Source organism: Helianthus annuus, chromosome 6 (genome assembly GCF_002127325.2).
Source record: "Helianthus annuus cultivar XRQ/B chromosome 6, HanXRQr2.0-SUNRISE, whole genome shotgun sequence".
In the NCBI taxonomy this organism is placed as follows: Eukaryota; Viridiplantae; Streptophyta; class Magnoliopsida; order Asterales; family Asteraceae; genus Helianthus; species Helianthus annuus.
Window position 1 is genome coordinate 58266702 of NC_035438.2, and position 72089 is coordinate 58338790.

Below are 72089 nucleotides of genomic sequence, written 5' to 3' on the forward strand. Positions count from 1 at the left end.
CCATCCATCTTTCGATTCTTGTTCACCCATTCCAAGCACATACAAGTGATAAGGGTCACGTATTAGGAGCCTTGGAGCAAACGGAAGTGGAAGGACCTCGTTACCTCGCTTTTATCCACCTCATTTTCACCTAGATTCTTCCCTAGCCCCGAGCTAGAGGTATAATGCTTAAATCTCATTCTCGAACATATCTAAGGTGGTTAATAAGAATTATAACGGTTAAAAGTCGGAAACATGCATTTTGAATCTTTAAAGTTTACTAAAACTTGAATCTTGTTGGATAAAAGATCATAACTTGTGTAAAAGTTGTAGTGTTTGAATATGGTGAACATTGAGGCCCGATCTATGTTGTGGTGGCTTGGATCATCGTTTAACCCGACTTTGTTAAGATCATAGATCTTGACATAAGCTTGTTTCTATCGGTACGAGGGTTAAAAGGTGAAACTCTACCACACGAGAAACATGAACTTGTGTAAAAGTATTTTTACTAGTAAAATGGTGTTTAAAACTAGCGGATCTACGTATGTGCAAGTGGTATTTTCGTAGAACCAAGTGTCGAGAAAATCATGTTTTATAAAAATTCGGATGACAAACTAATGAATATGATTTTACAAACCACAAGTGTATAAACACTTGTGAAATAAGAAGTTTCAACAAAATAACAATCTTTGAGAAAGATGACGGGAAGTTGTAAAGAATGATTTATTCTAAAAAGGGGGTTTTCACAAGATTAAACTATTTTATGCAAAGATCCACCAAATATAAGGAGATCTACACTATAGTTTTCGGAAAAACTACAAGTTCATGTAATAATGCGATTTACATACTAGTCGACTAGTTTGATGTGGTGGAAATTGTTTGATTGAATCAAGAAATTGTTGAAGTGATTTTGTAAAAGAAAATGATACGCTTGAAAGCGTGGCCACCTCCAGTTACAGGGGAAACTCTGGCGAAATTTTTCTAAAATCTAACACTTAGAATTATTTACAAGTGTTAAACTATTTTTGAGATGTTTTCAAAATATATTTCGCCATGACTTTATTTATTAAATAGTCGGAGGTGGGATTTTCACAAAAACTAAACGTGATAAATATTTATTCGATAAATATATTTTTCACCACACTGTTTATGATTATTTTGTGAAAATATATAAATATTATTTTTAGAGTAAAAATAATATTTACAAACGTTGACGAACCCAAAATAATAAAAACGCTTACACGACAAACGTATAAGTTACAACGGTAATTACTATTACCACTTAATCGTTAAAACGTAACTTACGCTTTATACGGAAATATTCATAAAAGCGTATTTTGTCAACGTATTATTTTGGAAAGTATTAAGTGAAGAGAAAACATAATATTTTTGAGAAAAATATTTATATTTTGGAATGAGAAGTAAAAATATATTAAGTGGGACTTAATGAGATGATACAAATACACATGTATTAAATCCCCCATCCTTGGGAAGGAAAATTAATTACCAAGTATATACAAGGAACGGTTGTCTAACTGTTTCCCAAAACTTAAACTATAAAGCTAAGGCACGGCCATCCGTCTAATAGAATTAGCACATGTAGGTCGTTGCACAGCTGCCTGACATTCGGAGTACTTGGTATAGCGACGCACTGACTGTGAGTTCATGTCCCCCTTTTCTCTTAACTGTTTTCAGTTTTCTAAACTGCGGGGGTGAAATACATGTTACATTGATTATGAATACTTTATACATGGTATGGTTAGCGTAAGGAGGTTTGTTACTTTTAGATCATGTGAATGGGTAGGCGGAAACTTGAGGTCATTAATCCTCAGGGTAGGACCGAGGGGCAGGAGCGGTAGATCTATTTGGGTGTAGCGAGCCCAGTCCCAGGCCCAGCATAACGGACCTTGGGATGACTTTGTACCCGACGCATAAATCTGCTAGGTTTGAGCCTTCCTACTTGCATTTCACACATATCAATGGCCTTGCAAACCATTGGTGATCTCTTTTTCCTTATTTGCTACATACCAGGATTTTTGGATAAATACAAAGGTTTATTTACTCACTTACACATGAACTCGCTCAACATTATTGTTGATTTTTCAACTTACATGTATTTCAGGGAATTAAAAGATCTGGCACGGTATGGCACGTTTTCCCGCTGCACTAGTTTCCGAGGTCATCCGGGGTTTAAGGAATGTGACTCTTTCCTGGACAAGTCACAGTCCTTAAACTGTGTTTATGTTTTGTTTGTTTGTTGAACAAGATTATGGTCGTTAGGGTGTATTCCCGTTAAAACAATGGTAATGTATTTGGTTTTCAAAACTTAATGGATGATCTTGCATGTTTTTAATTCATATAGCTCTGTTATGATTAAGCTATGGTATTAAGAAGTCACACCAAGTTAACCACGCTTCCGCAAAGCCAGGGTGTGACAGCTTGGTATCAAAGCTCTGATCATAGCGAACTAGGATTCCTTCTCGAGTCTAGACTATGATCACTAGGGCTCTCACGAAAACATTTTTACTGCATACCACTTAAGTCCAGATCCAAAACGTTTTTACAAACAAATGTTGAGCACATTTCATTTATTCATTATTAGGCTCAGAGTCCTGAAGACTGAGGCTTGGTCTTGGAGGCCGAGGCTCGATCTTAGAGATCGAGGTAGATGTTTATTATTATTAGGCTCAGTCCTGAAGACTGAGGCTCGGTCTTGGAGGCCGAGGCTCGATCTTAGAGATCGAGGTAGATGTTATTATTTTTAGGCTCAGTCTTGGAGGCTGAGGCTCGGTCTTGGAGGCCGAGGCTCGATCTAGGAGATCGAGGTAGATGGCTAGTTAGACTAGGAAGAGTAGGCTCAGTCTTGGAGGCTGAGGCTCGGTCTTGGAGGCCGAGGCTCGATCTAAGAGATCGAGGTAGATAGCTAGTGAGACTAGGGAGAATAGGCTCGGTCTTGGAGGCCGAGGCTCGATCTAGGAGGTCGAGGTGGATGATAGAGCAGTCTTAGAGACTGGGAGGCTTGTGGGACTAGGAGAATTATTTGATTGTTTATTGTTGACTTACATGTTCATATGAATATATGATTGATTATTATACGTATATGTGTTTGTGTTACAAACGTCATGCTTTCATCATGTACTAGAAAGATGGACACTACGAATCCCATGGCCATAGTATCAGACGATATAGTTCCATCGGAGCACGAGGTGTACATTTCCGATACTACCGGCACAGACGATGACGACTTTCAGCCCCTTTTGCGCTGCCTGATGTCGTAGCAGAGCCTACTGATGGCCATCTTGTTGGGAGTTTGCCATTCGCGGTGATCCATGTTCCTGTGCCCCCTTGCCGCTTATCCCATTTTTGATATGCCCCCGACGTGGCCTCTGACGACGATAACGATCTACTAGAAGAGGACCCATTCGAGGGCGAGGCCCTATTGCTGCTGGTATTAGCCTACTGCTTGCGGACGCTCCTGCAAGGGAAACTCATGCCCATTCCCCTGTCCCAGACTCATTTGAGTTGCTAACATCCGCATTTTCGCATATACAGGGAGTGCAGCACCATTCACACAACGCCGACCCTGATACGGCATCATCGGCTGCACCGGTTCCCGCACATAGCTTTGAGTTTGATCACAGTATTGAGGGTGATCATGTTCTTCCATCTGGTTTTGATCCAGACCATGACCTTGAGTTCATACGCTTAGGCCAGCCCTTGGAGGATCCTGTAACCCTCTGTGATGGTTGATCCAGCTGATTTTGAGATGGAGTTTGTTGATCCGGAGCCAGCCATGGCCCCTAAGCCAGGCGTTGCTCCTAACACCGCATTGGAGCATGACCCTGTTCATGCCGATACACCTGCTGTTGCTCCTTGATTGATCATCTGCTTGGACGAGAGGAATTTGGGGTAACTGGGCAAGACAATTTATTATTACGGGGGCCCACGTAATAACGACTTGTAGTGCACAGAAATCCTGGTGGACTCTGCGGGTCAAGCTAATGAAAACCAATGTAGCAGGAAATAACTCGAACACGAATGACCAAGGCGATGAAGCCTCGAGTTCATTCTATTTCAAGCAACAAGCCAAATTGGCAAGCCTATGTGGAGGCTCAGAAAATTTATTTCCCCACCCATACAATGAGTATATTTATGTGTAAAATTGGGTGAGTACATGATGGCTTATGGTGCTATGTATCTCATAGACAATTGGAAATTTGTCTAACCCACTTCATGCCATTTCGGCAGAAGAGAATGCCACCCAGGCGTGACACAAACACCAGTATGTTGCCAAGGATAGAAGCCGAGCTGCAAAAACGCAACTCACAGGCAATTGCACGACATGAAGCTCTCCGCTTTTAGCACAGCAACGGCACTACTGGAAATAACCCCCCCCCCAGCTGACCGCACCTATAAGCAGTTCCTGAACTGCAAGCCTTTGAACTTCGACGAAACAAGAAGCGCCTTTGCAATTGTTCGTTGGTCCGAAGAGATTGACTCCATTCTAAGAAAGACTAACTGTTCGCCCCAACAGAGTGATACCTTTACCTCGGGGTCATTTCTAGACGGCACACTCTCATGGTGGGACCAACAGGTTCAGGCCCTTGACACAGATGTTGCTTATGCACTGAGCTGGGATGAGCTAACGGAAATGATGGAGGAGAAATGTGGTTCTAAGACTGGAATTCAGACGCTTGAGATAGAGTCCTGGAATTTGAAAATGGACGAACCAGAGATTCCTGAACATGTCCAGCAATTGCACGACTTGCCTAGGGTCGTCCCCTAATAAGTCATTAATGTTGTACGATACAGTTGGGTACCTGTAAACCTTACATTCTAGTCTCGATTTATGGCAATGCGATCGCAGTATTCTCATCACTTGTGATGTTTGATCTATGGTTTATGTTCTATGACATGAGATGTTATGTGACTGATTTATTGATAGCATGAGATGTTATGTGCTGATAATGTTGAATACATACGTACATTTTACCTGCCACGACCTAACCTACGTGAAACATCTTTTAGAAGATGCCACCAAGACGCGAAATGCGCATGCCCACCTCAGAGGCGGAACTTCAAGAGATAATTGCTGCAGCTATATCACAGCACGAGGCCCTACGCTCCGAACCTAGCAGAGGCACCTCAGAAAATAACGGTTGTTCCTACTGGCACTTCCTCAATTACAAGCCTCCGAAGTTCGATGGCACTGGGGGTGCCATAGCTTTTGTGAAATGGATTGAAAGTCTGGAATCCATCTTTCGAATGAGTGGTTGTACGCCAGAACAACAAGTCCCATACGTTTCTGAGTTGTTTCAAGATGGAGCTCGATTATGGTGGAATCTTCAAGTTCGAATAATGGGCCTAACTACAGCATACGCGTTAACTTGGGATGAGTTGAAAGGAATAATGCGTAAGAAGTATTGCACCCAAACAGAAACACAGTGGTTGGAAGGTGAATTCCAGAGCCTGATAATGGAAGGTCCGAAAATGTTGGAATACATGCAAAGACTTCATGATTTGGCACGAGTAGTTCCGTACTTGGTGGAACCAGAATTGAGGAGACTAGGACATTTCATTTGGGAATTGGCACCTAAAGTCCTGAGCTTAATGACAGCATCTACGCCACCAACAACTATGGCTGCAAGTAAGATGGGCTTGGCACTCGTTACGGAAGCCATTAGACTAGAAAAACTTGCAAACCCTGACAGGGAGACTCAGGTAGAGTCGTCTGGAAAGAACAAAAGGAAGCTTACCGAAGATACCCGAACGAATAATGATGAACAAATATCTATTCGAGGTTGTTTTGACTGCGGAGACAAAGGGCATTTCAAGAAAGATTGCCCTAACAACAGACAGGCCAATGATAAGGTTTACTTAGAAACTAAATCAAGACGTGCTGGGTGCAAGTATCACCATGAATGTGGATGTCGGAAGCCTAGGTGCGGGAGAAAAGGGCACAACAAGGATGATTGTGGGATGAAGAGTCCCAGACAAGGAGAAAACCGTAACAACGCTCAAGGTGGAAGCAGGAAAGGAAATGGCCGAGTGCTAGGATGCTTCCATTGTGGGGACATTGGACATCTTAAGAGGGAATGCCCGAAGTTGAAACAAGACCGTGAAAGAACACCCAGCATCAGAGTTTGTGAAGCATGCCAGGATCCAGGCGTGATTACTGGTACGTTCTTTAACAACCAAAACTTTGGCATCTATTTTGTTTGATACTGGTGCCGATCATAGCTTCGTGTCACTAGAATTTAAGAATATTCTTGGTTTGACGCCTAGTAAGTTAGACGTCCCATATTCGAGCGAATTATCAAATGGAAAACTAGTGGAGACCAGTGAAGTTGTCCAAGGATGTGTGATGGAATTCGGAGGACACGGGTTTACGCTAGGCTTACTACCAGTCCAGTTGGGAAGCTTCGACGTGGTAGTAGGAATGGATTGGTTGTCAGGAAACAAGGCCGAGATAGTTTGTCACGGAAAGGTCGTTCGTATCCCGACCAAAGATGGCGAAACAATTGTGGTTCCCGGAGAAAAGCGTGATACGCCGTTAAGAATTATCAGCTGCTTGAAGGCGCGAAAGTGTTTGCAGAAGGGATGTGCAGCCTTCCTGGCACACATTGTGGATAAGAAAGCTGAAGAACCGAAGATCGAAGACATCCCTGTCGTAAGGGAATATCCAGAAGTCTTCCCAGGAGACTTGCCTGGATTGCCGCCTCAGAGGCAAGTGGAGTTTCGCATCGACAAAGTTCCAGGCGCCGCGCCTGTGGCTAAGGCACCCTACAGACTTGCTCCGTCTGAGATGCAAGAACTGTCGACACAACTTCAAGAGTTGTTAGACAAGGGATTCATCAGACCAAGCTTCTCGCCTTGGGGAGCTCCGGTCCTGTTTGTCAAGAAGAAGGACGGTAGTTTCCGTATGTGTACCGACTACCGGGAGTTGAACAAGCTGACGGTCAAGGATAGGTATCCTCTGCCAAGGATTAATGATCTGTTTGACCAACTGCAAGGTTCAAGCTTTTATTCAAAGATCGATCTTCGATCTGGGTACCATCAGTTAAGGATACAAGAGGAAAGTATCCCGAAAACAGCCTTCAGAACTCGATATGGACACTACGAGTTCCTAGTTATGCCGTTTGGGTTGGCAAACGCACCTGCAGTGTTCATGGATTTGATGAATCGAGTTTGTAAGCCGTACTTGGATAAGTTCGTGATTGTATTCATCGATGATATTTTGATTTATTCAAGAACAAAGGCTGAGCACGAGCAGCATTTAAGAGCCATTCTGGAGCTGCTGAAGAAAGAACAGTTGTATGCCAAGTTCTCTAAGTGCGAGTTTTGGCTACGAGAAGTGCAATTCCTTGGGCACGTGGTAAATGGAAAAGGAATACATGTTGATCCCACAAAGATCGAGGCGATCAAGGATTGGGAAACGCCAACGACGCCAACCGAGATTCGGCAATTCTTGGGTTTGGCTGGCTATTACCGAAGATTCATTGAGGATTTTCCAAAGATCGCTCAACCATTAACGCTCCTCACGCAGAAGGATAAGAAGTTTGATTGGGGAATCAAACAGGAAGAAGCGTTCCAGATATTGAAAAATAAGCTTTGCAACGCGCCAATCTTAGCCCTACCAGAGGGTATAGATGATTTTGTGGTATACTGCGACGCATCGCGTCAAGGATTGGGTTGTGTGTTGATGCAACGCCAAAAGGTTATTGCCTACGCGTCACGCCAGCTGAAAGTACATGAAAAGAACTATACCACACATGATTTGGAACTAGGCGCAGTGGTTTTTGCTTTAAAGATCTGGAGACACTACCTTTATGGTACGAAGTGCACAATCTTCACAGATCACAAGAGCCTCCAGCACATATTCAAACAGAAGGAGTTGAATATGAGGCAAGGACAATGGGTAGAGCTGTTGAACGAGTACGACTGCGAGATTAAGTATCATCCAGGGAAGGCGAATGTGGTCGCCGATGCCCTAAGTCGAAAAGAGAGAATCAAGCCCATAAGGGTTAGGGCTTTGGAGATAGTTATTCGAACCGATTTTCCTCTGCGCATTCGTGCCGCGCAGAGAGAAGCTCTCAAGGAGGGAAACCTTGAAGAAGGGTATCTCCGTGGGATGGAGAAGCTATTGGTACCAAACAAGGAAGGAACGTTGTGTTTTGAGAAAAGGATTTGGGTTCCTTTGTTTGGAGGTTTAAGGAAGGATATTTTCGATGAAGCTCACAAGTCGCGGTACTCTATCCACCCGGGAGCGGATAAGATGTACCAGGATCTTAAGGATTACTATTGGTGGCCTAGGATGAAAGGCGATGTGGCTGTTTATGTGAGCAAATGCTTAGCATGCGCCAAGGTTAAGGCGGAATACCAGAAGCCTTCGGGACTTCTGCAACAACCAGAGATTCCCAAGTGGAAGTGGGAACAAATCTCTATGGATTTTATTACGAAATTGCCAAGAACGCCAAGAGGCCATGACACTATTTGGGTAATAGTGGACCGCTTAACGAAGTCAGCACACTTCCTACCTATCCGAGAGAAGGATAATACGAGCAACTGGCTGAAATTTACATGAGAGAGATTGTTACATGCCATGGAGTGCCTCTCTCGATTATCTCTGATAGAGACGGAAGGTCCGTGTCAAGGATATGGCAATACTTCCAGGAAGCTTTTGGCTCAAAGTTGAATCTGAGCACTGCTTTTCACCCGCAGACCGACGGCCAAAGCGAGCGGACGATTCAGACATTGGAGGACATGCTGAGAGCATGTGTGAGGGATTTGGGCGGTAGCTGGGATAAGCATTTACCCCTGGTCGAGTTTTCATACAACAACAGCTACCACACCAGTATTGGTGCCGCGCCATTCGAAGCTTTATATGGGCGCAAGTGCAGATCACCGCTTTGTTGGGCTGACGCAGGTGATAGACAATTGGTTGGTCCTGAAGTAGTCCAGGAAACCACCGACAAAATCGCACAAATCCGAGATCGCATCAGTGCGGCTCGTGAAAGGCAGAAAGCCTACGCGGATCGAAGCAGAAAACCTCTGGAGTTTGAGGTTGGTGATATGGTTTTGTTGAAGGTATCACCCTGGAAGGGTGTGGCACGCTTTGGGAAACGTGGGAAGTTGAACCCGAGGTATATTGGACCGTTCAAGATTTTGGAAAGAATCAGGTTAGTAGCATACAAGTTGGACCTACCTGCCGAACTGAATGGTGTTCACGATACATTTCATGTATCCAATCTGAAGAGAAGTCCAACACAAGATACCGTTGCCATTCCCACCGACGAAATTCATGTTGACGACACGCTCCATTTCGTTGAAGAACCTGTTGAGGTCACGGATTGGAAAGTAAACAAGACCCGCCGGAGCAGTGTCAAGCTCGTCAAAGTTCGTTGGAATGCTAGACACGGTCCTGAATTCACCTGGGAGCGTGAGGACCGAATGAAAGAGAAATACCCCCACTTATTTCCTAAGAACCCTGCTTCTACAAGCAGAGCTTAAAATTTCGGGACGAAATTTTTCTAACGGGGGGAGAATGTGACAACCCTCACTAAACCAGGTATCCGTACGACTTAATTAACTATTAATTGCTGCTTAATTACTGTGCTTAACTGAGATTACTGATGAACTGCTACTTGACTGTTGATACTTGTACATATCTGCATCATACTTTGATTTCCGTCACTACATTATTTACTTACTGAACTCTAGTGACAAACATGATGCACAAAAGCACAGTAGCATTTGAACGGATAACCCATTGGACATGCTGATAAAGCCAGCATCAGGCAGACACTGCCTCTAAAGGCCTGTATGAGCCAGAAATATATTACTACACCCAGAGTGTGTGTAGGGATACAAGGGTTGTAGAACTGCGTCTCTAGGAATAAGATATAATGATTGGATGTGCCTAAAACGTACTCTAAGCACAAAACACAGCACTTTATTTAACATACCAGCTTCTAGCTAACTAATAAAGTGCCAAAACATGAGGAAATATTCCTGACACTTTGCAGAATAAGATGTGTCACTAAAAATATTATTTACAACGCTTAAAAGATTACTTAAGCACTTTAACGGATTACTATCCAACCGAACAACCGGACTATACCCGAAACATAAAAATATTGCCAAAAATATTGTTAGTCTTTTTCTGAGCCAGTTAGGGTCCCTGATTACCCTAACACCCGCATTATAACGCATCACACCACTAACCGAGTTAACCCCTAATCTAACTTGGTTTGATGTAACTAAACTCTAACTGAACGATTGAAAACGAACTAGATACCCCCCCCTTGGCCGATTCGGTCACCTTGTGACCCCCCCCCCCATGTACCATTTTCATTATTTAATTCTCCTATGTCTAGTATCAAGAGGACATTGGAACCATTGGACACTAATCTCATGTTTGTCTATAAATAACATCACTTAACACAAGAGATTATACTCACCTCAAATCACCAAGCACAACTCTCTCCCTTGCCCTCCCCACTCTCGGCCGAACACCCACACATCCATCCATCCATCTTTCGATTCTTGTTCACCCATTCCAAGCACATACAAGTGATAAGGGTCACGTATTAGGAGCCTTGGAGCAAACGGAAGTGGAAGGACCTCGTTACCTCGCTTTTATCCACCTCATTTTCGCCTAGATTCTTCCCTAGCCCCGAGCTAGAGGTATAATGCTTAAATCTCATTCTCGAACATATCTAAGGTGGTTAATAAGAATTATAACGGTTAAAAGTCGGAAACATGCATTTTGAATCTTTAAAGTTTACTAAAACTTGAATCTTGTTGGATAAAAGATCATAACTTGTGTAAAAGTTGTAGTGTTTGAATATGGTGAACATTGAGGCCCGATCTATGTTGTGGTGGCTTGGATCATCGTTTAACCCGACTTTGTTAAGATCATAGGTCTTGACATAAGCTTGTTTCTATCGGTACGAGGGTTAAAAGGTGAAACTCTACCACACAAGAAACATGAACTTGTGTAAAAGTATTTTTACTAGTAAAATGGTGTTTAAAACTAGCGGATCTACGTATGTGCAAGTGGTATTTTCGTAGAACCAAGTGTCGAGAAAATCATGTTTTATAAAAATTCGGATGACAAACTAATGAATATGATTTTACAAACCACAAGTGTATAAACACTTGTGAAATAAGAAGTTTCGACAAAATAACAATCTTTGAGAAAGATGACGGGAAGTTGTAAAGAATGATTTATTCTAAAAAGGGGGTTTTCACAAGATTAAACTATTTTATGCAAAGATCCACCAAATATAAGGAGATCTACACTATAGTTTTCGGAAAAACTACAAGTTCATGTAATAATGCGATTTACATACTAGTCGACTAGTTTGATGTGTTGGAAATTGTTTGATTGAATCAAGAAATTGTTGAAGTGATTTTGTAAAAGAAAATGATACGCTTGAAAGCGTGGCCACCTCCAGTTACAGGGGAAACTCTGGCGAAATTTTTCTAAAATCTAACACTTAGAATTATTTACAAGTGTTAAACTATTTTTGAGATGTTTTCAAAATATATTTCGCCATGACTTTATTTATTAAATAGTCGGAGGTGGGATTTTCACAAAAACTAAACGTGATAAATATTTATTCGATAAATATATTTTTCACCACACTGTTTATGATTATTTTGTGAAAATATATAAATATTATTTTTAGAGTAAAAATAATATTTACAAACGTTGACGAACCCAAAATAATAAAAACGCTTACACGACAAACGTATAAGTTACAACGGTAATTACTATTACCATTTAATCGTTAAAACGTAACTTACGCTTTATACGGAAATATTCATAAACGCGTATTTTGTCAACGTATTATTTTGGAAAGTATTAAGTGAAGAGAAAATATAATATTTTTGAGAAAAATATTTATATTTTGGAATGAGAAGTAAAAATATATTAAGTGGGACTTAATGAGATGATACAAATACACATGTATTAAATCCCCCATCCTTGGGAAGGAAAATTAATTACCAAGTATATACAAGGAACGGTTGTCTAACTGTTTCCCAAAACTTAAACTATAAAGCTAAGGCACGGCCATCCGTCTAATAGAATTAGCACATGTAGGTCGTTGCACAGCTGCCTGACATTCGGAGTACTTGGTATAGCGACGCACTGACTGTGAGTTCATGTCCCCCTTTTCTCTTAACTGTTTTCAGTTTTCTAAACTGCGGGGGTGAAATACATGTTACATTGATTATGAATACTTTATACATGGTATGGTTAGCGTAAGGAGGTTTGTTACTTTTAGATCATGTGAATGGGTAGGCGGAAACTTGAGGTCATTAATCCTCAGGGTAGGACCGAGGGGCAGGAGCGGTAGATCTATTTGGGTGTAGCGAGCCCAGTCCCAGGCCCAGCATAACGGACCTTGGGATGACTTTGTACCCGACGCATAAATCTGCTAGGTTTTAGCCTTCCTACTTGCATTTCACACATATCAATGGCCTTGCAAACCATTGGTGATCTCTTTTTCCTTATTTGCTACATACCAGGATTTTTGGATAAATACAAAGGTTTATTTACTCACTTACACATGAACTCGCTCAACATTATTGTTGATTTTTCAACTTACATGTATTTCAGGGAATTAAAAGATCTGGCACGGTATGGCACGTTTTCCCGCTGCACTAGTTTCCGAGGTCATCCGGGGTTTAGGGAATGTGACTCTTTCCTGGACAAGTCACAGTCCTTAAACTGTGTTTATGTTTTGTTTGTTTGTTGAACAAGATTATGGTCGTTAGGGTGTATTCCCGTTAAAACAATGGTAATGTATTTGGTTTTCAAAACTTAATGGATGATCTTGCATGTTTTTAATTCATATAGCTCTGTTATGATTAAGCTATGGTATTAAGAAGTCACACCAAGTTAACCACGCTTCCGCAAAGCCAGGGTGTGACAGTTATACGTTGATAAGATTGTAGCCTTGCATGGCATACCTGTGTCTATTATCTCTGACCGGGATATTAGATACACATCGCATTTCTGGAAAAGTTTCCAGCAATCTTTGGGCACACGTTTGAATTTTAGTACGGCTTACCATCCTCAGACAGACTGTCAGAGTGAGCGTACTATTCAGACGTTGGAAGACATGCTACGTGCATGTGCTATTGATTTGGGTGGTAGTTGGGATAAGAACCTACCATTAATCGAATTCTCCTACAACAATAGCTACCATACCAGCATTAAGGTTGCGCCCTTCGAGGCATTATACGGTAGAAAGTGTAGATCGCCTGTTTGTTGGGCGGAAGTTGGAGATGTCCAATTATCAGGACCAGAGATAGTCTTCGAGACGACGGAAAAGATTGTCCAGATTCGAGACCGTCTCAAAGCTGCCCGAGATAGGCAGAAGAGTTACGCAGATCCAAAGCGTAAAGATTTTCACTTCGAAGTAGGTGAAGAAGTGTTACTTAAAGTATCACCCTGGAAAGGGGTGATGCGTTTCGGTAAGAAAGGCAAACTAAGCCCGCGATACATAGGACCTTTCGAGGTTATCGGACGTGTCGGGTCAGTTGCCTATAAGTTAAATTTGCCAGAAGAGCTCAATGGAATTCACAATGTGTTCCACATCTGCAATCTAAAGAAGTGCTTCGCTGATGAATCACTGATAATACCACATGCAGATGTGCATATAGATGAGAGCTTGAAATTTGTGGAAAAACCTTTGTCGATTGAAGATCGACAGGTAAAGAAGCTTCGAAGGAAGCATGTACCTATTGTTAAGGTCAAGTGGGATGCCCGTAGAGGTCCCGAATTCACGTGGGAGGTTGAATCCACGATGAAAGAAAAATACCCTTATTTGTTCCAGTAAATCTCTGGTCGAGATTTATTTTAAGGGGGTGAGGATGTAACACCTCGGAATTTTGTGTCCAATAAATAAATGACACGTGTCGCTTACGACAAAAATAATATAAACCCGGATTTAATTAAGATATGCGGTAGGATTTTCGAATATGTCGACATGTTAATTTTCTACCTCTGAGCGACTTCGTCATTATAAATCCCGAGACCCTAAGCAAAATTTATAAGCATCTAATATATCTTAATCCGGTAATTACTAATAATCAAAAGGATCCAAGTTACTAATCTAAATTCTAAGAAATTAATGCAATGCAAATAATTATTTTTAAGCCCATCCTTGTGCAAACCCATGATGCATTATGATACTGACCAAGCATGGGTTAAGAAGAGCCTCATACTGACTTATTCCAAGCACAAAAATTATTTATTGCAAGTTGACCATTCAATGCTTGAAAGGTTAATTTTTTTTGCCTCTGTTAAGCGCTTACGGACCGTAGGGGTCCTGCCTTACGGACCGTAAGGGGGTGAAGGGGTAAAAATGTTTCCGCCATAGGCTTACGGACCGCAAGGGCCATGCCATACGGTCCGTAAGCGACGCCCAGCGACAGAAAGTTGGCTGTTGGCTGTTTTAAGCGGTAAAACATTAATGTAAAGATTTTCCAAAGATATGGGTGACCCCTAATCATCTCCTAGCACTAAGGGACAGTTGTTGATCATCAAGGAGCCCTTGTAGACCTTGTTGTGATGATCTTAATGATCTTCATTGCCTATAAAAGGCCACATTGTGCAAAAAGTTTCCTCACACCTTCATCTGCATTTGAGGACCACTTCTGGAGCTCAACTTCCTCTCAAGTGTTCCCTAATCAAGCTTAGGACTTCAGTAAGTGTTCTAATCCTTTCTAAGTTGAGTTTAGCTTAGTTATTTAGCTAAAAATCAAACCGTCGTAATTACGGTTTGACTTAGAGATTAGTCATCAATGGCTCAGTCATATCTCGAACTAAAAGTAGTTATAAGTTGGTATTTATGTGGGTAATAAACCTTTAAAAGGGTTTCCCCTGATCACCACTCTAACTAGGTCAAAAGTCGAGTCAAACGTGTACTTAAAAAGTCAACAGAAAGTTTAAAATGCGATTTATGCAAGATTAACAATGTAGAACACTTATAACCTATTTTATCATTAATATAACTTGGTAATTAGTGTAAGGACGTGTCTAAACATGTTCAGCTCGACAATTTACTATAAGGACCCGGTTCGGAACCGAAAGTCACATGGTTTGACTTTCACTTGGACTTCCAGTTCTGACCCGTTATGGTATGTTTCAAAAATACCGTAGAGCCTTATTTGGACCAGATTACATGCTAGTATAACCCTCTGTGATTATACACCTCGGATCATGAGTTATCCAATTAATATGCATGATTCCGTTAATTACCCATATGTTGACCATTATGCCCTTATTGCCTTAAAACGTGATTTTTGGAAATGTAAAAGAGTAGAAACTTTAATTACTGATATATAAACGTGTATGCAAAGTTTGACATCAATTTGAATTGTAGATTAGGAGTTATGCTCATTATCGCAAAATAAATGCTTTATGTTAATAAAATGGCGTAATTAGCGTATAACCTAGTTAAGCCTACTTTTCGTATCAAACTTAATACCCACTGATGTAATATATTATTTTGGGATTTTTAAATATTTTTAATTAATTTTAGACTGAGCATAACTAGTAGTCGTAGGCTTAATCCGGTAATTGTCGGTTTGCCCTTACGGACCATAAAATGAGTTTTACATATCTAAACAACTTCAAACCTTTTGCTACTAATCACATATGATAAATAGATTATTTTAAGCCTTCTGGAAATATAAAAATATCAGATTTAAGTATCGAACCCGGAAATGGCCTTTAATCGCCTTATTAAGCGTTTTTAACGCAAAGTATGTAACAAAATTATATTGGACATACCCGGGTTGATACCTACTGATATAAGAGGCAAATTTCAATATTTAAATAGTAAGCAAAGGTTGATAAACTCAGACTCCAGTTTTGAGCTTTTCGGCTTATGTGAAATTACCAAAATACCCCTACGGGGCCTAGTTTGTGTTTAAACACGTTTCGGGCATAATGAAAGGCATCTTACTGATGTCACAACATATTTGAGGCATAATTAACTTAGGAGACTTGTCTATAGCTCTCATGAATACCCGTCACGCTTATTACGCGTACGGTTCGGGTTATGTAACAAGTTTACATAAATTAGCCGAGACGGGTCAAACCTTAACGGTTTTATCTCAAAATCCAGAATGTGAATAATAAACCCATATTGAACAAGTCTTCAAACTTGTCGGGTCCAAATTACATTCTATCCGATCTTCGCTTAATCGTGCGTACGAACCGTATCGTTGAAACTAGCCGGTCTAAGCTTAAGCTTAATTAAATACCCGTTAGGATTCTAATAGGTTATTATAAAACCTTCGTTCCAGATTAGGAGGACCAGTAAAAGCTATCTGCAATTTATTCAATTAAGGAATTATACTTGCAAAGGTAAACACTTTTAACTTATTTTCCGTTATACGGGCTTGGGTTACGGTATATAGCATACCGCTTGATCGGGCATCAAATTCTCCACAGTTAAGTGGGTAATTGAATAAATTTGATCGGCCCGTTTAAACAGTCTTGTTACTTAAAAGCCTTTGGGGTGGTTAATGACTGTGTCCCGGATATCCCTGGCATCATTTTACGAAATGGCCACGACCTAAGCGCGGAGTGTAGGCGTACACTCGTTAGTGCATAAATAGATCGCTGTGGTGTGTCTATTGATCTTTAACCCGGACTTGATCCGGGCTACTGAATGCATAAGGACATGAAATTCGTTCACAAGATTATAATATTAAATAATTCTCCCAAGTTATAAAAGAATTTGTGCCTTGTGCATTCAAACCAATTTTAATAAACATTTTTCAAAAGTGTCGGTTGAATGTATTTACCAGTGTAAACTGACGTATTTTCCCAAAAAGATTAAATGCAGGTACTAAACGTAATTGGCTGGCTATGTCTCCTTAGCATCTTAAAGAGTCTCGCAAGCTTAAGGATGCCTTCGTCTGTTGAACAATACTTTTATTATTATTACTGATCCCCTGTAGATTTTATTTCAACAATGGTGATACTTTGATATTACAAATAAAGTTGAAATATATTTATCTTTATGCTTCCGCTGTGCATTCATATATTGTGTGGTTTGACTATATTGTTGCCAACTACGTCACGATAATCCCCCACCGGGCCCACCGGTGAGACACGTGGAAATCGGGGTGTGACATCAGGAGCACACTTGCTCATCCTTAAAATAGAATCCGTCTTTTCTGCCCATCTGACAAATGCAACAGCACCTCCAGTGCCGTCGAAATTTAAGGGCTTACAATCCAGGAATTGCTTGTAGGTACAGCTTGTACAGGCAATATCATTGACAGAAAACATTAGCGGATGTGCAAGGAATATCCGAATGTAATGTAGTGTGTCTCAATCGACTTGAATATTACCATTGGGTGGGTGGGCTGTTGTTGTTGTTGTTGTTGTTGTTGTTGTTGTTGTTGTTGTTTGAGGTATTCCTGCTTGTTTCTGCGTGGGAGGCCGCATACTGTGCTATAGTTGCGGTAATTCGCTCCTGGAGTTCCGCCTCAGTAGTGGGCAGGCATGTGTCTCGTCGTGGAGGCATCTTCTAAAAGATGATCATATTGGTCAGGTCATAGCAAGTATAGTAAATATGCATATATAATAACATCCATCAACCTCATAACACATAACATCCCATGTTATAATATAAAACAAATAATTCAATAAAGCATGTAGTGAGAACGTTGCCATTGAGCTTTCATTAATCATGACCACAATATAGTTTTACATGTTTTATAGTATATCATACATCAAAATAAGATCATAGGGTTACATCACCCCCAAAATACAAGTCAGTCTACATAAATCATATACAAAAGTGTGGTCTTCCAAAAGTCTTCGTATGCTGGCCCAATTGCGACTCTCTCACCAAAACGATCTACCTGCACCAAACCAAAATATAGCTACGCTGATGGCGGAGGAGGAGGAGGGAAGAAAATCAAATGGCTCAAGCGCACCCAATCCTCCTCAAGTGCATGGATAACGCGCAGCAAGTAAGCAATCTGCTGCTTAGGTGTGAGGAAGCGAACATCAGAATCAAGGGGTAGTGGAAGAGGAGCTGGTGGTGTAGCAAAAGGAGTCTGACAATGACATGGGGGAGGACGTGGAGTCCTCTCCAGCTCCAGAACTCGACGACTCAAAGCATCCTGCTGTAACTGCAGGGATATAAGTATGTCATCTCTGGTATGTCCGACATGAAACGGGTGATACGGGTCTGACAAAGGCATAACATTGAGCGATGACCACAAAAAGGGCTCACCTATATGTGCAAAAGGTGGTGTAGTGCGAGGAAACTGAGACATGAATGGTTCAGCTGACGACACAGGCGAGACAAAAGCAGGCTGCTGTCTCAACGAACCCTCCCCAGGACGAGGTGGAGGAATGTCCTGGAGAAAAGTGATAGGAAGGTCGGTGCGATGGATATCTAAAACATGGGAAAATGAGGGGCAACATCGATCGGTGCAGAGATGGGTGCATGCGTGGGAGTGACTGATCTAACATATGGGGGATAATCGTCATCATCGACCCACCCATTGTGGGTGTCAGCATATCGAGGATCGATGGAGGTGGCAAACGGTGCATGGTCATCAAACATAAGAACTGGGTCAGGTAATATCGGTGCAATATCAGGTATCTCAGCAAAGATGGGGTCATGATCCGGCAATGGGACAGGGTCAGCTGGGGCTAGATCTAGATCAACGGGTACAACAGGGGGCTGATCGATAGGAGCAACAGGAGCAACAAGAGCAACAGGAGCGACAGGAGCCACGAATGGCTGCTCATCAGGAGCATGGTCCATCTCATGCTCGACGTCATCAGCAAGGTCAAACTCATCTTCAAACTCAGGATCTAACTCAAACTCGTGAGGTGAACCGGGTGCAGCTGACATGGCCGTATCAGAGTCAGAGTCAATAGGATATCGACGCAGTCCGACGGCGTGCAAAGTAGAAGATGATACTGACTCAAAAAATCAGCACCAGACTGATCAGATAAAATCTCCTCAACGGGAGCCTCAACCAAAGGAATGGCGACATCATTAGCAATCGGGGCCCCACCCTCATGGTCGTCCTCAGGGGGACCCTCGACGAAAAGATCGATGTCGTCATCAGACACAACATCGAGTGGCAAATCCGCCATGGGAACTGCAGCGAGTGGGACGGGTGCAGGGATCTGCACGAGGGGTAGATCCCCATCAAGAATACCATCAGCGAGCTGAACATCGTCCCCGAAATCGGGCAAAGCGAAAGGCTGGAAATCGTCATCATCACTGTTGTCAGTATCAGATGTATAAATCTCAGGATCTGTGGGCATCGGGTCATCTGGATCTACTGCTATGGGGTCTAGTGTGCCAGAAACTCCACTCGAAGAAGACATGATGTCTGTAACAAAACAATCACGACAATTGCACATATATCAACGTATAATCAAATAAACATGTAAGTCACAATAATGCAAGTAATCGTCCTAGTCTTTAAGACCAACTCCCTTGTCTCTAAGACCAACTTTCCCAGTCTCTAAGACTAATTCCCTGGTCTCTAAGAACAACCTCCCAGTCTCTAAGACTACATTCTCCCCAAATCTCTAAGATTGAACCCCTCAGTATCTAAGACTGAACCTCCCCAGCCTCTAAGGCTGAACTCCCTCAGTCTTAAAGACTGAATTATAAACATGAATTTTGAAATGTGTAATTGTGCCCTTTTGTTTGTAAAAAGTTTGTTCCCTGGATCTGGACGTTTAGTGTATGCAATGTAAAAATGTTTGAAAACATTTTCGTGAGAGCCCTAATGATCATAGTCTAGACTGTAGGACCGGTTTTGACGCCGTTCGATTGCGTAACGGACGTTTCACGTGCGGAATCCGTGAACGAACGTGACCGAACACACGATAACGTACTACTAATGTGATTCCATTGCTGAATTTGACAAGAACAATACAAGAATCACAAATCTACAACTTTCTCTCTCTACTTTCTCTCTCTAGAAAGTCTTCTCCAAGTCTTCTACTAAAATCTCCAAGAACTAACTAAAACTATGACATAACACCCTATTTATATGGTCAAGGCTTTTAATGAAAGTTCACATTAATTACAAGTTTGCCACCTTGCCATTTCTAACTAAATATGATGTTATGCACTTGATTCCTTCTGGCTTTTCACTACGACTCGGATTGACGAAGGCGATAGACAAAATATGCATCAACAATCTCCCCCTTGGATATTGCCGTAGTCAATCTCGTAGTAAAACTCGTAACGACTTGTCTTTCTCTCTCTCTCTAAGACTCGAACTAAGATGTAGTCAACAGACAACTGCACCAACAGATGACATAACACCCTATTTATATGGTCAAGGCTTTTAATGAAAGTTCACATTAATTACAAGTTTGCCACCTTTCCATTTCTAACTAAATATGACGTTATGCACTTGATTCCTTCTGGCTTTTCACTACGACTCGGATTGACGAAGGCGATAGACAAAATATGAATCAACATAGACTCGTGAAAGAATCCTAGTTTGCTATGATCGAGGCTCTGATACCAAGTTGTCACACCCTGGCTTTTGCGGAAGCATGGATTATTTTGGTGTGACTTCTTAATACCATAGCAGCAATCATAACAAGGCTATATGAATAAAAACACAAGATGTTCATCCATTCATTAAGTTTAAATATACTTCAACATCATTGTTCTAAAACGTTGATACCAAATAGAGTTACAGACTATAACATACTTGTTTGAAAAGAGTTCATAAGACTCAGCAAAAGACATTTAAATAAAACGAGGTTTGGAGACATGTGACCCGTCCAGGAAAGGGTTACACCTCCCAAACCCTACGACCCTGGATGACATCTTTATTAGTACGCAGCTTGACACATATGCAGACACCTGCCAGATCCGATCAGTTCCCTGAAATACATGTAGTTTAAAAAATCAACAAAAGTTGAGCGAGTTCATGTGTATGTGAGGATGTATAAACCTTTGAAATATGTCCGTATGAAAATCCCTGGTATGTAGCAATAAGGAAAAAAAAAGAGATCACCAATGGGTTGCAAGGCCACTGCTATGTGTGACGTGATGCAGGAAAACTCAAACCTAGCGGAGTTGCACCGGGCTTCCGCCTGTAAGACACAATCACCTCTATGGGCCGCCCCGGCCCCACGGGTGTGGGCTCGCAACACCCAAATAGATCTATCACTAATGTCCCTCGGTCCTACGACGAGGATTAATGGCCTTAAGTGTCGCGCCTATCACTCACATGATCTAAGTAGTATACCCTCCTTAAGCTAACCATACCATGTATAAAATGTCTGTATAATTGTAACATGTATTTCACCCCCGAAGTTATAAAACTGAAAACAGTTAAGAGAAAAGGGGGACATGAACTTACAGTAGTGCGTCTCCTAAATCGTATCGTCAACTCTAACTTGGTCCGCTACACGACAACGTAAAACGTACTATTGTCTATTAGACGAACAGACCGTGCCTTGCTTTCGTATTACGGGTTTGAGTTACGTTACTTTGATATCATTCCAAGTTATAACTTCTTGTTAAAATAATAATAATTATTTTAACTTTTATTTTTAGGGTTTTGGAATAATAGTTAGGCAACAATTTCGTATTCATACTTCTCAAGTATTTTATATGCGTATTTCCTTCCCAAGGATGGGGGTATTTATACATGTATTTTGGTGGTTCCGAAAATAATATATTTTTAAGTTCCACTTAGAAAATATATTTAACATATTTGTCGAAAATAACGTCTTCCCAAAATATATATTTTCCCAAAAATAATATATTTTTACTCTTTGTATCCAAAATAATATTTACCCAAAATATATTCGTAAAAGTATTTTCCGGAATTATAAATGTGATGGTATTTGCTAAGTTACATTATTTTGCCCTAAATAACATAACTAGTTCACCAAATAAACAAATAATCACACAAGCGTTTTAGTATAATATATATTCTAAAAATATATTTATCCATTTTTATTTAAGAAAATCAACGTCCAACACTTGTATTTTGTTACAAAAATTATGGCGAAGTTTATATTCGGAACACAAGTTATAAAATATACTTGTAACACTTGTTTGGAAAAATATTTTCTAAGTGTTGGAATTTTTAGAAAATATCGCCAGAGTTTCCTTTGTAAACGGAGGTGTCCATGCTTATTATTATATTATTTTCTTTTCAAAAATTCATTCAATCAATCACAGCAAAGTATCAAACAACATTACACTAACCAAGTGCAAAAACAATGCACTTTACATAATAACATGAACTTGGTTTTTAGTAAAAACGCGTAGTAACTTAGTGGGGTGTTTAGTGGGTTTAGTTACCTTCCAAAGTGTAATTATTTCTTTAAAAACCATTTTCTTAGAAAAGTTTAGTGTTTACAACTTGTAAACAATTTTTACAAAAATAAAACTTTTGAACACTTCTTGTAAATAAAAGGTTTTTACACTTATTTCATTTCCAGAAATGTGTAAGTGTATGTAAAAGTCATAGTCTTTTAAAAATCGATTTTTAAACTTGGTTTATTTTAGAAAAGTCTTTTGTAGAACTTGGATCTACATGATCATCACTTACTTTGTTCACTAATATTTCAAGAAAAATTATTTTCTTCCAAGTTCATGCTTAGACTTAGAAGATGATTATTTCAAGTTTCACATAATCACCTCCTTAGTTTTGTTAAATCATGTTTCTATACATCATTTAACAATCTCCATATGGTGATTAACATCACACAACCAAGAATCATCATACAATCAACAACACATTCACTACAACATCCTACTAACAACCTTTCATCTTCATGTAAACTTTTATGTTCATGTTTCTTGTTTAACCCTTTTAGTGTTCTTGTTCTCTAGTGTTTTAAACATACCTATCATACTACAACTTTTAATCATAAAAACAAGATGAACAAGAGTTTAACAAGGACTTACTACTAGCACGAAGGCTAGGGATGATCTCTAGTGAAAAAGATGAAGAAGATGATGGGGAAAAGCAAGAAATAAGGCTCCTTGAAGTTCCACAAGTTGCAAGCTCCCTTGAATCACCTTCTAGTCTTGAATGAAGCTTAAAATTGGAAGAATGTGGTGGTGATATGGTGGGTGGTGGCGGTTATGTGTGGCCGAGAGGGAGAGAGAAGAGAGTGAAGGAGTGGGGTGAATCTAGTGAAGGATATGAAATGATGTTGAGAAGGTATGGTGCCATCCTTATAAGATCATTCTCTAATATCTTGTTCACCTTAATAAGAAACAATCTAATAATATAAGAGATAAAATCTCATGGGCATGGGGGTGGGTCCCTTGGGACCGAAATCAGACATGGGGGGGGGGGGGCTTGATGTAAATTTTCTGACCAAGTTGGTAAATGTTAGTTAAATCTCAAGTATCTAATTCCATATGTTAGTTAGTAGGGGATTTAGTGGGTGTTATGGTGTACGGGGATCATGACTAGCCAAGAAATAATAAGACAATGTTTTTGACAAAAAATTAGTGTCCCGGGTAATGTCCGGTTATCCGGTTAGATACCGTTCCGTTAAAGTGTTTAATTAGTCCGTAAAGTGTCTTTTATATATATTTTTGTAACACTTTTAATTCCCGGCACTTAGGAAAGCATACAAGACCATTCTGCCATATTTTTGCATATTACTAGCATGTTACAATGCTGAATTTTGTTAATGAATGCAGAATTCTGCATTATTGGTGGGTTTTAGGCACTTCCCGGCACTTTAACTATCACCTAGTGACGCAGTTTATGGTCCTTACTTCCCTACACTCCACACTAGTGTAACATCCTATCTCTGGCTCATACTGGCCTCAAAAACATGGTCTGTCTATGTGCTGGCATTGTCAGCATGTTTCTGAATTATCCGTTCAGTGTGCTAACTGTGCTTTGTGCATCAAGTATGTCACTAAAGTTTGTGTGTAATAAATGGAGTGACAGTATGAGATATGATGCATATGTATGTATGATACAAAAATCATAAAGCAGTTTAAATTGTCAGTTGTAATCAAGCACAGTCATTAAGCACATAATTAAGATTAATTAATTGTACGGTACCTGTAATTGTGAGGGTTGTCACACAAACATGGGTTGCTAAGAAAATAGATGTGAAATCTGGCGATGAATCTGACTCGTCATAGTCAGAGGAGCCACAAGTTGAAGAAAAAAATAAAAATTCAGTACCGCCAATGGATGATGTCGACTTTCCACCATTGCGGGCTGAAAATTTAAAATCAAAAGTTGGAAAAGTTGAGATTTCGAATCAATTCTATTCTGAAAAGAAAGAATTTGATGTCGAAAAGGTTTTTAATGGGAAAGTGAAGAATATTTTTGAAAGGATGGTTGATGGGAAAGAAAAAGGGGTAAAACAATTTTATGAAGCAAAAAGGAATGTTCAAACCCCAAGTGAAACCGAAAAGGTCACACCCAAAGCTGGTTAGGCTTGGGTGTCTGTATTCTTTGCTTGAAAATCCTGATATGCCGGAGCTCCCAAGTTGGTAATCGTGGAGCAGGAATCGGCATCATTTTTGAATATGTTTGTTTGAAAAAGTTACAAGTGGTAAAACTCAAAATTGTCATATTTCAATTTATAAGTGGTAGTGTTGACAAGTGAACCTACAAGTGGTTAATCAAGGTCATTAAGTTGAACTTGATTTAACTTTCATACAAGTGGTTGAGAAAACAATGTGATGAAACCCCTAACCTACAAGTGGTTTGTGAATATCAACAAAACTTATTTTCCGAAAAAACCATTTTGATTAAAACAAACTTAAGTGTTTTGAAATCATAATGGGAAAATAGTTTGTTGTCAGGGGGAGTTCTGATTGTTTAAGCCAAGTGAATGGAGAATTGAAGCAATTCTCATCGGTTTGTAAATTTTTCTTTAAATGGTTTTGAATTTTAGGGGGAGTAAGAAATCTTAGAAAATCCAAAAACATTAGAAAATTTGAAAAATCCAAAAACTTAAAAACTTCAAAAAATGAGTTTTGTTGTGAAAAAGAGGAAATGATAGTACCTCAGTGGACTATCACAGCACGCTAAAGAATTGGAAAGTTTAAAATGTGATAAACGGTCTCACTGATGATATGCCAGTAGGTTTTTACACATTTAGTAGATTATTTTTCGAGATATAAACATAAATTTCAAATACTTACTTATTTCGTGAGGAACATCTCTCGGATATATAGGTAACCCCTGAAATCTTGTTTGAAAGGCTTTCTATTTCTGACATACTAGGTCTTTGTGCGTGATGATATCTGGGGTATTATACCAGGACCTCTGATTTTGCGGAAGCAATAGCCTAGTCCTCGTATAATGCTCTGCACTGCTTTAATCTTAAAGCTCACCTTCAGCATAAAAAATGATAAAACATTGAAAAATGCTAATCATGTGCTGTTGAAGAAAAGATCCCCAAACGGGACACACCTAAAGTCGAGCCATCATCTCTTTGTCTAAACGGAAGTTCTAACCTGAACTCTCATGGTCTCGCATTACCCGTTTACAGATATCATTAGTGTACACTCACCTATAAGACTTAATATAGGAGTCTGGATATGGGAGTATATTCTGAGGTGGGACACACGAATAAGTTTAAGTTCTTAAAACACTAATCTTGTATCTCGAAACAATTGAACTTTGTGTGAAAATTTAAGTGGATCAGTATACTGACAATCTAAGTGAATTGTTTAGAACTTAAAATGTTTAAAGCTTAACGGTGTTAGTGATTTGTCTCACAAACTGATATGATCCTCTTACACAATCTCACAAAAATATTGTCTGTAAATATTTCTTTATTGCTTTTCATTTAAAAGAAAATCCAAAAAGATTTTCGGAGTGTTTTAACATAAAGTTTTGAAAAACCAAAAAGATTTTATTTTATCTTATTTTCGACAACTGCTGTTGGAAAGCTGATTTTCAAGGTTTCGAGTGCTGAACATGATGAACAACAGTGGGTTGGGAGAGTGTGTGTGTAGAAATAAAAAAAAAATGGTATTCATACAAGAGATGGTTTGAGAATTGATTTTACAAGTGGTGAGTTAAAGATTAGAAATGTTAAATCATTTTTAAAAAAAAAATTATCTACAAGTGGTTTCTAAATTTGTCAAATTTTTAAAATTTGTAAAATTTATTGTGAGATAGAGTTTGTGTAGGTAGAAGCAGCCAGGATGAATTTTAAAAGCTATGCAAAAGCCAGGTTCCAGATCCTGTTGCTACGGAGAGCCAGGAAACGTTCCTGAACCTATGAAAGCTGCAAAACGTGATAAGCAGAGTTTGAGCCAGAACGAGAGCTATTCCAGACTACGATCCCAGCTTATCGAAAGGGGGAGTCTGAAGATGCATAGAGCCAGCCTCTGATCTTGGAACTGAGTTCTCGCAAGCTGCTGATACTGAAGAACTTAAGGAATCAAGAGATCTGATCAATAGAAGATAGAGTCAGATTAAGATTCTGGAAGAAAGAGAAAAGAAGAGATAGAGATTGAAGGATACTTACATTGTCAGATACTTTGAAAGAGCTTGAAGACTGATATAGACTGAAGACGTTGAAGACTCGACATAGAAGACTTCGTCAACATCCAAGGGGGAGTCTGTTGGTACATATGTCTGTTGACTTCGTCTTGTATCGAGTCTTGTGATAGGTTAGATAAATCAGGGCATGTTGTACGGGAAATTAGAGTTTTAGAGGAGGATGTCCATTTCGCACGAAATGGAAACATGTCCATTTCGTACGAAATGGCACTGGTCAATTCGTGTGAACCTGTTTCGTACGAAATGGGCAGCCTATAAATATGTTCCTTGAGTCTTTCATTTGTAACGATTTGGATTCCGGTACCGAGGTGCTGCAGAAGTGTCTCCAGCATTGTAAACGTTGTTATATAATATAAGAGACAGTTTAAGTGAATCTAAGTGTAAATCAGCTGAAACTACTCTGATACGTCTGCTTCCGCCTTTCGCATTGGACGAGATCTCTTCTGAACGACTCGTTTGGTCGTGCAAACGTTCCTATATTAACTTCAATTACAATTTGAGGTTTAACTATCTTTTGTCCTTAAAACATGTTTTAGGTCAAAATTTAACCAATATTTGCAAGAATTTCTAAATGCATATAAAAATCTTGCTTGGGATTTATTTCTAATTTTAATCTTTTATAAATTAATCAAAAGCTACCAGAAGCAAAAAAACTTGAATCGAAGTCCACAAATCGATTATTAGATGAAACACGTTTTTTAGTAAAAAAACGCATTAAAAATAATATACAAACATCAAGATTACCCAGACCATTTTTATTAATCAAACCCTAACACATACTGAATTGTTGAGAATTCAAACAATCTTCACAAAGATGATGTGAAAATATACAAACTCAGATCAGCGACTCTTCTGCTCAACAAGAACATAATATACAAAACATAACCTAAAATCCCACAATGAATTTAAGAGAAGATGAACATAGCCCAAAGGTCGGACTCCAACACTAGATGTTGATAACTCGCTGATATTTCCATCCAAATTACACATAAGACCTTCATATCAAAATCTAGAAGCCTTAAACCTTCTAGACAATGCACAAACAATCCCTCAATTTATTATTTCTAGACTTACTACATGTTTAAAGAATACACAAACATCAGTAACCAGACTTTATAAATCAAAATAATACAAATCAAAAATTGTTGAGGGACTTTTATGAGAAAAATAGAAAGTATGTTGGTTTTTAATGATATTTCCCTTACTAATAAATAACTGAATTGAAGACTTAGCTTTTTGTCTTTTAACACTATCAAAAATAGAAGAGATGTCATCTTCATTCCAAAGCTTTTAGGTATGGTAGATGCTTCCCAAAAATATTCTTCAACACACTTTGCAACCAATTAAAGTAAAAAATCAATTTCAACAAATTTTTCTTGTTGTTGTTACACTTTTATCAAAGTATGCTTAATAATTATTTTTTTTTGTGCAAGTTGCATTTTAATTCATAACTAGTGTATTTGACCACGCCATGCGGCGGTAGGGTACTGCAATTACTGGATCGGTATCGCTTTGGTTTGCTATAGTACCAGTATGATACATGCACTAAGTATAGAAATCAAAATGTGTTTTACGTCGATCGAAAACGAGAGAAGCGAACACCGGTACCGGAATCAATGGTGTTCGAACGGTATCGACCGGTTCAGATCGCCACGGTACCGATATTTATATACCATCGCGGATAGCATTGTATGAAAAATTATCGAAACCAAAAACAATAAAAGTGAGTACAGGTCTTGGTACCAATGTTGTTCGGTACGATACGACGTAAGTTTATTGAAAGCAAAAACAATAAAATATATACTGGTACCAAAACAGATATTGTTCCTTCGGTTTTAGCAGGGTTTACTACGGTAGCGGCACAATATCCGTTATTAAACATGAAGCCATAAAATTGATACAAGTACCGTTACCGATCTTGTTCTGTTCGTTACGGTATGATAGCGATACAATGTCAGTTCATCGAAAGCAAAAAACAATAAAACTACACACCTGCATCGATACAAATGTTTTTTGGTCGATTCAGCTCACTCTTGTATGATAGCGACACAATATCCGTTTCAATAAAAGTTGTATCAAAATGTTGAAAAAATTAAACATAGAACAGATAAAAATTATCATTCATCGTTTATTTTGGTTCGGTTTAATATGACAATGACACGATATTCATTTTCAATAAAACTTATATAGCAATGTTGAAAAATATATAAACATAGTTACAAAGTAAGATTTTTTAAAAAGTTAACGAATACAACTTATTAAGAAAAAATTAAACTAAATAATGAATACAAATTCATTAAAAAAATAAATACTCAAAACATAGAATAAAATAAATAAAAAAATAAATGCTAAAAAAGTAGAAACAAATAATTTAAAAATATATATCACTATTCATGAAGAGTTTATATTAATATGTAACTAGTTTTTTTATATCGCACGATGCGGCGAAACCGAGTAAATGATATTGTAAAACAAACGTGATTTGAAAAAAAAAAGCATGTTGTTTAGAAAGTCAAACCATTAGAACAATTTAGTTTACAATCATACCGTTTTATAATACCAAAAAAAAATACTATAGTTTAATTATAACCTCGTTCTAATAAAACTTATAACGGAAAGTCACGGAAACAAATCAAGCACAGCTACTTAAGTTTTTAGAAAAAGTTATAGATGTAACTTATTAAAGAAGTATCGAATTATTCGATAAATTAATATATTTATAAAAAACAATTATTAAAAAAAGGTAAAGGAAATATATCTTTAAAAAAAAAGAAAAATATGTTATTAAAAGTAAATATAATAATAAACCATTATAATATATTAAATAATAAAATAATAAAAACTATATATTATTATTATAAAAATAAAGTTACTATTCATCATCCCTCGAAATCAATATACATATATATGTTGGAGAGTTCAAATGAGAAGAACTTTTTATAAGAATAAAAAACAAAAGAGTTTCATCCAATACGGATGCTTCATTTTAATTCATTTAATTTTTGTATTTAATATCAGTGTAAGGGTATATTGGTAAACTTAAATGGATCATTAATTAGTAGTCTTCCTTTTTAATAGCTAACTATATTAAATTTGTAACTTATTTTCAAAAAACCATATTTTTCAGAAAAAAAAAGAAAAAATATATAATTTAAAGTGTAGCATAAATTACAAGGTGTGTATGATGAATTGTGAGCTGTGTAGGAAAAATGTCAATATGTGTAGGATAAATTTCAAAACGTGTAGGATAAATTTTGATGTGTGTAAGCAAAAATTTAAGTGTGGAGGATGATAGTGTTTATGACTAATTAATTAGTCAAAGATAATAATAAATGAGTTGAGAGAAAAATTATTTAATGTTTTATATTTGTACCCTTTGTTCTTTTTCTTCTTAATTTAATTTTCTTCTCAAATGAACCTTCTCCTATATATATATATATATATATATATATATATATATAGGAGCAGGATTTAGGGAAAACGTCTAAAAGTGTGAAAACGTTGAAAACGCCCCTCATCCGTTTGATCAAAACAATCTATGGAGTAGAATGGCGCGGTGGCGTTTTCGTAAATAACATCAACTTTATAACATGGACATGCTTCATTAAGGGTAAAAGGGTCTTTTTACTGCTCTAATTCAAAACGCCAAACTAATGAGCAAAACGCCATTCAAAAATTCTCGCCTTAACCTACGTTCCATACACATCAATCACTTCCAAATTAAACGACTATAATGCTATTGATACAGAACGCCAAACCTTAATGATAAAACGTGTTGTAGATTTAACAGATAGATGGAACAAACATTAACTAAAAGTTAATTATTAACATTTATTACAAAAAAAATCCCTCCTAAACTACGCGCCAAAGACATCATTATATAAACGATGTTACCATCGCTTCCATCATCACTTCCATTGATCATACTAAAAACGCCATCTTTAACCAAAACGCCAAATTCCAAAAAAAAAGAATCTGAATGGAAGAAAAATGGCAACCATTGTTTCATGGAGATACACCCTCAAAATCAGAAGATTTGTGATCCGTTTTGACAACAGAAGAAGAGTGTTTGTTAAAACAATCAAAGCCATTTTGAACATTATTAAACAATTATTATTAAAAAACTCCAAAAATTAACTGAATTGTATAAAACAATGTGCAAGAGAATAGAACAATGTGCCATCTTTATCTAAATGTCATTAAATACAAAACGCCAAAAACCTAAATATGGGACGTGTTACAGTGTTAACAGACAAAAAGCTAAAAAAACAGTAACTACAAACAGTAGCTGAAACGACGGAAACTTTATTACTAACATTTATTATATTAAAAACCACGTCATGGCAATTGAATTTTTTATATTTTTAAGACGTCATAATTACCTGTCACATTATAGGTTTGCATCCTACATGGCACGACAAAAGATACAAAAAATACACATCAAAAATATAATTACTAATGTTTTTAGCGCCAAAAACATATATCTAGCTCGCGTAAAAAAAGGTCATTATATAAGTAGAACAGGTAAACAAACTTAACACTCCACACATTCTCTAAACACGCCACACATTGTTTAAAATGCCATACAACTTTAAAAAATGGCTCAAGTTATTGCATGGAGTTTTGAGATGTCAGAGAGATGTTTCGTCCTAAAGTTCTCTGACAGGAGAAGGGTGAAGGTCAAAACAATCAAGGCCATACTTAGTATAGATGAAGCCGTTCAGAGGGATATTCTGGCCCTTGGGGTTCCAAGGGAAACTATTGTGAAAGGACTCAAATGGTAATAAGAAGATTGAAGAGAAAATTTCCAACAGATGATGATGATGATGATGACGATACTGATCTACCAACAGTTACCAGTTGGAGTTTAGATGAACAATCAAGAACGGTGAAAGTGACTTATTAACACGAGGTGGGTTATTCATTGACGATGGACGAGGTGTTGAACACAGATAGATTACGCATTCTTGAACAACTCTGTGATTTAGTGTAACGCCCTACTTTTTCATACTTTCCTTAATTAGAAAGCATTGTTTGTATTTCTATTTTTGGAAATCTTGTATTCTCGTAATCGTCTTTTCCGTTGTATCGTTGTAAAATTTGAGACTTGGATCATAAATAAAATTTGTGTTTCTTTAAATTCATGATCTACATGTTCATACTTATTCATACGTTCGAATTCATTATACATATCATAACCTATTCGTAATTCATGCAAAGTGTGTTAAACGTACAAACACTTGTCATACACGCTCAATTCATGCGTATACGATACTTATTCTCGACAAACATACTTATTCACACTTATTTTATATTTATTTGAGTAAATTACAAGTTTTGTCCTTTATGTTTGTCCCAAATTTCAGGCGCTGTCCTTTACCTTTAAAATTGATGAGTTTTGTCCTTAATGTTTGCAAATCTTGCACGTTATGTCCTTTAGGGCAAACTCAGTTAGATTTTTTGGTTAAAACTGATCATGTGCATGGCACATGAGGGCATTCTTGTCATTTGAGCTTTCCAGGGGCTAGTTTGTAAATAACTTTTATTAAAAGGTCAATTTGTACAACTTAAAAACAAAACAATATATATATAAACAAAACATTATTTAAATAACTTTCATGTCTTCTCTCTCTCTCAAACACAGATGCAGATGCAGGTGGTTGAGATGGTGAAGGCACGGCGGTGGTGAAGGCATGGCGTTGGTGGTGGGTTAGGTGCGGTGGTGAAGGCACGGCGGTGGTGGTGGGTTAGGTACAGGGTAAATCGCTCCGTCTTCTCCGGCGACATCACATACTGAAGGTCCTCCGTTTTCTACTGCGGTGGTGATGGTGCTGTGGTGTTCTGACGATGGTCTGACTGGAATCGGTGGTGGGTGTTAGATGAATCTAGATAGGATTTCAATCGGTTTTTTTCAATCGGATTTATTTGTCTTCTTTATTGGATTTGTGGATGATGGTAAGGATTAATTTGGTTATTATTATTCTAGTTTATGTTCAAACTAATAATCGGAAAAATAACAACAGTTTAGTTATGAGTTGATTGCTAGTAGTTGTTTGGACTTTGGAGAGCATATTAGGGTTTGATTGAATTGCATTTGGGCTTATTTGGGGATGCTATGTAACAGGCTAAATCTGAGCTGAAAAGATCTGCAGTTGCAGATAATGTTTCTGGTGAGAGTAAGCTTAGTAAGGTCAGAACAAGTTCCGGGATGTTTATCGCGAAGAATAAGGTAATTCTGCTATTGTTTTATATTTTTAGTCCCAAAATACATTGAAGCTTTTAAAGATTCATTGAACCGTTTGGTGGCGGCAGTGGTGGAAGAAGGTGGTGGCGATGGTGGAAGGAGGTTGTGGTGGCGGTGGTGGCGGCAGTGGTGGAAAGAGGTGGAGGTGATGGTGTAATTAGGTTGTGGAGGTTTTAGGAAAGAGATGCAGAGCAGAGAAAGAATATTGTTAATATATATTATTTTATATTTTCTTTTAAGATATTTATTTAAATAATAGGGTAAAATGTCAAAAATACCCTCATGTGCCTTGCACATGACCAAATTTAACCAAAAACTCTAACTGGGTTTGGCCTAAAGGACATAATGTGCAAGATTTGTAAACATTAAGGACAAAACTCATCAATTTTAAAGGTAAAGGACGGCGCCTGAAATTTGGGACAAAGATAAAGGACAAAACTTGTAATTTACTCTATTTATTTTATGTGTAAGTTTCATAATACACCCTTACACCTTGCCTTTTATACTTAAAACATCTTAAACACCCAAATATGAAACTATAGGGACTGAAAGTGTAAAAATAACAAACAAATTCCACCAGCCATGTGGCTCGCGGGCCACGACCCCCAGCCCTATTTCTCTCACGCCCCGCCAGATAGTGTGATCCGCAGAATTGTTAATCAGCCCCCTCTATTCGTCCATTTTGTGACTAGTTAGGTGTGTTTCTTGCATTTAAGACCCTGGTGTGTGCGAAGCGTGATATGTTTTTATTCATATTTTGAGCCCATTTTACGCATTAGTCAAGTTTTAAATTTATAAAACACGATATTCTACTAACACAAAACACACACTTGGGCAAGTGCACCCATTGTGAGCGTAGTATAGCGTTGGTAAGATACCGAGGTCGTCCAAGGACACAAGAGCTTTTATTACCGGTTTATCCTCAACGTCTAATCAATCTAATTTTTTTTAGAAGAGTTTTGAAACATAAAAATAAAAACTAAAAATGCAAAGATAATTAAAATGAAAATAGATAGACAAGATAGAATCACTTGGATCCGACTCGCCTTTAATGTATCCTTTGATGATTTTCGCACTTTCGAACTTTTTAAGAGATTATCTTAGTTATAGTAGTAGGCCCCTCTTTTGAAGGTGACGTTACCCTCAACCCAGTGGTTTGAGTTAGCAGGGATACAATCCCAAAAGGTCGGAATATTGAAAGACAATTAAGTAAGTTATTAATGCAAAACGTGGTAGGCCCCTCTTTTGAAGGAGATGTTACCCTCGGCTAAGTAGTTTGAGTCAGCAAGGATACAATCCCAAGAAGCCGGTTTAAAGTATTAATAGTAGTTTACATATGAGGGTTCAAGCTATTCGCACCCCCGCCATCCAATACCAGTGGGTATTGAAGGAGGTCCTAGTAAGCTTGAACTAGGTCCTTGTAGGATCTATACACTGAACAAGGCAAGAACCTTACCAAACCATTCCCCTAACCCCCGACCAGGTAATCAACATGCCTTTATATACACCGTAAAGACATGAATGATGCAATCTTTTACTTTTTATAGTAAGTATAGTAACCTCAAGACACCACGGAAAAATGATAAGAAAAATTCACCTTCAACATAAGAAACTAGTTATTAAAGTCATTAATACAATCCCAAATAAAAAGTGCCGAAAAATAAAAATCAAAAGTAATACAATAAAGACTTATCTTCACCAAGTGATGTAAGAGGCTTAACCAAACATGGCCTTTGATTGGCAAGACCCCTTACAATCAATCTTGGATCCCGAGACTACTACACACTCTAAAGATGGATGATGGATGATGGTGGTGGGTGTTGGTGTTGTAGTGGTGGTGGAGTGGTGGCAAAGTGGGAGAGTAGTGGTTTGCCAAGGGATGCCTTTCAAATGAACCGTGTCCGGCGGGCACGCCCCCGTGGCCAGTCTTTTCTCTTCCTTCATTAATTGCAAGTGTCAGCAAAGGGCCCCACATGGCCCCGTGTCTCTGGGGCATGGCCCCGTGTCTCTGGGGCATGGCCCTGTGGTCAACTCGTATCTGTACTATCAAGATTTTTCGTATCTTTAAGTTGACCACGCCCCGTGCTGAGCTGGGCACGCCCCCGTGGTGGGCGTGGAAGCTTCTAAAGGTTTGTCTTTTGTGCAGGCCCCTGACCATGCCCCATGCCCAGCTGGGCACGACCCCGTGGTCAGGCTTCTGTTGCCTTGTTTTTGCTTTACGAATGCTGCCGAGGGGTCGGGCATGTCACGTTTATTCCTTCTTTTTGTATTTATGCTGGTTTTGGCTGCTTATTTGCTCCTTTTGTTTGTTTAAGCTCATTTGGTCCTGTAAATTCAAAAGGAAGAAAGAAACACGCTTTTTCCAACATTAGTACTAAAAAAGGGTTAGTTTTATGCCTCATTTGATGTAATTTATATGTTTCATTTTGCACACATCAAATACCCCCACACTTGAATCTTTGCTTGTCCTCAAGCAAAACTCATTAATATGTGGCTTACACACCCAAATGGAAGAGGTAGAGGAGAAGTTGTGGGCTCATCTTGAGTGTCGGGAATCCAAGATCTTTATTTAAGTTTTATTTTTATTTTATTTACATTCCTATTCGTCATGATTTATTTAGAACTTTTATAAGAAAAATTACTTATTTGGGCATAACATGCCTCTTTAAAATTCCATTTATATACAAGTTCACATACCTCATGGGAGATCACTCAACACTCGGCCGAAGATGTATTTTTGTGAAACACTCGAGACCAACATGGAACTTACTTCTACCATATGCTTGCCAAGCGATCAATCCTCCTCCTTTTTAACTATAAACCTTCGTAAATATCAAGTGTACTTGGGGAAGGGTTAGGCTTGGGCTAAGGGTAGGTGGTTTCGGTTAGTGGTTAGTAAAAATGGCGAAAAGCGTAAAAAGCGTCGGTCGTCGTAAAACTTTTTGTTTTTGTGACTTTTATTCAAACTAAGCACATTCAAACAAGATTTCTTTGAGGAACTTGTTTGTTTATTGCAAGACTTTCATTTTTTTTCGTGTCACAAGATAACCGAGCTTTTTACTAAAACAAAGGGATTTGAAAAGAAAAAGGTTTTGGTGGGTAAATGGTGTTTGTTTTGTGGGTTTTGAAATGAAAAGGTTTAGGCTCGAAGGGGTTAACTAGGGGGATTTTGGGTAGGTGGTAAAAAAAATGGAAAATAATGGTGTTGAAAGGAAAAATGGGTTAGTACTAATGCCTCCATCATTTACTTACTTGGGTTCAAGTTGATAAGGACCGGGAATGTATCATCGTGGCAAGTTCTAGATTCGTAAGAACCAAGCGGTTATTCACACAAGAAACAAAAAATGAGCATTTAGTTTAGATATATATATATATATATATATATATTTAGTGTGAGGTTCATTGGGGAACACTAAAAAAGTGGGCAACAGTGGGGAACCGACTCAAACGAACTCCGATTAGACTCATTCCAGCGGCGTTGGAACCGTCTCGTCGAACCCTAACTAGGATCTCTTAACCCTAAACGCTAAATCATAACCCCTAAACCCTAAATATATTAGGGTTTGACTTTTAGGGTTTAGCTTTAGGGTTTAGCCTTAGGGTTTAGCTTTAGGGTTTAGAGTTTAGCTTTAGGATTTAGGGTTTAGCTTTAGGGTTTAGCTTTAGGGTTTAGCTATAGGATTTAGCTTTAGGTTTAGCCTTTAGGGTTTAGCTTTTAGGGTTTATAGTTTAGATTTTACGGTTTAGCTTAGGTTTTAGCCTTATTTTTTAGCTTTAGGGTTTAGAGTTTAGGAGTTAGGATTTAGGGTTTAGGGTTAAGATATCTTAGTTAGGGTTCGACGAGCCGGTTCCAACGCCGCTGGAATGAGTTCAATCGGAGTTCGTTTGAGCCGGTTCCCCGCTGTTCCCCACTTTTTTAGTGTTCCCCAATGAACCTTCCCCTATATATATATATATATATATATATATATATATATATATATATATATATATATATATATATATATATATATATATATGTATGTATGTATGTATGTATGTATGTATGTATGTATGTATGTATGTATGTATGTATGTATGTATGTATGCTCAATAAAAGCTCAAAACTCACTTGTTGTGGAATGGGTTTATAATGTTATCAAGTATATATAATCAAATTTTAATTAGATTTGTCATGCCTTTTCATAATTTTCTTATTTGGTTCTTTTTATCATGACGCTATCGGTTGTAAATTTGTAAAAATATAACATTTTTAGAACTTGTTATTCCCGAATTAAACCAAGACAAGTAAAAAAAATTGAAAATTTTGGAAAAAATTTGGGGTGATTAGCGGTTCCAATAGAGTTTTGTGTAAGGCTTGTTATTAGGACTTGCAAGATTCGAGGTTTAGCATCCCCCCCCCCCACACTTAAATTACAAATTGTCCTCAATGTGTCCCAAAAATAAGTTTTTAGGTTGATTCGAATGTGTAAATGGTGATTAAAAACAAGTTTTTATGTTACTGGCAGTCTAGCCACGGCCCCGTGGTCAGATCGCCAGTATCATATTTTAACAGAAGGCTGGCCACGGGGCGTGTTCAGTGAGCACGGCCCGTGGCAATTTACCTGAACTGGACAATTTTTCTGCAGAGCCTGGGCACGGGGCGTGTTGGGCTGAGCACGGACCTGTACTAAACTTGCTATAATGCTGGAAAAGTTGACGAAAGGCTCTGTTTTCGTGCATGGGGTGTGGTTTTAACGTTCCCTTGGTAACCTCCATCTTTTCGAGTGTGGTTTATTCCTGAAAAGTAAAACTAAACTAGAAAACACAAAAGTTAAACTTAAACTAAAAACTACGGATAGTTCCGCGGAATGCCTCCGTGGTGCGCCACGTTTATAAGGGTCCTTGGCTAGACCCAAAGTCAGTCATATGTTACCCGAGCGGGATGTCTCGCATCTCGTGTTGCACCGTCAGAGAGCGTCATCCAAGCTTGAGTCTATGACATCCATGTAGTTGACCGGGTCGTCCTCTTCTCTTTTCCCAACCCTGAATTTCATCTCCTTGTCTCCAACCCTCAATGTTAACTTCCCATCACTCATATCCACCATTGCACGAGCGGTTGAAAGGAATGGTCTTCCTAGAATGAGTGGTATTTCGGTGTCTTCCTCCATGTCGAGTATAACAAAGTCGGTCGGGAAGACAAAGTCTCCGACTTTTACCAATAAATTCTTGATGACACCTTGTGGGTGTTTGATAGACCTATCGGCGAGTTGTATGCACATCTTTGTGGGGCTCGTCTTACCTAGTCCGAGTCGGTCAAACATTGATGCGAGCATGAAATTGATGCTAGCCCCAAAGTCAGCTAATGCATTTCGTACAGGTGATCCCCTAATGGAACAAGGGATGGTGAAGCTTCCGGGGTCGATTTTCTTTTGTGGGAGTTTGTTGAGTAGTACGACAGAACATTCTTCACTTAGATTGACCAATTGTAATGTTTCAATCTTCCTTTTGTGAGTGAGGAAGTCTCTCATGAATTTTGAGTACTTTGGCATTTGAGTGAGGACTTCCACAAATGGAAGATTGATATGCAATTGCTTTAGTAAGTTTATGAATTTTGTGAATTGCCCGTTGGTCTTTTGGCGAAGTAACCGACCGGGGTAGGGTAGCGAGGGGTTTTTGGTAGGTTCGGAATTTGGCGGATGAGTTGTTTCCTTGTGGGTTGGTGGCGAAGTCGTGGTTTGGATGGGTGGATTATTATTGGTTGAGGGTAGTGGGGCTTCCTCGGGGCCTACGGTCCAGATTCTTATTGTTATGAGGTGCCTTTTGCGCCTTTGAGCTGGTTTCGGTATTGCTAGGTAATGCGCCTTGTGGTCTCTCTGAGAAATTTTGGGCTAGTTGATTTAGTTGTTTTTCAATGTTTTGAATACTAGCTTGTTGATTTCTAAAGTTGGATTCCGCTTGTAGGAATCGATTCGAGTACCTTTTTTGGATTTCGGAGATGTGGGGTGTGACAAGGTCTTCAAGCCTCTCCCATCCCCCTTGTTGTTGTTGAGTGAAATTTTGTGACTCATTTCTTGGTTATTGTTGAAAGTTTGTTCGTTGATTTTGATTTTGTTGGTTACTACTATTTCCGGGCTCCCTCCAACCAAGGTTAGGGTGGTTACGCCATCCTTGGTTGAAGGTACCCGTTGGGGGACCCGACGGCCTAGGTCTATTATCAATGTAGTTTACCATTTCTGTTTGATTATCCATTTCTTTCATACAACTCCAATTTGCATGTGGCCCACCACACCCTTCACAAGCCATAACCGAGGTCGTTTTTGCCATTTCTAACTTTTTTATTTTTGAAGATAGGGCTTTGATTTGGGATTGTAAAGAGGTGCTCTCATCTACTTTATGGGTGCCCGGGGCAACAGATTTTGTGCCTCGGGGGGTGTGCCATTGAAAATTGTTTTGAGCAATTTCCTCAATTTGATTATAAATTTCATTTGGGCGACTAGGGGTGTTCAGGATTCCTTTCGAATTCGAAAAATTCGAAATTCGTTTAAATTCGATTCGATTATCAAGAATTCGTTTCGATTATAAGAATTCTAATTCGAATTCGATTCAATTCGAGTCAAGTAAATCGAATACGAATTTATAATTTCAAATTCGATTCGATTCGAAATTCGAATAAAAATTATATATTTTTATTTATTATTTTTATATATAAAAATATATAACTTTTATTAAGCTATACTATAAATTCTTTTTTAATTTTTTCCAAGTATTAAAATTACCCATTACCAAACCCATTACATGACCCATAAGTAAAACCTAATTAACAAATCTATCAATAGATTTCTAAACATAAAAAATATTAACTTATAATGTGGAGTGATTATTCTCGGCTTCTCGTTTTGAATTTTAGACTTGTGGTACTTTATTTGAAACTTTTTAATGTGATATCGTGTTTTATGGCTGCTTTAAAATTTATGTTTCATTTTATAGCTTTTTACATGTTTTAAAGAATCTGAATTAAATCGAATTTATTCGAATTCGATTCGAATTCGAAATTTTAATCGAATACGAATCGAATACGAATTGGGTTTTTTATTCGAATAAGAATTCGATTCGAATTCGATAGGTTTTAATCGAATACGAATTCAAGAAAAAATAAAAATTATTCGAACAATTCGATTCGAATAATTCAAAAATTCGATATTCGATTCGATGAACACCCCTATGGGCGACGATTACCTAGGAGTCCCCCGGAGCTTGAGTCGAGTGTTTGTCTCGTGTGTGGCAACAGCCCATTATAGAAAGTTGACACTTGTTGCCACACTGCGAGACCATGATGAGGACATTTCCTTAATAGCTCCTTGAATCTTTCCCAAGTTTCATATAAGGATTCCCCGTCCTCTTGTGAATATGTATTGATTTCAGTCATTAATTTAGCGGTTTTAGAGGGCGGGAAATACTTATATAGAAATTTTTGGGCAAGTTCATCCCAAGTGTTTACCGAACCACTTGGGAGGGTGTTTAGCCAAGCCTTAGCTCGGTCTTTTAGTGAAAATGGGAACATTCGGAGGTGGATGGCGTCGTTCGAAGCTCCGTTGATCCGGAAAGTGTCATATATTTCCAAAAAGTTGGTAATATGTAAATGGGGATCGTCATCAGCTAGGCCATGGAAGGTTGCGGAATTTTAGAGAATTTGAATCAAATGCGACCGAAGTTCGAAGTTGTTGGCATCAACATTCGATGCATTGATGGCGGCTCCGATATTACCGACTGTGGGCCTTAGGTAATCCATTAGAGTACGCTGATCCGCCATTGGGAGTTGGTCCCCCGAAGCCTTCTCTTGATTTTTGGGTTTTAATCTTTTTCTTAGAAAGCGTTCGGGTTCGTCTATAGGTTCTTGTATGTCTTTATTGGAACTGGAGCTCATGCACCGCGTAGAGATTTCAGGCCCTGCGATTGAGTCCCAAATCCTGCGATAAAAACAAAAAAGAGTGTTGGTCAGATCTCTCACCATGGCCCCATGGTCACTGACCACGGCCCGTGGTCGTGGTTACAGTATCTGTTTTCTGGATCCCAGTTACTGGGGAGTTCAGCACGGCCCCGTGGTGCACCGCCACGGCCCCGTGTTCGACCGAGCACGGCCCATGCTGAAGTCTGCAGAAGCTGAAAATTAAGAAAAAACCTAAAAAATAGAAAAATAAGTAAAAATAATTAGGCCGTTGATTTTAAACTTTCTTAAAATCCTTGTGTCCCCGGCAACGGCGCCAAAAACTTGGTGTGTGCGAAGCGTGATATGTTTTTATTCACCTTCAACATAAGAAACTAGTTATTAAAGTCATTAATACTAACCCAAATAAAAAGTGCCGAAAGATTATAAATCAAAAGTAATACAATAAAGACTTGTCTTCACCAAGTGATGTAAGAGGCTTAACCAAACATGGTCTTTGATTGGCAAGAACCCTTACAATCAATCTTGGATCCCGAGACTACTATACACTCTAAAGATGGATGATGGTGGTGGGTGTTGGTGTTGTAGTGGTGGTGGAGTGGTGGCAAAGTGGGAGAGTAGTGGTTTGCCAAGGGATGCCTTACAAGTGAACCAAGCACCCCTATTTATAGCCTGCACAGAGCTCTGGCCATGGCCCCGTGTCCGGCGGGCACGCCCCCGTGGCCAGTCTTTTCTCTTCCTTCATTAATTGCAAGTGTCAGTAGAGGGCCCCATACGGCCGTGTGGTCAACTCGTATCTGTACTATCAAGATTTATCAAGATTCTGCGTATCTTTGCGTTGACCACGCCCCATGCTGAGCTGGGCACGCCCCCGTGGTGGGCGTGGAAGCTTCTACAGGTTTGTCTTTTGTGCAATCCCCTGACCACGCCCCATGCCCAGCTGGGCACGACCCCGTGGTCAGGCTTCTATTGCCTTGTTTTTGCTTTGGGAATGTTGCCGAGGGGTCGGGCATGTCACGTTTATTCCTTCTTTTTATATTTATGCTGGTTTTGGCTGCTTATTTGCTCATTTTGTTCGTTTAAGCTCATTTGATCCTGTAAATTCAAAAGGAAGAAAGAAACACGCTTTTTCCAACATTAGTATTAAAAAATGGTTAGCTTTATGCCTCTTTTGCTGTAATTTATATGTTGCATCTTGCACATATCAACCCCAAACCCTAAACTCAACTATAAAACCAAGCCTCCCAACACTCATTTTCATTTTTCCAACTCAATTACACTCTCACAACACTCTAATTTCAGCTGGAAGGGCAAGTTCTTGGCAGTTTATTCTAAGTGCTAAATGATCACTTTTCTTCACTTTCTTTCATCCTTTTTCACTTCTTCTTCCTCTAAAAAGTATGGAACACCTCTAGTATTGTTCTCACAAAGTTTTCCATGGAAATCCAAGGTGAAACATCACATTTTTGAGGTCCAATTTTCTGTTTTGGAAGAAAACTTTGTTAAACATCCTTTAAGCTTATGTTTTCTTCATACATTCCTATATCCTTATGCCACTAATCAAGACTATGATTATGTATGATTAAAAACAAGGTTGTAACATACAAATCCAGATGTTTTAATCCTCTAAACTTTCTGTTTTTAAAAGGGTTTTACCCCATAAGTGATGAACAAGTCTTGAACTTGTGTATGTGTGATTATTTGGGTAGCTTGGGCTATCCTACTTACAATCCACACATCACTTGATGATTTCTCTTAGTTAGTATGTATATTTCATTTCTTTATTGTCCATTCATGACCATCCTTGTTGTCTTATGACAACTTGTGCATTAGTGAATACAAAAGAGGTTTTAAAATGGAAGATTTATCCTCCTACCTCTATGCATGGCTTCTATGATAATACTTGTAACATTGTTGGACTAAACTTATAAATACTATATAAAATATATAATATCCATGAAAACCGAACCCTTGAAGATAATCTAATGGTTATTTATCAAGTTATTAAGTTACATCACCTAAGTGCTTAGTTCCTCGTTACGATTCTAATGGGATTAAACTCATGAAATCATTCGAAACCCCATGGGTTTTCATAGTGTCAAGAACGAGTGCTAAGTCTAAGTGATTACTTTCTTGTATATTTACTTTTGCGATACTTTTAAATCCCGAATTTAGACTCTAATCATTCCTTAAACTTCAACCCGAACCCATTCGACCTCCTAATCTTATTAAACTCGTCAATACTTGGATAATTGGAAGACCTAGCAAAATTGTGAGTACACTTGACCCGTTTTACTTTTAAAACACTTTGCGTTGTAACATGTTAATATACAAACTTCACTATCACCAGGGGTGGACTTAAGACATAGTGAAGGTGGGCGGGCGCACCCCCGGGTAAAAAAAAATTAGTGCTAAGTTCCGTCGACAATCCTGTTCGCACCCCTTGGAATTTTTCGTCCGCACCCCTTGGAATTTCTGTCCGCACCTCTCGGAATTTTTCCTCTGCACCCCTTAGGTAAAAAGTGTTATCAATTTATATTTTAAATTTTTTTTAGTAAACTCAAATTTAATAAAAAATACTACGTAAATTATATAATTTTTAATACCTATATAACTAAACTCAAATACCCAAACCTTTAACTAGCCCACTACTAAGTCTTAGCCCAATAAACAAACCCAACAAATTAACAATATTTCAAACTAAAATAAAATAAATAAGCCCAAAACCCTTACTACATATTCTCTCCCGCTCTCTCTATCCTCCCTGCACGCCAACGATCAGAACATCAGCGACAACAGTGAACAGTCAGCAGCCGCATACCATCGTAATCAGCCACCATACCACCGCCGATCGAACACGGGTAAATTTCTTTGTTATTTTTGATGAATTTTGGTTGATTTTTTGGTTGATATTAGCCGCATACTAACCATGACAGTAGACATGTGCTTCATTTTGTTTTTCATTATGTTATATGGTGGGATATATTTTGTTAGTGATGATATTTTGCCTTTTATTATAGTCGCATACACCACACAGTAGATCTGGTTGGTTATATTTGTTAGTGAAGAATGTTTGGCTTTTTCTTTTTATGGTGTATATGTTGTTTAGATGATTTTTAGGGTTATTTACATTATGATTTCTAGGGCTTGAATAGTTGATATATTATGTTTTGGATAGATTTCAAAAAATGAAAACCCGTAGGGTGACGTTTTAATTATGTTTGTAACAAGGTTTGACATGTTTTTTATGATTATATAAATTTAGTTTGATGTTCTTTTGTTTTACATGACCCGACCCGACCCGATACGAACCGATTTTTTACTTATATACCTTGGGGCCTAAAATTTTTAAAAATGTTCCGCACCCCCATAGAAAAATTCTTGGGTCCGCCACTGACTATCACACACTTAAACATGCTTTAATTCCTCAATCCTATATACATTCTACTTGTTTACTTAGGTTCATGCTAGATTATACATGCTTTATGTCATTAACTTTGCTAAGCCCCAACTTAACATATATAGCACTATAGGAGTAGCACGCCGCTGTCGGGGTCTTGTTAAGTCTTTATTCATTCTAAACGGTCTCGTCACTTTTGTGGTGAGGGATGCTAAATACTAGTGGACACTTGGGTTTGACATATTGCGATGCATGCTAGTTACCTGGTTTACAAATTGTCATGTGGATTCGAGAAAATGCTTGTATACTTACGCTATATTTATACAAACCTTGTGTACTCGCCAATGCTTTCGCATTGACACTTTATTTTAAACATGTTACAGGTTTAACGATGATGTTGATGATGCATGGAACATAGTAGGATGCCTAGATACTCATTTTAAATTTTGTATACTTATGTAATTCTTTTATTTCAAGTTGTTGTAATTGTATTTTCCTTTCCATATTGTAATCGAATCCTTATAGTAATAAAATAAAATTTGTTATCTAAATACTTGTCGCGAATTCTAGTGTTATGTGTAATGAGCAATCTATCTACGTCTCACTCCGATGTTTCCGCCATCGGTTGGGGTGTGACATTTAGCACCTTCGAACGATGCAAGATCCAGGGTTGTGATGATATTAAATATAGGATGCAACAAAGACGAAACGAGATTATGGTGTTATATGCCAATGCACATGATGATGATGAGTCTGAAGAAAGTGATAAACAAAGTGATGGGTACTTCTCTAAAGTAATACCATCCACAGAAGACTATTAGTTTTAGTTTGATTTGGTCTTAGTTGTAATCTTTTGTATTATTAATGAATTATAATGAATTTAAGAACGCCATGAATGCCAAGATATTTACCTTTATAAGATATAAGGGATTAATTCAACTGGTCAGATCAACAAAAATGCCAAAAAAAATGTAAAAGTTTGAATAATTAAAGGTATATAATGAATTTGGAATGCAATGGAGGCCAAGATGTTCGAATTATTAATTGATTTTAATGAATTTGGGAACGCTATAAATGCCAAATATTTACTATGTAACAGAAAAACGATTAATTCATCAAGGCATATCTAAAAAAACAATAAAACGCCAGATAGTTATTGTTTCTAACTACACGCCAAAAAAATCCTAAACGCCAAAAATGAAGCGGTGTTGTGAGAAACGCATTGGAAAAGAAGATAAAAGGACAAAAAAAGCCTTTCCGCCTTAAATATATCGCGCGCCACGTGTTCGGCCAGGATCCATTCTCACCATTTTCTCACTTTTAGGCGTTTTCTCCTGTTCCCGTTTTTCTCTCTCTTCACTCTCTCTCGCTCTATATATATATATATATATATACACACACATATATAGATAAGGATCGTTACAGAACACTAATTATGGCGAGAACAAAAAGAACAACCCTAAATCACTAAAATTTGGGATTTAAGTTATATTTCTTAAATTTTATGTTTCTTACATTCATATGTGTATTATATATACATAAAAAATCATATATTTTTCCCTACACATAGTCTACATGCATGTAGGTAATTTAGCCTACACATAACCTACATTGTGTAGGTTATTTAAAAACTGAAGATTTTTCATATTTTGTTTTAAATTCTAGTGTGAGAAACAATAAATCTTACATTTATCACATTTTCATTTACTTTTTAGGTTTTTAGGATTGAAAAAATGAGTGATTCATTTTGTTCTGCGTGTTCTCGCAATATTTAGTGTTCTGCATAGAACTTTCCCTATATATATATAGGGGGCTGCTAGAATGAGAACCACCCCGAGTTGTAAGAACCGCGAGAACTACACCCCACGGAGCGCCGTTCGCCGCGATTTTTTTTTACAAGTAGATGTGTGCATTATAAACACGGCCGTAGATGAGAACCATCCTCGTTTATTCAAGAAACGAGGCGGAGCACGCTGACCATTTACGGGAAGTATTGGAAGTATTAAGGCGGGAAAGATTGTATGCTAAATTCTCAAAATGCGCCTTCTGGTTACGAGAGGTGCAATTCCTAGGGCACGTCATAAGTGCCAAAGGAATATTGGTGGATCCGTCGAAGGTGGAAGCGGTGTCAAAATGGAACCCTCCAAAGAATCCATCCGAGATTAGGAGTTTCTTGGGGTTGGCAGGTTACTATCGGAGATTCATTCAGGATTTCTCCAAGATCGCAACGCCGTTGACCAAATTGACCCGCAAGAATGAGAAGTTCGTCTGGGGAAGCGACCAAGAAAAGGCATTTCAGACATTAAAGAAAAAATTAACCTGTGCACCGGTGTTGACTTTACCGGATGGTACGGAGGATATGGTAGTTTACTCGGATGCATCGCACCTAGGCCTTGGGTGCGTACTAATGCAAAGGGGAAGGGTGATCGCCTACGCCTCTAGGCAACTTAAGCCGCATGAAACAAAGTACCCAACTCATGATCTCGAGTTGGCAGCCGTGGTCTTTGCCTTAAAAATCTGGAGGCATTACTTGTATGGTGTGAAAAGTACTATTTTCACTGACCATAAAAGTTTGAAGTACTTTTTCGATCAAAAAGAGTTAAATATGAGGCAGAGACGCTGGTTAGAAGTGGTGAAGGACTACGACTGCGAGATCCACTACCACCCCGGAAAGGCTAATGTGGTGGCGGATGCCCTTAGCCGAAAGGACGAATGCGTTCCAATACGAATACGATCTATGCAGTTAGTAGTAACTTCAGGCCTGCTCGACCGAATTCGAGAAGCCCAAACCGAAGCGTTAAGGGAAGAAAATTGGAAGAAAGAACGCATAAAAGGGATGGTAAAAGACCTTACGGAAGGAAGTAATGGGATGAAATGCCGAAATGATCGGATTTGGGTCCCAAACACATGTGGTGTTAAGAGTCTTTTGCTTGACGAGGCACATAAGTCTCGCTATTCGATCCATCCCGGGGCAACTAAGATGTATAGGGACTTGAAGCAAAACTATTGGTGGCCGGGGATGAAAAGGGATGTGGCTAAATACGTGGAGAAATGTTTGACTTGCTTACAAGTCAAAGCGGAGCATCAAAAACCTTACGGCAAGTTGCAACCATTAGATATTCCGGTTTGGAAGTGGGAAGAAATTACAATGGACCTGCTAACCAAGCTGCCCAGAACTAGCCGTGGTTTCGATGCCATTTGGGTAGTTGTGGATAGACTAACCAAAAGTGCCCATTTCATCCCTATCCGAGAAACTTATACGTCAGAGAAGATGTCAGAAGTGTACACTAATGAGATAATAGCACGCCACGGAGTGCCGATATCCATCGTGTCCGATAGGGATACCCGGTTCACTTCAAATTTTTGGCGCGATTTCCAAAAACAAATGGGAACCAAATTGTTTCTTAGCACCGCGTACCATCCTCAAACGGATGGTCAAAGTGAAAGAACAATACAAACGTTGGGAGATATGTTACGGGCGTGCATAATTGACTTCGGGGGTAGTTGGGATATTCACCTACCGTTGGTTGAATTCTCATATAATAACAGTTACCACGCAAGCATCGGCATGGCTCCGTATGAATTGCTATACGGAAGGAAGTGTCGAACTCCGGTATGTTGGGGTGAGGTTGGTCCGCGTGAACTTGAACATAAAGATGTAATCGGACTCACGAACCAAAAGATCGATGTAGTCCGAGCGCACCTAAGGGCGGCCCAAAATCGACAAAAGGCATATGCGGACAAACGAAAAAGACCGATTGAGTTCCAAGTTGGTGATAAGGTTATGTTGAAGGTATCACCATGGAAAGGAATAATCCGGTTTAGAAAATGGGGGAAGTTAAGCCCAAGGTTTATCGGGCCCTTCAAAATCATCGAGCGAGTCGGTAGGGTGGCTTACCGTCTTGAATTGCCCCCAGAATTGAGTGGGATACATAGTACGTTCCATGTATCACATCTCCGGAAATGTCTAGCTGACGAAACCGCGTATATTCGTTATGACGACATCGAGATAGATAATAGTCTCAACTATGCGGTGAAACCTATTGCGATTCTAGACCGTAAGGTGAAAAGCTTAAGGAACAAGATGGTCTATCAAGTAAAAGTCAAATGGGAACACCGAAGAGGATCGGACACCACTTGGGAGTCTGAAGAGGAAATGAAACGACTACACCCTACACTTTTCGGTACGTATAAGAACTTCTGTCATATACATAAACAGGTTTCGGGGACGAAACCCTCTTTAAGGGGGGTGGACTTGTAACACCCCGAAAAATATTAATGCTATACTTTAATAAAAAAAAATAATACTAGTAGTAAGTTAAGGTAAAAGACTAGGAAAGATAACCTAGTTAGTAGAGGTCTTAACAGAACATGACCAAAAACCCTTGTTTTATAACCCAAGTTAAATTGAGGGACCAAATGTGTCAATTCTGGAACTTAATTTATTACTAGTAAAATAACACACCAAACACACACCTAAGTGTGTGTTTGATCGACCAGAACCAGGAAACAAGAGGGGATTTCCCTCAAACCCTAAAATTCACCAAAATTCATCAATTGAAGGTGCAAATCGAGTCCAAATTGAAATCTGAATATAGATTTGTGATCACCTTGACTAAGGGATCGTAAGGTATGTAAAATTTCATGACTTGGTTCTACCTTAGATTTTGGATAAAATCATAGGATTCAAATCTGGTCATGCATGATGTTTGTTTTAATTGAAATAGTGTATAAGGATGAACTCTAGTAGATTCCTTGCTGAAATTTGGTTTAATTATTGCAAAATTCATGATCACCATTAGAGGTGATATGTGGGTTTTGTAGAAAGGTATGAAACATTAGGATTTGGATGTGTCCTAGAGTAATTCAAGCTTTATGAACAAAATTCAGAGATATTTGGTGTAATGATTTAGCAAAATTGCCTATGTTGATGTTTATCATGGTTAAATGATGAATGTTAAGCTTAGTTACAAATTGTAAGGAAACATGCACACAAGATGTTTGATAAAATGCCTAGAAGACACTAATCGACACTAATGTGGTGTTGGTAAAGTAACAAGCTTAGTTATGAGCCGAATGGTTCTAATGATAATTGGCTTGTATGTTTTTTAGGCAATACGAGTGAGGCGTCGGGGAGTCAAGCCGGTACGGACGCTCGCTTAAAGGGAAAGCTTTAAGGTACGTAGTTGACGCTACTATAATGATGATGATATAGATTTCTTATTATTGGTTGCTAGTTTAAACAATTTAGAATCGTGTTGGTTTGGTTGTCTAAAATGATGGATTTCATAATGGCAACCCCAAACGAGTAAATAATTGATGGGTACAAACCGGGTAACGGAAGTACCTCATCCGTAGTCCATAAACCCGGGTATGGGGTAATGGGAAGAATAGTAGAATCACGCAAACCGGTAATGGGAGCGTGTGTGTTGAAGCAAGGGATCCGAAATGGGTCGTACTTGTTGCGAAGGAATACTCCGTGCTGCACTTAGATGGCCGAAAAGTGCAGGAATCGGTACAAACGGGTCAAAACAGCAAGTAGGAGGAAAATGCAGAAGCCACCGTAAATTACGGTACCACCGTAATTTACGGTGGAGGCCAATTCATTACGGCAGCTTTCTACTGCCTTACGGTAGAACCTTAAACATCCAGCTCTCACCGTAAATTACGGTGACCACCGTAATTTACGGTGGAGACCGGCTAGAAATGTTAAGTTTTGTTTAGGTTCATATTTTGAACCCGATTTAAACGCACATTTAATTATGTGAAATTTGAGGGATTCTAACCTTGGTATTTTGTTAAATTTCCAGATTCCAAGTAAGTCAATCAAGCGGATGGTGATCAACTCAAGGCTTATGAACCGAACACTTTCAAGAAGATGATCTTCACTTTTGTTTTAGGAGTTCATTTTGTGAAAACTTTTGTAATGAAAGAATTACTTATGTGTCCTTAAAGTTTAGTAGTAGTTTTCAAATACTTATGTACTAAACGTTTTAAATGACTATGGTCTTTCTTATCTAGTTGGTTAAAATATGACTTGTTTTAAGTAGAGTGTTACATGTTGGTATTCAGAGCTAAGGTTAAAGAGAATTGTGTTCGGTTCAAGGCTTGATCAACATCCGGTAAGAATTTACTTAAAGTAAATTAAATTTAAAAAGATTAAAAAGGGTAACGATTTATTGTGTATGGGAGGAGTATAGTGATATACTCGAACCCGGGAAGTACACTTAGTATAGATGATAAGGCAAAGTTATATACTTGGCCGGAAAATAAGTACGAAGTCTCATGTAAGAGCATGAGAGCGATTGAACAAGATTATTTAACGGATCATTTTAACATTTCAGTAAGAAGATGTCGGGAGGTGCTAGTAACAATGTTCTATCCCTCACTACCGACGAGTTGAAAGAGAAGATTGCCGAGGAAGTTGGTAGGGCCATCGAAGTCAGTCTACCAAGATTTGTGGAAAGAATGCAAAACACCTTACTTTCGACTATGGAAGAAAGAATTGGTGAACTAAGAGAAGATCTTACCAGTGATAGGGGCAAGGCTAAGGAAAAGAAGGGTTGTTCTTACAACAAGTTTATGGCGTGCAAGCCCCCGGTTTTCAATGGAGAGGTAGATCCAATTGCTTGTCAAAGGTGGATAAGCGATATTGAAGGTGTTTTCGAACGAACGCATTGTGATGAAAGTGACTTCGTGGCGTATGGAACTGGCCAACTTAGAGGCCAAGCCAAGGATTGGTGGGACAACCTCAAAAACGAAAGGGGTGTTGAAACAATAAGGGCGATGACTTGGGAAGCTTTCAAAGTACCATTCCTCAAACATCACAGCCCCAAGGCGGTGATAAATAAGATAAAGGAAGAATTCATGCAATTGAGGCAAAAGGGTGAAACCGTCGATAAGATTACGGGAATGTTCATGGATAAGCTCAAGTTTTGTGATGACTTGGTCAAAACTGAAGAACAGAAAATTTATTATTATCACACCTTGCTTAGGGCTGAATATAGGGAGTTCATGACTCCCTCACATTATGAAAGCCTTACCGATATAATCAATGCGGCGCGGGAACGCGAGATTGAACTGAAAAGGCAAGTTGAAAGAGGTGAAAGGAGGGCCTTGGATGAAAACCCGAGTCCCACAAAGAAGCCGAAGGTAGCTGAATCTTCGAAGAAAGGAAGTGCAAAAGGAGGATCTCCGAGTTGCAAAACATGTGGACGCACTCATAAAGGTGAATGCTATTTCAAGAACAAACCTTGCGTGGCATGTGGCAAGATAGGGCATGGGGTTGCAAATTGCCCCGACAAAGTAACGGTGTGCTATAAATGTTACCAACCGGGTCATAAAAAGTCAGAATGTCCGGAATTGGTGGGAAAGAAGGAGAGTGCCGACTCTAGGGATGAGACCCCAAAGGCTAAGGCAAGGTCGTTCCAAATCACTGCTGCGGAAGCAAAAATGGAACCCGACGTGGTTACAGGTATATTTACTATAAATTCGATCCCCGCACGTGTTTTATTTGATACAGGTGCGAATAAGTCTTTTGTTTCACATAGATTTATTCAAAACCCCATGTTTACATTAACAAAATTACCTATGCCAATGGAAGTAGAAGTAGGTAATAACAAATGTTTTCTTGTTTGTGATGTATGTCGGGAATGCAAATTGAATATCGATGATGAGGAATACTCCATTGATTTAATACCCATGTCCATGGGTGAATTTCAAGTGGTCGTCGGAATGGATTGGCTATCCCGCTACCATGCTAAGGTGATATGCTTACGTAAGGAGATACACCTAACGTCTCCGAGCGGAAGGCGTGTCATCATTTATGGGGAGAAGGCTTGTAATCCCGTGATATGCTCAATAGTAGAAGCCCGCAAGTGTATATTACACGGGTGTAAGGCATATCTAACTTATGTGCGGGACGTCGAAAAAGAAATGCCCAAAATTGAAGACGTACCTGTGGTGCGTGATTTTAAAGATGTCTTTCCCGAGGATCTCCCGGGAATACCACCAGAGCGAGAAATAGAGTTCGGGATTGAACTAACCCCGGGTGCTAAACCGGTTGCTAAGGCACCGTATAGGTTGGCACCTTCAGAACTGCAAGAGTTAATGTCTCAGTTGCAAGATTTACTAGAGAAGGGATTCATCCGGCCTAGCGTGTCTCCTTGGGGGGCTCCCGTGCTATTTGTAAAGAAGAAAGACGGGAGCATGCGGATGTGTATTGATTACCGGGAGTTAAACAAACTCACGGTAAAGAATCGATACCCACTCCCGAGAATTGACGATTTATTCGATCAATTACAAGGCGCTAGCTGGTTTTCAAAAATCGATTTGAGATCGGGTTACCACCAATTGAGGGTGAAGGAGAGTGATGTACCAAAAACGGCATTCCGGACACGATACGGACACTTCGAGTTTCTCGTAATGTCGTTCGGATTAACGAATGCGCCCGCGGCCTTCATGGATCTCATGAACCGGGTATGCAAGCCGATGCTCGATAGATCGGTGATTGTTTTCATAGACGACATCCTCGTTTATTCAAGAAACGAGGCGGAGCACGCTGACCATTTACGGGAAGTATTGGAAGTATTAAGGCGGGAAAGATTGTATGCTAAATTCTCAAAATGCGCCTTCTGGTTACGAGAGGTGCAATTCCTAGGGCACGTCATAAGTGCCAAAGGAATATTGGTGGATCCGTCGAAGGTGGAAGCGGTGTCAAAATGGAACCCTCCAAAGAATCCATCCGAGATTAGGAGTTTCTTGGGGTTGGCAGGTTACTATCGGAGATTCATTCAGGATTTCTCCAAGATCGCAACGCCGTTGACCAAATTGACCCGCAAGAATGAGAAGTTCGTCTGGGGAAGCGACCAAGAAAAGGCATTTCAGACATTAAAGAAAAAATTAACCTGTGCACCGGTGTTGACTTTACCGGATGGTACGGAGGATATGGTAGTTTACTCGGATGCATCGCACCTAGGCCTTGGGTGCGTACTAATGCAAAGGGGAAGGGTGATCGCCTACGCCTCTAGGCAACTTAAGCCGCATGAAACAAAGTACCCAACTCATGATCTCGAGTTGGCAGCCGTGGTCTTTGCCTTAAAAATCTGGAGGCATTACTTGTATGGTGTGAAAAGTACTATTTTCACTGACCATAAAAGTTTGAAGTACTTTTTCGATCAAAAAGAGTTAAATATGAGGCAGAGACGCTGGTTAGAAGTGGTGAAGGACTACGACTGCGAGATCCACTACCACCCCGGAAAGGCTAATGTGGTGGCGGATGCCCTTAGCCGAAAGGACGAATGCGTTCCAATACGAATACGATCTATGCAGTTAGTAGTAACTTCAGGCCTGCTCGACCGAATTCGAGAAGCCCAAACCGAAGCGTTAAGGGAAGAAAATTGGAAGAAAGAACGCATAAAAGGGATGGTAAAAGACCTTACGGAAGGAAGTAATGGGATGAAATGCCGAAATGATCGGATTTGGGTCCCAAACACATGTGGTGTTAAGAGTCTTTTGCTTGACGAGGCACATAAGTCTCGCTATTCGATCCATCCCGGGGCAACTAAGATGTATAGGGACTTGAAGCAAAACTATTGGTGGCCGGGGATGAAAAGGGATGTGGCTAAATACGTGGAGAAATGTTTGACTTGCTTACAAGTCAAAGCGGAGCATCAAAAACCTTACGGCAAGTTGCAACCATTAGATATTCCGGTTTGGAAGTGGGAAGAAATTACAATGGACCTGCTAACCAAGCTGCCCAGAACTAGCCGTGGTTTCGATGCCATTTGGGTAGTTGTGGATAGACTAACCAAAAGTGCCCATTTCATCCCTATCCGAGAAACTTATACGTCAGAGAAGATGTCAGAAGTGTACACTAATGAGATAATAGCACGCCACGGAGTGCCGATATCCATCGTGTCCGATAGGGATACCCGGTTCACTTCAAATTTTTGGCGCGATTTCCAAAAACAAATGGGAACCAAATTGTTTCTTAGCACCGCGTACCATCCTCAAACGGATGGTCAAAGTGAAAGAACAATACAAACGTTGGGAGATATGTTACGGGCGTGCATAATTGACTTCGGGGGTAGTTGGGATATTCACCTACCGTTGGTTGAATTCTCATATAATAACAGTTACCACGCAAGCATCGGCATGGCTCCGTATGAATTGCTATACGGAAGGAAGTGTCGAACTCCGGTATGTTGGGGTGAGGTTGGTCCGCGTGAACTTGAACATAAAGATGTAATCGGACTCACGAACCAAAAGATCGATGTAGTCCGAGCCCACCTAAGGGCGGCCCAAAATCGACAAAAGGCGTATGCGGACAAACGAAAAAGACCGATTGAGTTCCAAGTTGGTGATAAGGTTATGTTGAAGGTATCACCATGGAAAGGAATAATCCGGTTTAGAAAAAGGGGGAAGTTAAGCCCAAGGTTTATCGGGCCCTTCAAAATCATCGAGCGAGTCGGTAGGGTGGCTTACCGTCTTGAATTGCCCCCAGAATTGAGTGGGATACATAGTACGTTCCATGTATCACATCTCCGGAAATGTCTAGCTGACGAAACCGCGTATATTCGTTATGACGACATCGAGATAGATAATAGTCTCAACTATGCGGTGAAACCTATTGCGATTCTAGACCGTAAGGTGAAAAGCTTAAGGAACAAGATGGTCTATCAAGTAAAAGTCAAATGGGAACACCGAAGAGGATCGGACACCACTTGGGAGTCTGAAGAGGAAATGAAACGACTACACCCTACACTTTTCGGTACGTATAAGAACTTCTGTCATATACATAAACAGGTTTCGGGGACGAAACCCTCTTTAAGGGGGGTGGACTTGTAACACCCCGAAAAATATTAATGCTATACTTTAATAAAAAAAATAATACTAGTAGTAAGTTAAGGTAAAAGACTAGGAAAGATAACCTAGTTAGTAGAGGTCTTAACATAACATGACCAAAAACCCTTGTTTTATAACCCAAGTTAAATTGAGGGACCAAATGTGTCAATTCTGGAACTTAATTTATTACTAGTAAAATAACACACCAAACACACACCTAAGTGTGTGTTTGATCGACCAGAACCAGGAAACAAGAGGGGATTTCCCTCAAACCCTAAAATTCACCAAAATTCATCAATTGAAGGTGCAAATCGAGTCCAAATTGAAATCTGAATATAGATTTGTGATCACCTTGACTAAGGGATCGTAAGGTATGTAAAATTTCATGACTTGGTTCTACCTTAGATTTTGGATAAAATCATAGGATTCAAATCTGGTCATGCATGATGTTTGTTTTAATTGAAATAGTGTATAAGGATGAACTCTAGTAGATTCCTTGCTGAAATTTGGTTTAATTATTGCAAAATTCATGATCACCATTAGAGGTGATATGTGGGTTTTGTAGAAAGGTATGAAACATTAGGATTTGGATGTGTCCTAGAGTAATTCAAGCTTTATGAACAAAATTCAGAGATATTTGGTGTAATGATTTAGCAAAATTGCCTATGTTGATGTTTATCATGGTTAAATGATGAATGTTAAGCTTAGTTACAAATTGTAAGGAAACATGCACACAAGATGTTTGATAAAATGCCTAGAAGACACTAATCGACACTAATGTGGTGTTGGTAAAGTAACAAGCTTAGTTATGAGCCGAATGGTTCTAATGATAATTGGCTTGTATGTTTTTTAGGCAATACGAGTGAGGCGTCGGGGAGTCAAGCCGGTACGGACGCTCGCTTAAAGGGAAAGCTTTAAGGTACGTAGTTGACGCTACTATAATGATGATGATATAGATTTCTTATTATTGGTTGCTAGTTTAAACAATTTAGAATCGTGTTGGTTTGGTTGTCTAAAATGATGGATTTCATAATGGCAACCCCAAACGAGTAAATAATTGATGGGTACAAACCGGGTAACGGAAGTACCTCATCCGTAGTCCATAAACCCGGGTATGGGGTAATGGGAAGAATAGTAGAATCACGCAAACCGGTAATGGGAGCGTGTGTGTTGAAGCAAGGGATCCGAAATGGGTCGTACTTGTTGCGAAGGAATACTCCGTGCTGCACTTAGATGGCCGAAAAGTGCAGGAATCGGTACAAACGGGTCAAAACAGCAAGTAGGAGGAAAATGCAGAAGCCACCGTAAATTACGGTACCACCGTAATTTACGGTGGAGGCCAATTCATTACGGCAGCTTTCTACTGCCTTACGGTAGAACCTTAAACATCCAGCTCTCACCGTAAATTACGGTGACCACCGTAATTTACGGTGGAGACCGGCTAGAAATGTTAAGTTTTGTTTAGGTTCATATTTTGAACCCGATTTAAACGCACATTTAATTATGTGAAATTTGAGGGATTCTAACCTTGGTATTTTGTTAAATTTCCAGATTCCAAGTAAGTCAATCAAGCGGATGGTGATCAACTCAAGGCTTATGAACCGAACACTTTCAAGAAGATGATCTTCACTTTTGTTTTAGGAGTTCATTTTGTGAAAACTTTTGTAATGAAAGAATTACTTATGTGTCCTTAAAGTTTAGTAGTAGTTTTCAAATACTTATGTACTAAACGTTTTAAATGACTATGGTCTTTCTTATCTAGTTGGTTAAAATATGACTTGTTTTAAGTAGAGTGTTACATACAAAACGCCAATTTTATTAGTGCGTAGTTTTTTCTGTGTTTTAGTTAAGGTCTTAGCCTAAAAAAACGCCATAAAACGTAAAACGCCATAAAATATAAACGCCAAGCTTGAAAGATGGGATGTGTTATAGACTTAACAGATAAAGCTGAGCAAAACGGGATACTTTATTAATTGCATTTATTGTTATAATAATATCCCGCCTAAACTACGCGCCAAAAACATCCTATAAAGAGAAACGTCTCAGCACCTTCCCTTGATCACACCAAAAAACAATCACAATGGTTCCTAAATACCACTCACTGTAAAACGCCAAAAAGTTAGAAAAATCAACGATGGCAAACATCGTTTCTTGGATACCCAGTAATGTTCTACATGAAGTTTCGCTGAATGGTTTGTTAGGTGAGGGGAGTAAGTTTTTGCTGCATGAGATGGACAAATTTCAAGAAAAAGAGACTGATGACACCATATGCCATTTTGTCTTCTTTGTTCTTGAAGAAGGTTTGGATGAGGAGAAGAAACCGATCCCGGTGTAAATGTTATTTTGGACTCGATGATGATATGAAGATAATAGACAAATAGCATCCACCCACACGGCGTCGATCTTTGTCTCCAACATCCACAAACCCACTTCAACACACGAACAGCAAAAAACCACACCAAAACCAAAATGCAATTTATTTGTGACAGTTCTTGTAGTTTCAAAAGAAGAAAGATGTCACACCTCGATAAATCAAAGTTGACGTGATCGGACTGGTATCTTCATTGCACAGCGGAAGCAAATAAGCTAAGACTTCTAGAAAGTGAACGCCCGCTAAGTACTCGAATTCCCATGGGTTCTCCTATTCCAACCGTTTCATACTTTTGAAAATGCAACCTGAAAAAGAACATGCGAAAAATCAACATAAAGTTGAGCGAGTTCATAGTTTGTTTGAAAAAGATTTTAAACAAATCTTTTTGTTCACTGGTTTAAAAGTTGTTGAGAAAACGTATCAAAACCAATTTTCTCTACATATCAATTGAAAACTTCGTGTTATAAAACCTTGTAGTAGGACAATACAGTCCCTGAGTCTTCGTGCCTCGCATGAGCATAAGTGGGCCTAGCCCAAAAGAGTTTGTAAGCAGGACCAACATATACCCTTACTTGTTTAAGTAAAAAACGTCACCAAAGTTTGTAAATTCATGTGTTTGTGGGTTTACATCAAATGAATTTTAAAAACATTTGAAAGTTTTGAGTATCGAAAGCTGGTAGGTAAGCGTCTATGAACCTAATGATCATTAATGTGTAGTTAAGACATTAATATGTGTGCCAAAATAGGAAGCACTCAACCCGGTAGACGATTTTAGGTGTCGATTAACCTCGACTGGGACACAAAAGCACTCTAAGTGGTCTCACAAGGACCGGAGAGTGGGGCTCGCCTGTACCTAATAGATCTACCCCTTTGTTCCGTGGTCATTAAAGGATTAACGGTGCCTAAGTTAGCGCCTATTCGCACGTGATCCAAGGATTCATTCCATAGCTTAACCATACCCTAGTTAACATTTAATGTGTGTGTTATTGGGCCTAGCCCATGTCCTTGGGCCTAGCCCATGTCCTTGGGCCTTGCCCATGTCCTTGGGCCTTGCCCATGTCATAAAACTCATGCATATTTCGAGAAACACTTATGTTTTTATAAAACCGGTATGTTTAGCATGATCTTTTCGTAAACCATTTGAGTTCATTGAAATCTTTTTGTGAAATGGTTTATAATGATGGGATATCGTTTATCGAAACACTGTGTGTCTTTGCAAAACTTGCATGTCTTTCCACCCCCGAAAACGTTTATAAAAATGTAAAACCGTAAAAAGTGGGGGTTATGAACTCACCTGATCGGCAAAGCAATTACTCCAAATAACAATTAAAGACAAACAAAGCCAACGATTGGATGTGACGACCTATATGTGTCCTAAATTACAATAATACACTTTAAAGTTCGTTCAAAGTCTAAGACATACATGTCTGATATGTGATCCATTCACCCAACCAGGGTCGGCCCATTGGGCTTCTGACCCTAGGCACAGGCCTAGGGCCACCCAATTTGAAAGGCCTCCAATTTTGTTGTGGGTTTTTCCTATACTCGGCCCATTTTGAGTTTTAATTTTTAAAGCAAACAGCCCAAACATGAAAGCCCGTCCAAACTATCCAAACACAAAAGGCAAGGCCTCATACTGTAAACACACACGCAGATGATGAATTGAAGAACGGAAAGGTCACGGCTGCAGAATCCGGACAGGCGCTGATGTCCTGATGAAATTGAAGAACGAAAGGTCGGTAACGGCTCTTTTTGCTTTTTTACATCTATATCTTCTTCAGTTCTTCCATTTGATTACAAACAGTTCTTCGATTTCAAACAGTTCTTCGATTTCAAACAAACCAAACCGTGTGATTACTGAATAAATTAGACGTTGTTCGAAAATATATGTTCTTCGGTGAATCAGTTCTTTGATTACGAAAATATATGTTGTTCGATTAAATCATCAGTTCTTCAATAATCGATTCAGTGAATCAGTTCTTCAAAGTTCAATTCAGTTCTTTGATTAAATCAGTTCTTCGATTTGTGGCAGTGGCAGGCGTTAATTAATTTGTGGCAGACGTTGATTGATTTGGGAATTAGGGCTTATTCAGTGTGGTTGTGGCACGGGTTAGATATCTGATATCCTCATTCTTCTTTCATAAGTTACTATTTTTCTGAATCAAGTTGTTGTATAGGGAATTAGTGCTTATTACTGATCTTGTTATTTAGACACTAGGCTTGGTTGTTTGTCTATTTAATTTGTTGTTTAGGGTCAATTGAAAGGGATTTTTTAGAAGAACTTGATTACGATTCGATCATTAAACAATTTGCCTTGGTTAAAGATAGAAAATTCAATTTTATTTAAACGTATATTTAATTTATACAAAACATACAACTTTCAACAATTTTTTTTTAACTTCGCCAACTATAAACTTTTTAGTTTATAATTGCCGGTCCCAAGCCCGGGTAAAGGAGGAGGGTTTTGTTACTAAATATGTTGAAAGGGTAATTTTGCAAAAAAGGCCTCCACTTCGAAGTTCGCTTAGGGTCTCTAAAAACCTAGGAACGACCCTGCACCCAACAAAACTCAATGTTTTAATACGACCCGTGTTTGAAATGTTTGACTCAACTCGTTTGACACGACAACCGTTGGTGATGTGTTTCCAGACTTCCCAATATATTTAATTAGAACTATAAATAAATATAATATTAATAGGGCTAAAATTATATAAGTCATAATTCATGTTCGACACATACATATACGTATTCGTGTTTACCCGGTCAAATAATATCCCTATTATTTAACCCGTATTATTTATTCGTCTCGTCAAATGAATAAATATTATATATAAATATATATATGGGAAAATAGCCAAAATGGCCAAGACTTGGTCAACCTTTCAAAAATGGCCAAGTCAAACGTCTTGGGGAGACGCCACCAATGGGGTCTAGCGTCTTGGCGGCTGACCAACCATACGCTGCCACGTGTCCGACAGTAAACTCAGGCGTCTGGACGTCTTAGCTGAGACATTTCAGACGGCTTGAGACGTTTCGTTATGGCTGCCCATTTTTTCAGACGGCTTGAGACATTTCCGCCCGGCTTGAGCCATTTCACTCTCTTTAGCCGGCTACATCAGCTCGAGCCAGATTTCTTATTTTAACACGTTTGTTGTACGAATTGAAGACGTTTCTGTACGAGTCTAAGACGTTTTTGTAGGAATTTATGACGTTTTGCATTTATTTTGAGGGACCCCCTATTTAAATACTGTACATTATGAAAAACCGTATTTGAAGTATAAATCTAAGATTCTAAGATTTTGTTTTTTATTAATTATCTCACAACATGAGGGTGAAGTTTGTTGTTTATACTGGGGGGAAGTGGGATGTCATTAACGGAAACATTGAGTATGTTACTCATGGCGATTCAAGGAGACGTGGTTTAGAAATTGAAACAAATCATTCATATAATAGTTTTTAAACTATGTTTCTAAGATGTGTGATACTCCAAACATTACACGGTTGTCATACCGGATGTCTACGTTTACTGATCCGATCGATATAATTAACGATCGAGATGTTAGATTTTTTTTTTGATTTGGCGATGCAGAATCCTTTTGAATTATATAAATTATATGTTATTCAAGAGTCTGGTGTTGGTTCCTCTGGTTTTTCTTCTATAAACAATTTCAAAACTCCAGATCTAAATATTTCAGTAAAAGAAAGTGTTGATGTTTTAAACGATGAGTGTCCTATTTTAGAAAATAATTTTGAAAAATCATCCACGTCTAACAACAAATAAGCTTCTTCATCTATAGTGTTTGAGGCCGGTCATATATTCAATAACAAAGAAGAGATGAAGCTTGAGTTGGGAAAGAAATGTTTGTTAGAGCATTTCGAGTTTAAAGTTGATAGATCATCAAAGACACGGTATGAAGTGTCATGCATGGGTGATGGTTGTGAATGGCGATTTAAGGCATACGCTATTCCTGGTGGTAGTTTATTTTTTGTTAAACATATGAACGATAGACACACCTGTTCGAAGACGCAAACACACCCACATTTCCGTCAGGCTAACCCAAAGGTTTTGGGTCAATTTTTAAAGGAACAACTAAAAGACAGTGGTAGGATATATCGAGCGAAAGAGATTGTCAAAGATTTTAGACAAAGGTTCGAGGTTGAGATAACAAACCTTCAAGCTTGGTGTGGTAAAAGCCATGCACTTGAACTTCTACAAGGAACAACCCGAGACTCTTTTGCCAAACTACCAATATACTGTTACAATTTGAAGCTTGCAAATCCTGGAAGCGTTACTCACATATTGGTTGATGAGCAGGGTCGTTTTGAAATGGTTTTTGTTGCTTTAGGTGTTGCGGTAATTTACACCTTTTCTTTTGTACTTGCTCTTATTTTTTTTAAAGTAACATGGGTTTGATCTTATTTTGTTATGATTAATTTTCAGATTCGTAGCTTTATGTTTAATCTAAGACCGTTCGTTATCATTACCGCGGCACACCTAAAGGGTGAATTTAAAGGGACGTTGTTTTTAGCAGTGGGCATGGATGGAAATAATCAGATTTTACCAATTGCTTATGGCATTGGAAAATCAGAGGATGGTGAATCTTGGACATGGTTTCTCTCAAAGCTTAGAGACTGTGTTGGTGAAAAAGCAAATATGGCGATCATTTCGGATAGGGCGAATTCTATACATGTAGGTGTTAGAAACGTGTTTCCACGTGTTTACCACGGGTTGTGTTGTCGTCATTTAATGATGAATCTACGTTTGCTGTCGTCTAAAAAAAGTGTACGAGGCACTATGGTGGAAGACATGTAAATCTTATCGGATGTCTGACTTTAACGAGTCATTCAGTGCTTTGTGTCTTGTCGTTCCTAGAATACGCCAGGTTTTAACAAATATTGGGTTTGGTAGATGGGCAAGAGCTTATTGTCCCGGCAATCGATACCACGATATGACATCTAATAGTGCGGAGTCTATTAACTCTTTGTCTAGATTCTCGCGTAAGATGCCGATAACGCAACTTATCGAATTCTTCCGCGAGTCTGTACAAAAATGGTTTTATGACCGTCGACTGCAGGGCATGCAGGAGAGCCACTCACTGAGTCAGTGGGCACAGAAGAAAATTTTAAAGAAAATTGAAGGGTCTAGAACCTGGACTGTTGCAGGCATCGGGGTAAACAGTTTTATTGTTGAAGACGGTGGGAAAAGGGGTGTAGTTGATTTTTTGAATCATTCGTGCAGCTGCTGTGTCTAGCAAGTTTTTGGTCTACCTTGTGGGCATGTGATTGTTGTTTCAAGATTTTTGGGTGAACCTGACTGCAGTCATTATGCATTCTCATGTTATTCAAACGAAGTATACAAAAAAACGTATGAAGAATCAATTAATCCTCTGCCTCATAGGTCTGAATGGGTGATACCAGAAGGCCTTGGCAGTGTATTACCGCGCATATTACAAAACGTCAATCTGGCCGTTGTGACAACTGTGCTCTGTAATCGATGTACGATGTAAAACAATGTTGATTATTAACAAAATAATGTTCTTTGGTATTATTATATGTGTTTTGGTGTTATTTTTTGTATTTTTGGTTGGTGATTTTACAATTCGATTCGATTCCAATTTCAAGCTTTAATCGCTTTCTGGAAGGTTATACGCGCACTGATGCGTAAATATAACCAGTTTAATGCAACAAAAACTCCGGAATAGTGAAATAGGCTTAACATATCTTAAATAACCTCCACATAACTTAGAAATAAGTTTTAGATGGTTTGGTGTGTCGAAAACAAGTTTGTTCGATCGCAGGGACTATTTGTGTCAAACTGCGAAACTATACCGATTTGTATAGTAACGAACACTCCGAAACTTGATCATAAGTTAAATATACCATAAATATCCTTTACATAGCTTAGAAATAGGCTTTGAAGGGTTCGGTATGCTAAAATAAACTTTATTGATCAATAGAGACTAAAAGCGTCAAAAGTGCATAAGTTTGCATTTTTGCGCATATCTTACGTTCTGAATATATCCGGACTTCCAAAAAAATTTATGAAATCATTAAAATATTTATTTTAGTGATTGGCATGATAAAATCCCATTCGTCGCGTAATTTGGATCGTTTTTGCGTTCGTTACGACTTCCGTCGTAATTAACCAAATAACGCAAGCATACGGCCAAACGAACCGACATCCGTGATGTCTTTGAGCATATTTTAAGTTCCCTATACTTTAACATCATTTTAGAGCCTTGAAATGAGGTTAAAGGGGTTTAAAAGTGCCAAAAAATCAACTTTTACAAGTGTAGGGACCATTTTTGAAATTTCTGGTAGATACATTGAACTTGGTCCATTTTTTAGGCACCCATGGTATTTCAAAACAATGTGCCACACATGGATGGTTTTGATCCTTGTTTTGCAATACCATTTGATGGTTTTAAGTATTCCCATGGTTTTGAAAACCATGTGCCCACATGTAAGGTCTAGATCAAAGCACATTTTTCGACGAACGATCTTAACGGTACTTGAATTCCTATAAATACCCAAACCCATTTCACTCCCAAAGCACACTTGAATCTGATTTTTTGCTCTCTAAGTTGAAGTTTATGCTTCATACCTGAGAGTAAATCGGATCAAGAGCTTGTGGGGACCTTCTGTAAGTATTCTTTCGTTCTTTTCATTCATTTCTATCGTTAAAGTCAAACTGTGTTTGACTTTCTACTTTGACCAGTTTATGGTCAACGCGAAGTTCGTTTGAAATTCATAACATGAGCGTAATCACGATGGTTATAGTCCCTAGTGACTATACCTACTGATTACCACGTTATCTAGGCTCAGTGACGAGTCGTGGTTTCGGCCAAAATGCGTTTTCTCGCGTATTTTGTAACCAAACTACTCTAGGATGTCAAAACCGTTTGTTTTGATATCAAAACCTGTTTTCTAACTTAACTAAACATGTTTCGACATGTTTAGCTCGTCACTTGTTAGTTTAGTGCTTGTGTAGAGTCGTAAGTCAAGCGGACTAAACACCCGCTTAGACTTTCGAACACGACCCGTTTGGTCGATCATTAGGATCCGACCAAACACGTTTAGTGACCATAGTAGCGTAGGGAATAACCTTCCGGGGTTATACCTTATGGTCACTTAGGTTTGATTAGTCGCATGATAAGTAGTTTATGTGCCCTTGGTAAATTACCAAAATACCTTTTTCATACATAATTGGTAATTAAGCATATGTAACTTAAACTTTTGACATGTAACTAATTATGTAACATAATTAAACATGTATGGGCATATAATACTTGTCATAGGACTAGTTAGACGTCTCGAACGCGCTTTTGCGTGCACGACGCGTTAAAGTAGCGTAAGCTACCTTAATGGGTCGCGATGGGTCGAAAGCACTTAGGTTAGGTTCCGATTTAGGATGTAGGCTTTGTTAAACCATATCACATGAGTTCCAACACTCATTTGGTTTACAAGACCTCATTCTGTCCGATCTTCCGATTTAGGCGTATATTGTTTGACTAGTGGTTCGATTACTAGGTGCTACTTGATTTCTCTGGTTTGCTTAAGTTTGCTTGAGTTCTATTTGATCGAGGATACTTTGCACTACATGTGAGTACATAGTTCCTCTATTTTACTGTTTTTTGTTTTGGGGTGATTCATATGTACGAAATGTTTTCAAAGTTTAAACGAGGATTTCAAAAACGATTAAAACGATTTTTCCTAAACTAAGAACGATTTCGATAAAGTGAACGAACTTGTTGGTTGTAGTTACATAACGAATGACATTCATTAGAATTGATCAAGCCGACCAGTATTAGGTTATGGTACCATATGATCTGACAAATCCCGTTACTTTACTACACCCATGGTTATGTGTGGGGGTTGTGGGTAGCGACTGAATCTGATGTTTGTTAACTTACCCTTTGGTGGTTTGTTAATACGAGAACGAGTTGAACGATGGACGAGTCACAAAGGTTTGAATGTTGTTAACGAGACGACCATATATAAGTTTTCACAATTAAAACGATGACGATTTAAACGATTTGGAAACGAGTAAACGATTGGGAATGATTGGAAACGATTTGGGAACGAGTAAACAATTTGGGAACGATTTGGAAACGATGTTAAACGATTTCGATAAACGATTGGTTTTTGGTTAAGTGTTTAGATAACGAGACGGGTGTAATATGGTGAAAACATGGTAGATAGGCCGTTGGTACTTCTTATATATAAGTGTTTTCATCATATTACATACCGTGGCGTTATTTAATTCACTTGGGTAAACGATTTTGAAACGATGTCACACAACGATGTTTTTCTAAGAGATATAAACTATATGAGTTTTTAACGAGTTTTTACAAGATGTTTTACAAGTTGGTTTTCTAAAGCAAATGTTTTTGGGTTAAGAATCATGGCTACGAGGTTTTATAAACTATAACCCGTTTGATTTGAGTTGGTTAATTAAGTTGCAATATTATACTCTTTTCAAAACAAAGTTTTTAATAAAGTATTGCAACACTTAAACTAGCCATGAATTCGACACTCCTATAAAACCTATGTACTCGCCAGCATTTCTTTGCTGACTAAGTTTTTACATATGTTTCAGGTGTTGATGCTTGAATGACTACTAGGATGCATGCGTCACATAGGATCTGGACGAGGCCTTAGTGACATAATAATAGTGATAGACAATGTAAAACTTGTTTATTCTGTGTTAAGAAAATGTAATGTTTAATTATATCAATAAAACGAAACCCTTTTTGTATCCATGGTTGTGAAATGATAGCTTCTGTTACAACACTCCCCGACGTTTCCGCCACGGTTTGTTGTCCTACGTGGTCGGGGTGTGACAGAAGAAGTTGGTATCAGAGCCAACGGTTATAGGGAATTAGGTTATTAGTAATGCTTTGACCTAGACTATAACTTTAGGACCCTAACACAAGTTTACTTGTGTTTAGATTTTAAAACAATACCGTCACCTATCCTTAGGTGATAACCACAACAAGAACACAAATCCGAATCTGCTTCGAAAATTAATCATCCGTTCTAGGATGATTGATTACTAGGTTTTGAACCCTCTGTTATATGGTTTTGAACCCTTCCAGTTTGATTCATATTTGGCTTAGTGCCTTTTGAATTTTCAAAATCTCGTCAAAGTTTGGATCTAAATAATGTGAACACGTGCAAACTGGAAAAGTGAATGCCTGTACTCTGAGTTTTCTGTCTAAGGCTAGAGTGTTCGTACAAATCCACATAATCGGACCAGTCACTCTTACCTGGGAACTCTTGGGGTGAGTGTTCACTTATAGGCGAGCATGTCTTCGTTGATACATTATATTGACCCATTTACTTTGATTAGTCACTGCGTGTCGTTTGTTTGTTCGAGGTAACGAACAAATGATCACCTTTCTTGTGTTTTGTCAATGTTTTCAATGCCTCTTTTGTTTTTCCAATGATCGATCCCGCTCGTGGACGAGCATTCAATCTGAATGCAAACGAGGCTCGAGTTGACAACCTCATTGTCAATGGTACCTTTGTTGTCAATGGTACGTTTCTTGTTAACAATCGACCCGCATCTATTCTTTTTGATTCTGGTGCCGATAGAAGTTTTGTTTCGTTATCTTTTGAACCTTTGCTTGCGATACCTAGAACTAAATAGAGGAAACCCTTATCTGTCGAAGTTGCTACTGGTAAACCTCTTGTCCTCGACTCTGTTATTCATGATTGTCAGTTGAACCTCGATAACCATCTTTTTCCTATTGACCTCACGCCAATGCAACTTGGGAGCTTCGACATTATCGTTGGAATGGATTGGTTAACCAAACACCACACTGAGGTAGTTTGTTTCGATAAGATTGCTCGTATTCCTTTGTCTTCTGGCAATGTTCTGGAGATACGTAGTGAGAAGCCATCTGGCGGTTTGAAGCTTATGTCATGTACAAAGGCCCAAAGTTATTTGAGAAAAGGATATGTTGCTTTTCTAGCACATGTCACCGAGGAGAAACACAAGAGTAAGAGTATTCAGGATATTCCGATTGTTTGGGATTATCCGGAGGTGTTTCCTGATGAACTGCCTGGTTTGCCTCCAGTTCGTCAAGTTGAGTTTCATATCAACCTTGTACCCAATGCCAACCCGATTGCGAAAGCACCTTATCGTCTTGCACCATCAGAGATGCAAGAGTTATCAAAACAGCTTCAAGAGCTATCTGATAAAGGATTCATCCGTCCGAGTTATTCACCTTGGGGAGCTCCTGTCCTCTTCGTGAAAAAGAAAGATGGGTCTTTTCGAATGTGTATCGATTATCGTGAGGTTAATAAACTTACCATCAAGAATCGATATCCCCTACCTCTAATTGATGATCTCTTTGACCAGCTGCAAGGTGCTTCATGTTTTTCTAAGATCGATCTGCGTTCTGGGTATCATCAACTTCGTGTTCTCGAAGAAGATATTCCCAAAACTGCTTTCCACACAAGATATGGGCATTATGAGTTCACTGTCATGCCCTTTGGTTTGACAAATGCTCCAGCCATCTTTATGGACTTAATGAATAGGGTCTATAAACCTTATTTAGAGAAGTTCATCTTTGTGTTCATCGATGATATTCTTGTCTATGCAAAGTCTCGAGCCGAGCACGAGCAACACCTTCGCTTAACATTGGAACTCCTGAAGAAGGAACAACTTTATGCTAAATTCTCCAAGTGTGAATTCCTGCTTAAAGAAGTTCAATTCTTGGGTCATATAGTCAATGAGTAGGGTATTCATGTGGATCCATCCAAGATTCTTGCTATTAAAGACTAGAATACACCAACAACACCTAGAAAGATTCGATCTTTTCTTGGTTTTGCTGGATATTATCGTCGATTCATTTCAAACTTCTCAAAGATCGCGGTTCCACTCACTGCTTTGACTCAGAAGAATAAGCCTTTTGAGTGGGGACCCAAACAAGAAGAAGCGTTCCAAACGCTATCTGATCTTCAGACTCGTGTTCTTCAAGCTCAGCAATTTTGTGTTTCACAAAATTGGATAGGTAAGGAATTACCACGTCAGCTTGAGCTTAAGCTCGAAGCGAAGGACGATTGGGTTGCTCTATTTCAAGGATCGTTTGTGGATTCCAAAACAAGACGATCTTCGCACCTTGGTAATGGACGAATCTCACAAGTCTCGATATTCTATCCATCCTGGTGCTGATAAAATGTACAAGGATCTTCGTACTAAGTTCTGGTGGCCTGGTATGAAGAAGGATATTGCCTTGTATGTATCAAAATGCCTGACTTGTCTCAAAGTCAAGGCTAAACATCAACAACCTTCTGGTTTGCTTGTGCAACCAGAGATACCGGTTTGGAAGTGGGAGAGCCTTGCGATGGATCTCATCACTAAGTTACCGCATACGTCTAAAGGTCATGATGCTATATGGGTTGTTATCGATCGATTAATGAAATCAGCTCATTTTATTGCAATTCGCGAGGATCTATCTGCCGATAAACTTGCAAAGATTTATGTTGATAAGATTGTATCACGACATGGTGTTCCTTTGGATATCATTTCTGATCGTGATGCTCGATTTTCATCTCATTTCTGGAAGACCATGCAATCTGCCTTGGGAACCCAACTGAATCTAAGCACTGTTTATCATCCCCAAACAGATGATCAATCTGAGCGAACAATTCAAACTTTGGAGGATATGCTTAGAGCATGCGTGATAGACTTTGGTGGTAATTGGGATTCTCATCTGCCACTGATCGAGTTCTCTTAAAACAATAGCTATCATGCTAGTATTAATATGGCACCTTTCGAAGCTCTCTACGGTCGAAAATGTCGTTCACCTGTCTGTTGGAACGAGACCGGTGAAGCTCAGCTTACTGGACCTGAGCTCATTCTGGAAACAACGGACAAAATCAAGAAAATCCGCGATAATCTTGTGACAGCTCGAAGCCGTCAAAAGAGTTATGCGGATATGCGACGCAAGCCCTTAGAATTTCAAGTCGGAGATCGTGTCCTACTCAAGGTTTCACCTTGGAAAGGAGTCGTGAGATTTGGAAAGAAAGGAAAACTTTCACCTCGATATGTGGGACTATTCAAGATTGTGGAAAGAATTGGGAAGGTTGCCTATCGACTAGAGCTACCTCCAGAGCTTGGAAATATTCATCCGACTTTTCACGTATCCAATTTGCGAAAGTGTTTAGCTGACGCTAATCTTCACATTCCTCTCGACGAGATCCGAATCGATGAAACGATGCACTTTGTCGAGAGACCCGTGGAGATAGTGGACCGTACTTTCAAGCAGTTGAAGAACAAACGGATTCATTTGGTTAAAGTTCGTTGGGAGTCCAAACGTGGCCCAGAATTTACTTGGGAACGTAAGGACGAAATGATGACCAAATATCCTCATTTGTTTTCACAAGCTTCCTCTAGTTAAAATTTCGGGACGAAATTTCCTGAAGTAGGGGAGACTGTGACAACTGTGCTCTGTAATCGATGTACGATGTAAAACAATGTTGATTATTAATAAAATAATGTGCTTTGGTATTATTATATGTGTTTTGGTGTTATTTTGTGTATTTGTGGTTGGTGATTTTACAATTCGATTCGATTCCAATTTCAAGCTTTAAATCGCTTTCTAGAAGGTTATACGCGCACTGATGCGTAAATATAACCAGTTTAATGCAACAAAAACTCCGGAATAGTGAAATAGGCTTAACATATCTTAAATAACCTCCACATAACTTAGAAATAAGTTTTGGATGGTTTGGTGTGTCGAAAACAAGTTTGTTCGATCGCAGGGACTATTTGTGTCAAACTGCGAAACTATACCGATTTGTATAGTAACGAACACTCCGAAACTTGATCATAAGTTAAATATACCATAAATATCCTTTACATAGCTTAGAAATAGGCTTTGAAGGGTTCGGTATGCTAAAATAAACTTTATTGATCAATAGAGACTAAAAGCGTCAAAAGTGCATAAGTTTGCATTTTTGCGCATATCTTACGTTCTGAATATATCCGGAGTTCCAAAAAAAATTATGAAATCATTAAAATATTTATTTTAGTGATTGGCATGATAAAATCCCATTCGTCGCACAATTTGGATCGTTTTTGCGTTCGTTACGACTTCCGTCGTAATTAACCAAATAACGCAACCGTACGGCCAAACGAACCGACATCCGTGATGTCTTTGAGCATATTTTAAGTTCCCTATACTTTAACATCATTTTAGAGCCTTGAAATGAGGTTAAAGGGGTTTAAAAGTGCCAAAAAATCAACTTTTACAAGTGTAGGGACCATTTTTGAAATTTCTGGTAGATACATTGAACTTGGTCCATTTTTTAGGCACCCATGGTATTTCAAAACAATGTGCCACACATGGGTGGTTTTGATCCTTGTTTTGCAATACCATTTGATGGTTTTAAGTATTCCCATATTTTTGAAAACCATGTGCCCACATGTAAGGTCTAGATCAAAGCACATTTTTCGACGAACGATCTTAACGGTACTTGAATTCCTATAAATACCCAAACCCATTTCACTCCCAAAGCACACTTGAATCTGATTTTTTGCTCTCTAAGTTGAAGTTTATGCTTCATACCTGAGAGTAAATCGGATCAAGAGCTTGCGGGGACCTTCTGTAAGTATTCTTTCGTTCTTTTCATTCATTTCTATCGTTAAAGTCAAACTGTGTTTGACTTTCTACTTTGACCAGTTTATGGTCAACGCGAAGTTCGTTTGAACTTCATAACGTGAGCGTAATCACGATGGTTATTGTCCCTAGTGACTATACCTACTGATTACCACGTTATTTAGGCTCAGTGACGAGTCGTAGTTTCGGCCAAAATGCGTTTTCTCGCGTATTTTGTAACCAAACTACTCTAGGATGTCAAAACCGTTTGTTTTGATATCAAAACCTGTTTTCTAACTTAACTAAACATGTTTCGACATGTTTAGCTCGTCACTTGTTAGTTTAGTGCTTGTGTAGAGTCGTAAGTCAAGCGGACTAAACACCCGCTTAGACTTTCGAACACGACCCGTTTGGTCGATCATTAGGATCCGACCAAACACGTTTAGTGACCATAGTAGCGTAGGGAATAACCTTCTGGGGTTATACCTTATGGTCACTTAGGTTTGATTAGTCGCATGATAAGTAGTTTATGTGCCCTTGGTAAATTACCAAAATACCCTTTTCATACATAATTGGTAATTAAGCATATGTAACTTAAACTTTTGACACGTAACTGATTATCTAACATAATTAAACATGTATGGGCATATAATACTTGTCATAGGACTAGTTAGACGTCTCGAACGCGCTTTTGCGTGCACGACGCGTTAAAGTAGCGTAAGCTACCTTAATGGGTCGCGATGGGTCGAAAGCACTTAGGTTAGGTTCCGATTTAGGATGTAGGCTTTGTTAAACCATATCACATGAGTTCCAACACTCATTTGGTTTACAAGACCTCATTCTGTCCGATCTTCCGATTTAGGCGTATATTGTTTGACTAGTGGTTCGATTACTAGGTGCTACTTGATTTCTCTGGTTTGCTTAAGTTTGCTTGAGTTCTATTTGATCGAGGATACTTTGCACTACATGTGAGTACATAGTTCCTCTATTTTACTGTTTTTTGTTTTGGGGTGATTCATATGTACGAAATGTTTTCAAAGTTTAAACGAGGATTTCAAAAACGATTAAAACGATTTTTCCTAAACTAAGAACGATTTCGATAAAGTGAACGAACTTGTTGGTTGTAGTTACATAACGAATGACATTCATTAGCATTG

The 72089-nt window shown here is 38.8% G+C and overlaps 2 protein-coding genes, 1 long non-coding RNA gene and 1 other non-coding gene across 6 annotated transcripts; 3 read left to right on the forward strand and 1 right to left on the reverse strand.

Moving 5' to 3' along the window:
- Positions 1-37728: 37728 nt before the first annotated feature.
- On the reverse strand, positions 37729-38310 carry LOC110944894. The gene has a single exon (XM_022186539.1). The coding sequence runs from the start codon at positions 38308-38310 to the stop codon at positions 37729-37731; it is 582 nt and encodes a 193-aa protein (XP_022042231.1).
- A 1776-nt stretch (positions 38311-40086) lies between these two features.
- Positions 40087-40193, forward strand: LOC118480111. The gene has a single exon (XR_004861747.1). It is a non-coding gene; the product is annotated as a small nucleolar RNA R71 (small nucleolar RNA).
- Positions 40194-48598: 8405 nt separating this feature from the next.
- Positions 48599-56646, forward strand: LOC110864091. Of its 3 annotated transcripts, XR_002549612.2 has the most exons (4): positions 48599-48736; positions 49219-49284; positions 55805-55870; positions 56503-56646. It is a non-coding gene; the product is annotated as an uncharacterized LOC110864091 (long non-coding RNA). The 3 variants fall into 3 exon arrangements; XR_002549614.2 differs by lacking the exons at positions 55805-55870; positions 56503-56646 and adding an exon at positions 49917-50060; XR_002549613.2 differs by lacking the exons at positions 48599-48736; positions 49219-49284 and adding an exon at positions 55185-55322.
- Positions 56647-61157: 4511 nt separating this feature from the next.
- LOC110944893 lies at positions 61158-62135 on the forward strand. The gene is made up of 2 exons (XM_022186538.1): positions 61158-61676; positions 61764-62135. The coding sequence occupies exons 1-2, from the start codon at positions 61158-61160 to the stop codon at positions 62133-62135; spliced, it is 891 nt and encodes a 296-aa protein (XP_022042230.1).
- The last annotated feature ends 9954 nt before the right edge of the window (positions 62136-72089 follow it).

Coding starts and splice junctions, on each gene's coding strand:
- LOC110944894 (XM_022186539.1), bottom strand. CDS start 38,310: ATGCCAAAGTACTCAAAATTCATGAGAGACTTCCTCACTCACAAAAGG.
- LOC110944893 (XM_022186538.1), top strand. CDS start 61,158: ATGAAGCTTGAGTTGGGAAAGAAATGTTTGTTAGAGCATTTCGAGTTT. Junction 61,677..61,763: donor TTGTTGCTTTAGGTGTTGCG/GTAATTTACACC, acceptor ATTAATTTTCAG/ATTCGTAGCTTTATGTTTAA.